We start from the raw sequence: 70427 nt of genomic DNA on the forward strand, positions 1-70427 counted from the left end.
GCGATGGAAAGGAAACTGGGACTCGAATCAATGGAGTGGACCAGAAGGAATAACGAAACATCCAACCAGAAAAGAAGGAAGAAATGAGAATTCAAAAAAATGAGGAGAGGCTTAGGAACCTCCAGGACATCTTTAAACGTTCCAACATCCGGATTATAGGGGTACCAGAAGGGGAAGAGGAACAGCAACAAGTGGAAAACTTATTTGAACAAATAATAAAGGAGAACTTCCCCAGTCTGGCAAAGGAAATAGACTTCCAGGAAATCCAGGAAGCTCAGAGAGTGCCAAAGAAGTTGGACCCAAGAAGGAACACACCAAGGCACATCATGATTACATTAGCCAAGATTAAAATGAAGGAGAGAATCCTAGAAACATCAAGAGATAAGGGGATAGTCACCTACAAAGGAGTACCTATCAGACTGTCAGCTGAGTTCTCAAAAGAGACCTTACAGGCAAGAAGGGGCTGGAAAGAAGTATTCCAAGTCATGAAATCCAAAGACCTACAGCCAAGATTGCTCCATCCAGCAAAGCTTTCATTTAGAATGGAAAGACAGATAAAGTGCTTCTCAGATAAGGTCAAGTTCAAGGAGTTCATCATCACCAAGCCCTTATTATATGAAATGCTAAAGGGACTTATCTAAGAAAAAGAAGATGAAAAAGATGAACAACAAAAGGACAGCAAACTCACAGTTATTAACAGCCACACCTAAAACAAAAGCAAACCAAGAGGACAGCTAGATCAGGAGTGGAACCATAGAAATGAACACATGGAGGGTTAGCAACAGGGGGGTGGGAGGAGGAGAAGGGGGGAGAAGGCACAGAAAATAGCATAGATGGTAGGTAGAAAATAGACAGGGGGGAGGGCGAGAATCGTGGGGGAAATATAGAATCTAAAGAAGTTGAGACACGTGGTTATAAACTAAGGGGGGAGAAGGGTAGGGGAGGGAGTGTGCGCGTGGAGGGGAATGAAGGGGGGAATAGAACAACTGTAATGGTATAATCAATAAACTATATTTAAAAAAATAAATAAAATATATATTTTTTTAAAAAAAGAAATTTCATGAAGGTACAGATGCTATAGATCTTTCTGAAATCCCTGCTACTCTGTGGGTCTCTTCATAGATGTGGAAATATTCGAAAGCACCAAACCCATTAAAATTCAGATCCTTGTAAAACACTTTCTAAGTTCCCTCTGTACCCCTTAAAACTTGAACCATACAGGGGCTCACCCTTGTAATAGAAGATTTAATAAGTCAGAAATTTATTATTTCCTATACTGGTCCTTGCAATACTACTATTTTGCCTATAAAGAAACCACATGGACAGGGTGGAGATTTGTACAGGACGACTATGATACTGAAATTTCCAGTGGTACCAAATCCAAGTACTCTGTTGGCAAACACACGAACTGAATCCAAATGGTTTATGGTTATAGACTTATGCTCTGCTTTACTGAGCATTCCAGTAGACAAAGTCAATATTTATTTGCTTTTACTTGGAAAAATGAACAGTATACTTGGATGGTAATGCATGAGGGGTTTATCAAGGCTCCCTAGTACTTTATACAAGTTTTAAGCTCTGCAATCACTCAGAAATTCTACCTTTGTTTTATATGTAGATAACCTACTTCTTTGTTCCTCATCTAAAGAGAAGCCAGGGATCAATTCAACATGTCTATTATAGCAGCTGGCTTACAAGAGGGCTTCGGCCTCTCAAGATAAACCACAGTTATCACATGATATGGTTAATTATCTGACTCCCTTATGTGCTCAGTGCACACAAAGCCCGCTGGGTGCCAATACCAACCTTCGGTTGTACAACAGAGCTCCATTCTATGCATGCAGGCTCCTACTCGAGGTTATATGAACTCTGCTAAGTTGTTCGGACCTCTGGGGAGCCTGGCTGACTCCTTCGTCCCTACAGGCTTCCTTGCCCGTCCTCTGCACCCAGAACGTGCACCCTCCACAGACCCATAGGCTGACTTCTTCACTCCTGTCAAGGAGTCTCTGCCCAGATGTCACCGCTTAAGAGGTGTCTTCCCTCACATCCTGTCTTTCACAGCAAGTTGTCCTTTTTAACTTTGTTTTAATTCAAAATGTGTGTCATGACCTACCATTAGTCACATGTTTGTTTATTGTCTGTGTCTCTCTCTCCTTTTAGAACACAAGTTTCACCAGGCCAGGCACTTTATCTAGTTTGTTTATTGCTTGTATCTTAGGCTCAGAGTTAACAGTAAATACTGGTTAAATAAGTGCATTAATGAATAAAACACTATCTTTAACAAGTACATTGGATTATTGGGTAAGGTTGTTCACATCCCGGGACTTCTGGACTCCTAGATGTCTTCAAAGGCAGCAATATTCTGAATTTCTAGAGGTCTAGTTGGACTGTGAGTGAAAGAGAGAGTTTATGAGAGAGAGTTTATGAGAGAGAGTTATTCATTTCATTCCAACTCTTGGTTGAAATTATGGTTTGAAATTTGGACTGTTTGAAATCGTAACCAGGCTACGGTTCACTCAGAGACGTATCCGTGGGATCTGAGACAGTTCCTGAAACATACCCAGCGCTCCACAGATAGGTCCATGTTACAATCAATCGGAACGGAACTGCCAGTGTGGAATACGAGCAATTACATCTTCTCAAAGCAAAGTCTTCATGGTGGCACCACATCTGAAAGGCAGAGACACACTGAGAAAGTTTATGTACAGGACAACAATAAAAATGAAAATTATCCTTTAATAATGTCCATTAGTAGCTGCTGATGTGGGTGTGTCCCCCCACCACCGCCCATTTGTATGCAGAACCCCCACCTGCGACTTGGAGATAAAGTCTTTCAGGGAGTCCTTAAGGTTAAATGAGGTCATCAGGGTGGGTCTTAATGCAACAGGACGAGCACCCTCATAAAGAGACAGATGGGTCCGGGGAGAACACAGCGAGAAGGCAGCTGTCTGCGAGCTAGGAGGAGAGCTCTCACCAGAAACCAACCCTGTTGACACCTCCATCTCCGAGTTCCAGCCTCCAGCCCTGTGAAAAAATACATTCTGGTGTTTAAGCCACCCAGTGTGACTTCAGTCATTATGAATAGCTTCATCTTGTCACATGAAGGACAGTGAGGAAGATACACGCACACAGGCGCCTCTGTGTCTTAGGGGTGGCTTTAAATCCATGATGGACTACAAGGGAGAAAAATCTACGAAATAAAATTGCATTTCATTTTTAAATTATCAGTAGATTAATTCACTTTCATTCAAATAATACTTAACATTTAAAAGTCCTGGAAAAATAAATTTACAATCAGTAAATTTATATTTACAACTACATTTATATAAGTTAAACCTTGGTAATTTCGTAGCTTGTTCATTTTTTTTCCTTTCTCCCATGTTTATTTTTGGCACATGTATGCATTTTTCTGAAGTATTATGGAAACAATAAGAACCTTGGTTTGTCAGAATTTTCAGTGAAAATAATACTTTGGCCAAAGCAAGATATGCCACAGTAACAACTTACATAAAGCCGTATCCTGTAACTAAATGTGTTTATTATTTTCCTAAGCAATTAAGCTTACATTTTGATCATATGTCTATTAAGAATTGTGCAAGAGCCCTGGCTGGTGTAGCTTAGTTGGTTGGAGCGTTGTTTCACACACCGAAGGGCTGCAGTTTTAATTCCCAGTCAGGGCACATGCTGGGGATGCGGGTTAGGTCTGATCAGGGTGCATAGGAGAGCCGACTGATTGATGTTTCTCTCCCTCTCTTCCTCCCTTCTTCCCCCGCCTTTAAAATCAATAACCATGTCCTTGGATGAGGATAAAATAAAAAAGAATTTTTCAAGAAAACCTCATGTTCGTTTTCCGTATACTGTTTGGCAACAACAACAAACCATGACAAACTGAGCAATAAAAAAGGAAAATATAATCCCGGGATGCATTTGTAATCGGTGCACAGGGCCGCGCATCAGCTTTCAGAAGAGCTTTTAAACACTGCCACACGCTGTCCATCCGTGTGTCCTGCAGCTGGGTGATCACGTGGTTCCGGCCTCGTCTTCATGAGGAAGGACTCAAGCACTGTTCAAAGCAGTCTGTTAACTCTTTGAAAGCACCAAGTGGTCTTCAAAGAGGGAGGTATGGAAATAGTGAGACTATTTGCATATTCTGATTAAGACTCCATGAAGCACCTGACTGTAGTTGTGACAAAGCCGCCTCTATGAGCACAGTCTCCTGTTAGAGACGTAGAGGCCCTGCCAGAAAGGTTTTATATATATTTAAAATTATAAATATGTTTGAATTTTTTATTTTCCAAATTTCATAAAATTCTCTTTACTGCTGCTGATTTGATGTGATGCTACGTAGGACAAAGCTCTTTAAGAGGCACATGTGTCTCTTCTAAAGACAGTGTAACATCCAGATGCCCAGGATCTATTTCAAGGTAGAAATCATGTTTCATTTGATTGTGATTTTCCCGTAACTGGGGAAAAAGGAAATATTGAGGAAAATGCCTGTTGAGTGGATAATCAAGCATAGTTCCAAGCTGCAGAAAGAACTTATTTGAGAATTAATATGCAATCCTTAAGGAAGTTACCATTTACTTCTAGTTTCCCTCTCTTCTGAAGAGAATCTATAAAGGCACAGATTTAAAGCTAATTGCCTGCTTTACATCCATCTTTATTCAGCAACAACATCCTCAAGGGAAATAAAGGCACTAAAAAATCCTTTTTTTATTCTAATCACCTTGATCAGAAAAACTTAACTAGGGTGTGCTATTCTTTGCTGTTATCTAAAGTCTTTAATTTTTTAAAGAATTTATTTATTTTTTAGAGAGAGGGGAAGTGCCGCGGTCCAGCCGCAGCCCATCTAAGAGTCCTCAGGTGAGAGTAGGCGTCGGTGCTGGGTAACAGGCAACTACACAGCTCAAAGGCAGGTGAAGCACTGTTCCGTTTATTGCAAGTACAAGCTGATTTTTTATATTTTCATTTTTGGCATAGATTAACATTTACAGGTGTACAGCATGATCAGTTAAGCAGAAAAAATCAATACAAAGGTAACCAGGAAAATACGAAAGTTCCCATAGTTTCAGTTATGTTAAACAAAAGTTATTTTGACCAGGAAAACCATTAATCAGACAATTTGAAATAGTTCTATGTATACAGTTTAAATGTTTTATTGTTTATTAAAGTTCTCAGAAATAGTCATTGGCAACAGGTACGCTTAGACCGAGCAGAGGTTAGGAAATTCATTATAAGCCTTTGTAATATCTAACTTAGCTATCTATCTTGCAGTCTAAAATGTTTTTTGTATACTGAGGACTCTGACTCCTTGGTAGTTGTTTCTAAGTGCTTAGTTTGTAATGGCTAACCAGCTTCTTCTGTTTTTATGCCTATCTAATTCTAATTGATATATATTCCTATTCAAGGTAAAGGAGGGGCTGTTACTCTAACAACTCTTTGACAACCAGGGGCTATTTTCTAAAGGGGTTTTTGCTATTCTATGAGGCAGTTCTGTGGGAAAACATATTTTTCCCTGAACTGTTCTTTCTAGGGTGGCTTTCACAGGAACAAATAAGTAAAGTACGATGCCTTAAATCAGCCAGGGTGATATTGCTTAGGACTTGAGCCAACTGTTGTTTTTTCTCTGAGAGTGGTCATTAATTCTAGGAGATTCCAAATTATCAGAAGTGTAAAGGTTAGAATACTAAGAAACAGTAAGAATAAAAGCAACACCATATATCCATTAATGCCACGTCCGTCCTGCTGGAAAACGCTTCTGTGAAGCCGTCATCTCCAAGTCGTGACTGTGTCAACCGACATGGTTAGATAATGCTTCTGTGAAGCCTTTGTCCCCAAGCCGTGACTGTGTCAGCTGACCTGGTTAGCATCGGACGTGGCAGGGAAGGGAAGGAGAAAGAGAGGGAGAGAAACATGAATGTGTGGTTGCCTCTTGTACGCCCCCTACTGGGGACCTGGCCTGCAACCCAGGCATGTGCCCTGGCTGGGAATCAAATGAGTGACCCTCTGCTTCACAGGCCTGCGCTCAATCCTCTGAGCTACACCAGCCAGGGCTAAAGTCTTTAATTTTTAACAAAATCTAGTAGAAAGCATTTCCAATTAAATACATAAGTATCCAATTGAAAAGTCTCTTCTATGCAAGCAATATAAACTTAGCATTAACTCTATTCGAATGCTGATAACCTCCAACATGGTAAGAGGCCAGATGCTGGGGAAGAAATTATGCTACCTAGTCTCATTTTAAACTCACACTCACTCACTTCAGGTGGCTCTGAGTGAGGCCCGACTGTCCTAAAGTTTAGTCAGTTTCATCATGGATGGCTATTGCCCCTTCTCCTTCCTCTTCAGACCTTCAAAACCTCCTGTCCCTCCTAAACCTCAGTTGCTATTTCTCTGGGAAAAAATAGAAATCACAAGAGGACATCCGAAAGTGCCTGCTACATCATTCTGTGTCCACCTGCACTCACGTCTGCCTTCCCACCTGTCTTAGTCCGTTCCAGCTGCTGTGACAAAACACTACAGACCAGGTGGATTATAACAACAGGAATTTATTTTCAGAAGGCCAGAAGGCCAAGATCAGGGTGCCAGCATGGTCAGGTTCCAGGTAAGGTCCTCTTCCAGGTTGCAGATGGTAGCTTTCCTGGGCTCTGTCTTCATGACCTAATCACCCCCCAAGGTCCCACTTCCTAATACCATCGCTTTGCAGATTCGACTTCAACAAATGAATTTGGGGGGGACACGAACATTCAGACTGTAGCACTACCTGCTGTATTGGGTGGACTGTCTGTTCCCATGTTGTGGATCTGTGAGCAGGGATTGTGCACCCCTGTCTAGGTTCCCCGGGAACAAATGCCTCCATAGAGAGACTGTGGGACTAGAGACGTGTGGGACACCTGAAGCCTGCCCGGCAGGCTGAAGCTGCAGAATTGGTAAACAGACCTTTTCTCTCAAGGAGAGTGGGGGTGTGTTTCATTCTGCTGTTTCTGCTGTGCCCTGAAGGTGGTAGCCTACCAAGAACTGTCTTTGGGCTTGTTACAGTCCCCCACGGAGCCCAGGAGTGCCAGCTCCCTGGGTCATCAGGGCCAATTGACCAAGGGTTCCCTGTGTGAATTGCAGGCTCCTGCTGGTTTTAATGGAAAGTGTAGGGTAGGGGGACGCTCTTGGTCTTCAGCAAGGCGGCAAGAAAATGCCTTGGCTGGGCCTCCCCATAGGCTTCTGCCCTGCAGCAGGAATGTCTGTGGGGACCACACTCCCAGGCTTTAGAGAGGGAGCAGGAGCGCGTTGTGATCGCTGGAGCGCAGCAGGCCGCAGCCAGAGAGCGAGGGAGTGTCGCCGCTGCCCTGCTCTCCAGTTTCAGCAAGGTGCCGGGGACAGCTGGCCACTGCCTGTCCTAGCAAGGCCTGGAGAGGGTGCCCAGTTCAAGCTCACCCCCTGGGCTAGTGGGGCAGGCAGAGAATGCAAAACAGGTGTCCACCAGCGCCTCCGTCCGTGTAGTTTCAACTGTCCCCTGCTACTCCGGCAGACGCTGTAAGATCAGCAAATACATCTCTTTCAGGTACAGTTCAGGCACTTTTCAAACTTCTGTTTTTGTGCTCGTCCTGGTGTTGAAGGGAGAGACATGGTTCTTCTTACTGACGCATGTAAAGAATTACAGATCAGGAAATCTACCAGCATGCACTCCGAGTCTATTAGTGATCCGTTTCCACGGAACAGAACGGGCCCAGCTAGGGTGTGGGCAGTGAGAAGCATGGGTTCAGGGCAAAGCAGGCAGCAAAAGTAGGGGCAGCTGAAGGCCCTGGGGGGCCTGAGGCCTGGTGACCAGAGCCCAGGGCCAAGGGAGCAAATCCTTTGTTCTGAGGACTTACATAATTGACTCTGGGATGGGAGTCAAAAAAGTTACATAGTGACTGGAGGGTAAATGTGGTGCCAGCTTGCCCAGGCAGACACGACTACCCAAAGGTAGGTATATGTGGGAGTCTGTCAGCCCGAATCCTTGTCTTGCTCCAGACTCCATTTGTTCATCTTGTTGTAAAACAGATATGTGACAGGAGGCAGTTAATTAAAGTTGAGGCAGTTACCCAAAGTTATTCTTGGGCTGCTTCTTTGGGCACTGTGGACCTTCTCCTGCATTCTAGGCCCTGGGATGAAAGATAGTTTCGAGGCTTTCCTTCTTAGCTAGTGGAAATGCTGTATAGAATTTCAAGGACTTCCCTCCTTCCTTGCTAACACAGTGTTTCTTGTGATGTGGGAACACCTGGCAATATTCTCCGACCAGGCTCAGGACTGCTGAGTTAGTGGGTGGACATGTCTTCCTCCTTCTCCCTGCCTTGGTTTGCTCTTCATTCTACCTAAGTGATAAAAGGTGTTTCCTGGCAACCAGGATGCTAGACACTTGCCAGTAATAGCAGTGCAGTCTCAGTTCTTCCTATGCCATCTCCTGCCACACTGGGTCGAGTGAGATCCCACACAAGCCCTTTAAAAGGGGAATCTCTGTTCCCTGTAGCCCTTTGGGCCCCTCAGTCATCAGCTTCGTTTTCTAGGCCAAGTGTTCAGAGAGTTGATCTCTCCAGTGCAGATTCCAAAGGATGGGGCCTGCTCTGGGGCATGAATCCCTGGCTCTTCTGGGGGAAGGGGAAGGGCCAGACTGGTGAGATCCCTCCCTATCATGTGTCCCTGCATGGGGGGGGGAGGTACTTCGGAGAGACCATGTCTTTGCTTCTCTCACTGTCTCCACATGGTCCTTTACTCTTTTGTCATGGAGGAGCAGTTCATCCGGTTTTCAGATCTTTTTCAGAGGGAAAAGATCTACATGTAGGTATAGATTTGGTATCCATGGGGGCGGGGGGGGGGGATGAGCTCAGGGTCTTCCTAGCCATCATCTTGGACCCCTGCTGTCTCATGTTTTTCTCGGGCCTACTCCAACCTGGCCCTCATTCCCTGCACCCCATGGAAGCCGCTCTTGCTGGTGTCACATACACACTGGATTCCTGTCGCTTTAATCACAATCTTTTCAGAAGAAGACCAAGGAAAAATAAAGGGTAAATTTTTCTTGAGCAAATAAATGTATCCCCATGAGAAGGGATTCTGCAAGTTGTCAAAAGGAAGCCAAAGCTGTTCATTTTGGGCAGTATTTCATCATTGTATTCTGCAGGCATAAAGGATGTTGAAACTGGAAAAGCTGGTGGCGTTCGCACTGCCTGTCCCTACCAGAACCAATAAATGGAGACAAGAATTAAATCTTTCTGGGTACTTTATTCAGACGGCTAGTGATCTGAGGAGACGGGTTCTGTACCCTCAAAAACACCATCTTAGTACCTCATCTCAGGCCGACCTTTGTTATAAAGAGAAGAAACGTGTAGGTAGGAGGCCTGGAATTCAGGGGAAAAAGTAGGTAAGGGGTTTGGAATGCAGGGGAAAAGGTTAGTCAGATAAAAGTCGCAGCCCTGCAATTTTCCTGGCCTCCCAGCAGCTCTTTTTCTCTTCTCCCTGGAGCACAATGGCCCGGATGTCTTCTTGATGGCTGGCAGTCCTCCTGGGGGACAAAGGTCGTATTGCTCACAGGCCTCCTGGAGTCAGGGTGTGTTGGGTCATGCATTCTGGTTCCCTTTCCGTATGCATTAATCACTAAGCCTGTTAACTATAAAAGCTAAGGAAATGTTTAACTCCGAGTTGCCCCATCAGCGGCGTGAGATTATGCATTTTTGTAGTATAGCTGATTGGTTTAGGTGTCCGTTTAAGGAGAGCGTATGTTAAGGTTAAAAATCTTTTGAGCACCAGTTCCCTGAAGGGGAAAAATTTTTACCTTTTGGGATATTGATTTTTAAACTGGTTATTAAGAAGAGATTCAGATGGAAAGACCTACTCCAGGAGGGAGATCTTCTGATATTGGCCTTAACAGCATAATTTGAACTGAGTATGGATGGTGGATGGGAGGGCATCTAGCAGGGGCCTGTTTCTGAGATTGAAACAAGGTACAGAGCGCGGTCCTCCACAGCTCACTGTTGGGGGAAGGGGAGAAGGGGGTGATATGGCTTAAGAGACTTTTCATAACAATGGCAACTTGATAGCTAGTTTGAAGGCTTTGTTAATAGCTGGGCTACCACCTGGGGCAAGGTGGGTGTATCCTGAGGTGGCCTAGGAGGGTCTCCCGGAGTCACTGCGTCGCTCTTAACCTGATTGGGGATGGAAGCTGAACGAGTGTGAACTTTACCGGAGATCTGGCAACTGGAGCTCACTGTGGGAGGAGTCAGAGATGAGGTCACACAGAGGCTCGGGATCGGGATTTAGGTTAAGGGTGGGCAGCCATTTGGGGATTCGGCCGAAAGAGCCGTGAGGAGGAATAGGGTCAGTATCCAGACATCGGTTTAGTCCGTGTCTTCCTAGCTATGCTCCAGCTGGTGCTGTGCCCTGGCCTGTATAGTACTGTGACCCACACAGGCTTGGGAAGGACTAGGTGCCCCTCCCAACCAATCAACTTCCCAATCTTTCCCGGGCCTTGTGTTGGATGCTCCCCCTAACCAATCCATTTCCAGGATCTTCCAGGGTTCTGTGTGTCCCCTATCAAATCAGATCCTTTCCCAGGCTGGACACTACCTCTTATGGTCACCATCTCAGTTCCTACTGCCCATGCCTCAAAATGGAAGTACATCCCCATTTACCCTCTAGATTTCTACTGTATATGGGCCCAGCTAAGGGATTCTCCTGCTGTTTTTATTCCTCCTCGGGTAATGATCCTTCCTACCAATTTGAGGAGGATTGTTGCCCTGGGCAGTGCGTAAAGCTATCACTTCCTAGTGAAGCAAGAAAGCTCATTGTCTGATTCAGCGCCACCCCACCCCCAGTTTATTATGCTTAATAATTTCTGATTCCCTTTGCTTTCTTTTATTACTATCTAGCTAACTAAGCTAACACTTTAACCCAGCAATTCCACTTTTGAGACTTAATCATATAACAATAAAAGTATCAGTCTTGAAAGTGGCATGTGACTTTCACTCCTAGCAAAGTTGCAAGCATAAGATGTAATATCTTAGCCAAGCTGTCCAAGAGGTCAAATCCAAGCCAGCCTAGTGTACCGAGGAGAGCGAATGATGGCCATCCAACGTGTTATAAAGCACTATTCAAATGGGTGGAGTCATCATAAAATGTTTGGTAAGGGAAAGAACTAACACAGTTTTCTTAACTTACTCAACATAATCTAATAAGTACTTTAAATATCTGTGGAGGAAGGAGGGGAGGAACAAATTTAAGTATGTTTGATACAGACAAAGAGATACACATTAAACTATTAAAGGCTCATGAAGCATTGCAGAACCTCTAAATGAACAGTGGGAGGGAGGGAGGAAAAAAGAGATACTTGGTTAGGCTGGCAAAATAAAGTGGAAAAAAACGAAAAAGGCAAAGCGAAATAAAAAACAGATACCAATGGAAGAGATGAGATCAACATTGCAGTTAGCCTACATGGGATGACTTTACCTATCAAATGAAAAAAGAAATCTCTCATTTTGGGTGCAAAAATTAGCTAAGTGTTGTTCATATAAAACATAAAACAAAGTGAACATAGAACAAAAAGGATCCTATTCACAGTTCACAAATACCATTTACAGTATAGGGGAACAGAATGATAGGGGAACTCAAGAATTAAAGGTCATAGGCTTAAATGACTAACGCAAGTGGAAGGCAGTTACTCCAGGAACTGTAATGCAGGACCTTGTGACTCCAGGAGGCAGACCAGAGAGTCAACCATTGCCGCAGGAAGAGAGTATCTGAGGCTTTGTGTTCTAGGAAGGGAGCCCGTGATGCAAATAAAGACTTGTTCATCAACAAATAAAGAAGTTTCAGGAAAATCACGCTGGGCTGCAACTCTTATCCAATTAACCGTCTTTCCAAACCCCTTACCCACCCCTTTTTCTCCTTATAAAAAAGTCAGCTTGAAATGAGATGTTTAAGACAGTGTTTTTGGGGGATGTAACTTGCTGTCTTCCCAGATCACAGACCATCTGCATAAAACGGCCATGAAGATCCAGTCCTTGTCTCCAACAATTGCTTCTGATAGTGACAGGCAGCATGAACAAGAACTTTTCCAGTTTCAAGAACACATCTAGCGAGACAAGTGTAAGATGTATATGAAAACAGATATAACATTTTAGTGAATGTATACATTTCCTGTTGCTTCAGTAAAAAATTACCACCCACTTAGTGGCTTAAATGAACCTAAATTTAGTACCTTTACAGTTCTGTAGCTGAAAAGACCTACTGGACTGAAGTCAAGGTGGACTGCATTCCTCTCGGTGGCCTCTGTCCCATGAGGTTGTAGAATTGGGATGTTTCCTTTGCGATTGTCAGCCAGGAGCTAGCTTTGCCTCCTAGAGGCCTCTCTCAGGCCTTTGTAGACAGTTTCCAACATTTCAGATTCAGCAGCAGGGCACGGAATTCTCTTGCTTTGGGTCTCTCCTGTGATTAGATTGGGCATAGTCAATCAGGATAATCTTAAAAGGTCCTTGATTCTAATCACTCTGGATAATTCCTTTTTAAGATAACACATTCGCAGGTTTTGGGAGTTAGGGTGTAGACATCTTTGGGGGCCATTAATCTGCCTACCACAATGAAGGACATGCAAAAAAATGTATGTGGAGAAAAGCGTTACATTCTTGGATGAGATGTACTATTGTAAAAATGTCATTTTTTTTTGCCACAATTAGCCTACAAATTCTGTGCGAGATGCTTTAATGATAACTGAAATTGGATTTGAATCAGATGTGTGGATAAATGCTCAGAGATTATATTGTTTAGTGAGATAAAGGAACACTGACACACATCCCATGCAGAGTTTAACTCAGGTAGATTGCATGCAGTCTAGAGACAAATACACTAGTATTCTACGCAAGGGCAAAGTAACATTTCCTGTTGTGTGTACAACCTATTTTTTAACAGGCTAGGAGTACTCTTTGAAAATTTTTTATTTTTATTTTTAATTTTTAGAGAAAGGGGAAGGGAGGGAGAAGCATCGATTGGCCACCTCTGCCCAGGCCTGGACTGAGGACCAAACCTTTTGATCTGCAGGATGGCACCCAACCAAGTGCACCACACCAGCGGGGCTATTCAGTATTCTTACTGTTGACATCCAGGATTTTCCTTATTTTAGGCATGCATTTGACTGTTGGGTTGTACAGAGATTCCTACCATTCTTTTCTTATTCATAACCAAGAGTTCGATTGCATTCTTTTTTTAAAAATTTATTTATCTTTAGAGGGGAAGGGAAGGAGAGAGGAAGAGAAACATCAATGTATGGTTGCTTCTCGTGCATCCCCTGCTGGGAACTGGCCCCTGCTGGGAACTGGCCTGCAACCCAGGCATGTGCCCTGACTGGGAATCGAACCGCGATCGTCTGGTTCGCAGGCCCTCGCTCAATCCACTGAGCTACACCAGCCAGGGCCGATTGCATTCTTATACACAGCTTCAGATTATTTTCCCCTGACACACCACTTTCACACTTTACATTTCAATTTTTTTTATTGATTTAAGCAAGAAAGAGAGAAACATCGTTTTGTTGTTCCACATATTACACATTCTTTGGTTGATTCTTGTACGTGTCCTGCACTGGGGCATGTTTTCAGGGACAGTGAGCTACCAGGCCATGGTTAAACTTCACATTTTATTTACTTTATTTACTTACTTTTAGACAGGATAGAAAGGTAGAAAGGGAGAGAAACATCGATGTGTGAGAACCAGATCTGTTGCTTCTCGCAAGCCCCTAAGTGGAGACTTGGCTTGCAGCAGTCCAGGTGTGTGCCCTGACCAGAACCCAACTGGCAACCTTTAGGTTCGCAGGCCGGCGGGCAATGCACTGAGCCACACCAACCAGGGCTAAACCGCACATTTTAAACTCATTTTATTTTTCTGTCCATCCAAACAGCTTCATTAGAACTTTCAGCAAAATTCCCAGTAGATGAGCACTGTCTTCTTAGTTCATTTGTAACAACAGCACTTGTTTCTAAAGAAACAGTCCTTAAGTATTCCCATCAGGATACTTCCTCAGAGATGTGGATGATACTGTGGAGTGGACAATGCCAAGCAAGGGTGATCACACGTGTGTGTGCAGATTTGGGAATGTGGGATGAAGGTGAGCAAGAGAAAAGTGAGTTCGCATTTCCCTCCAAAGAAAGAGGCTTCCGGAAATGCTACCCTGGACTTGCAAAAAGCTCATATAATGCTTTCTTCTCACAAATGTGATTAATTCAATGATAAGTTATCTCAAGGCATTATTACCAACATGTATGTATGGAATACAGCCTATTTATAAATCTTTGGAAATGAAATAGTCCCGGTTGTTTAACCCCAAAACCAAGCACACTGTCCTTGGAATGACATCTCAGACGTCAATCCGACCCTCTTGTTAAAGATCCAATCTGGGTGTCTTGGCATTGTCTTCACCTTTCTAACATTTACAAGACAAAACATGGAAATACAACTTTTCCAACTTAATACTGAATTTTCAGGGATCCTGTGAGTCCTGGAGAGAAGGCCGCGGTCGGGCAGCCTGGCGAGTTGGGACATGGCTGTCCTCTCCCGTCGCAGGCCTGACACAGGTCAGCAGAAAGTGGGCCAGAAGGGTCTAGGAAAGCACCGCCCAGTCTGAGCTGCCCAGAGGTGCAGGCAACGACTCAGAAAGCATGAGCCCGGTAGAGTCCCGGAGGCGGCCATCCCGCCGCGGGAAGGGCCGCCTTATCCTGTTTCACCCAAGAAAACAAAACAAGTACGGAATGTCCTGCACCTGGGCGGAGCACCCCCCGCCCCCCCGCCCCGGGCGCCACCGCGGCTAGGTCGCGCATGCGCGTCCTGGAGCCCTCGGCACGAAGTGGGGGAGGGCTGGGGGTGGGGAGCAAAGGAACAGAGGGCGGCGGTTGGGCGACACAGAAGCAACGCCCACGCACCAACGTCTCTGCGCATGCTCCGTACGTCAGCTTCTAGTACTTTCGACGCGTCAGCGGTCGCGCTGCTCAGTTCGCGCCGGGTCGTGGTGGGTGGATGTGTCTCTTTTTTCTTTGGGAGGAGCTGCAAAAGTTCCTTCTTCGTTCTTAGCTGTGGAAGGAAGGCGTCCGCTGGGCCTTTCTCCTTGTCCTAAGCGAAGTGCGAGTGGCTTGTAAGTTTTCTGGTGGCGGGGTCGGACGCATGGGAACCTCCGCGTGGGTGGCAGGGAAAGTGGGGAGCTGTGCGTGGCGCGGAAAGGGGGGGCTGCTGGCTTGGCTGCGGGGCCGGTGTCTGGCGGCGGCAGGGCCCCGGGTTGGCGAGTCTCGGTTCCTTTCTCGAGGTCCCCCTCCCCCTCCGCCGCGGGCCTTGCTTCCGGGAGTTCACTTCCCTCCGCCTCTCCTGTTTCAGTTTTGGAAAGGCAAGAAAGCGTCCAGCCGGAGGCCCAGATGCCCAACTACGTGAACGATATGTGGCCGGGCTCGCTGCACGAGGAGTCCCCGTCGGCCTCGGGCCGGTCCAGCCGGCTGTCGTCGGCGGCCGGGAGCCGCTCTCCCAGAAGCTCGCGGTCCCGTTCCAGCGTCTCCAGTCGGTGGTCGTCCAGCAGTCGGAGCCGGCGCAGGAGCAGGTCCCGGTCTCGGTCCCGAAGACGCCACCAGAGGAAGTACAGGCGCTATTCGCGGTCCTACTCGCGGAGCCGCTCGCGATCCCGTAGCCGCCGCCGGTACCGGGAGACGCACTACGTCTCCTCCAGGAGGCACTACCGGTCTCCGTCTCCCTCGCCGGACAGGTCCCGCAGCCGGTCCCGCTCTCGGGGGCGGTCGTATTACCGAAGGGCCTACGCGGTCACGCGGGGGCGCCGCTACTATGGCTTTGGTCGCTCCGTCTACCCGGAGGAGCACGGGAGTTGGCGGGCGAGATCCAGGACCAGGTCGCGGAGCCCAACGCCGTTTCGCTTGAGTGAAAAAGGTGAGTCCAGTGGCGCCCACTTCGCTTCTCCCTAGGCACCTTTTTACAGGCGGCGGCAGGAGTAGGCTGGGGCCCCAAGGTTGCTGTGTAATACTAATGTTTTCTCCCTCGGTGTTTGAAAGCTTAATAGTTCTGTTGGGAGGAAGGAGGGGAGGAGGACATTATTGGCAGCCTAACAGTTAAACCACACTACAGTTGACACCCGGTGTTTAAACGGACACTAGTTCTTACCTCTTGGGATTAAATTGTAGGTATTAATTAGCTCAAGATGGAGATGATCGTTTCTCCGGGTGGCTGGCACTTCTTAGTGGAGCCCTGTAAATGTTAGTGACTTAGTTCACCTGCCGCAAGGTTTCTACTACTAAGTTAATTATTGAATAGGAAGAATAGTACAAAAGCATTCCTTTTTTTTTTAAACAAGCCCGAGCTTAGTCACTTCAGCCAGAAAGCCTAACTTAGCCTTACTTATGTCACCTGAAAGGCAGGTTCTTACGTGTGTGTGAGGGTGCTTCACATGCCTGTGGCTCTAGAAGCAAGCAGTCTTCAGGATAATGGAGGATTCTCCTCGCGTCCAGGGCTTAAAAAGCCGGCACCCGGGAAGGAGACTTGACTGTGGGTAGTGAAAATGCATACCACGTACAGATGATTTGTGATAGAATTGTACACCGAAAGTGATGTAATTTTATTAACCAACATCACCCCAGTAAATTAAAAAAATTAAATGACAAAGTGTGAATTCCTTTTTAAAAAGTAAGTAAAAAATCTTGTTTCAGTGTTTTAAAAACAGATGGCTTCTGGGATAGGATTATGGAACAGAAAGCATGATAGGTAAACATCAAAACTTTAAGTCTGAGAATGGATTTAGTAGTTTTATCAGTAGTGGTTCGTTAGTTGTGACAGTTGTACTGTCTGAAAAGTTTTTTAAATCAAAAATGTTCAGAACACATGTGAAGGAGGGCAAAAACTATAAAATTCAGGTTTTTGGTAAGGGAGATTTTAGATTATTTTAGGGATACTTAATTTTCTCAGCAAAAAAGAGGCAGAATTTTTCCCCATGCATAAGGATGTTTTTACACATGAAGATGAAATGTTAAAACATTTTAGTTTTGCTATTCAAAATAAATGCAAACTTATTTTATTTTGTGATTTTGATTCCTCTTGGGGAATTGCTGCAGGATTAAGAAATACCTTGTTTCTTTTGCAGATCGAATGGAGCTGTTAGAAATAGCAAAAGCCAATGCAGCAAAAGCCTTAGGAACAACCAACTTTGAATTGCCCCCTAGTCTCAGAGTTGTTCCTGTACTGAAGGAAACAAACCATGAAACAGCCATACCAAATAAAGGTGCAAAGTTTGAGGTAAGTGTTCTAGGTTTATCCAGACAAAATCTTGAGAAAGCTACTTCCAGAAAAGATCTGATTAGCATTTTTATTTTATTTACTTTAAACTACGTTTGAGAAAGGTTAGCTAAATATTATTAGAGTCAAGATAGTAGGTCTGACAATACTTAGTCTCTCCCATGAAATAGACTAATGACCTTTAATTTTAGTTGACAGAATATTGCTTTCATGATTATAGCTGGTAGTTTGATTCTATGTACTTAACCAAAGAATTTTCCTAATTAGTCTCTAGAGTATTTATCTGTAGTTTTCATTTGCAGCATTATGTTCCCAGAAATTCTGTACTCAACATACAGTATAGTTTATCTGCTTTATTTCTGTCTTATAGAAATCATGAATGTGGTCTCCAGACATTGCTGAAGAAAATCTGTTGGTAATTGATACATGGGCATAAGCATCAGAGGTTTAACTAATTTGAAGTTCATGTTCACACTGAAAGCTTAGTTTTGGTAGATCCATGTGCATGCTAGAATTTGGGATAGGTGCTGTTTGGATAAGGTACAGAAGACCAGTGTTAAACTAAAGTATACTTTGTAATATTGGGGCATCTGTGATTTAGATGTCCCTATTGTAATATATGCAATGTATTCCAGATGTTTTGAGAGAATACAGAAGAGGCCTGCTTCACTTGCAGATAAGTTTATTATTCTCCAGAAATAAATGTGCAGGATGTGCATTGGCAAATTGCCCTGTGCTTTTTATGTTGAAACCCAAAGCATAAAATCCAAGCTTTAAAAATGTAAGGTAATTAGGAATTGATAGGCTCAGTTTAAAAGAAAAGAAAACAGTTCCCTAGATGAATCGACCATTCCGACTCAGATGTGGGTGTGCCTGAGTTAGTGCTAGACAAGCAAGGTCTGAGTTGCTTCTTCTAATGATTAGGTGTCAAACTGGCTATTATATGTTAGTGCCTGAAAACTAGATATTTTCTTATTGACTTGACCTTCAAAGTTATTCAAACATTGGGAACAAAAGACTGCTTTATGGGGACCTGTGTCTTCATCAGGTCCGTTTAAGGCATCAATTGTGTTATTACGGGAGAATCCGTTTAATGCATCGATTTTTGTTGTTACCGGGGAATCCACAGCACACTGTTGTTTAGATTGTGCACTGTATGGTTAGATCCCACTTGTTTTATCTTTACAACTAAATTTAAATATGGTTGGGTTGTTTCATATACAGTACTGTACATCAAAAATTTTTGGGGGTTTTTTTTTGTGTTTTTTTTTTTAATGTATTGCCTTTTCCTGTCTAGCTGTCGGAAAAGCTAACAGAAGATGGAACTACAAATGCCAGTGGAAAGTCCTCTCAAAAAAGCAGTAGCTTTAATGTACGTATGTCTATCTAAATCCTGACTACTCAAAAATTGGACTTAGAACATCTATTATGTGGGTTTTTATTTTTATAGGAAGGCTCATTATTCTGTCTTTGTAGTGATAATTCAGGCCCACTAAACCACATCATAGAAATCGCTCACATATTTTTATGCTACTTATAGAAGTATAATGGGCTTCTTATATCTAATCTCCACATCCTCAGTTTGAATATTGTAATACTCTTTTCCAACAGCACTATTATAATATACCCTGCATATGTTTGAATTTACCTGGCATAATTTCTTGGCCTAGCAGTTTGAGTCAGGTTACAAATGGCATTTGGTTGGTGTCTCTTTAATTTTGAACCTTAAATAGAATTGTATTGTAAAAGGTAGATTTTATTTTATTTGTTTTATTTGGGGTGGGGGGAAGGAGAAAGAGTGGGAGAGAAAAATCGATGTGTGTTTGCCTCTCATGTGTCCCCTACTGAGGACCTGGCCTGCAACCCAGGCATGTGCCCCCACTTGGAATTGAACCAGCAACCTTTTGCTGCACAGGGCCTGTGCTGAATCCACTGAGCAAAAGCAGAGATTTTAAGTATGTACAATGTATATGCCTGGGAAGCTGACTCAAATTTCTTCTCTCACAGAATTTTGTAGCAAAGTCAGTGCTTCAGAAATCAGCTAAAGCCACTGCTGAAGAGACCTCTTCAGGATCTCCAAAACCCCAGAAAAAAAGTCCATATGAATTGTGGAAACCTGTTTAAAAAGAACTGATGGCTAAGGTTGCCTGAAATGCACTTTATTGCAAGTTTGTTTTGTATAGCATTATATCATTCCTGTGAGCAATTTAGTGGTAATTGGTAACATTTTAGATTTCTCTTGCAGATAAGAACACAGATGGACCAGAGGGTGTTACATACAGGTGGGAGTCTTTGTATATACGTGTAAATATTTTGTGTAATACTGATTGGTTACACAGAAATTAAATTTATAAGAAACAGTAAATTGCATTGTATATATTAATAAAGTTTGTGTTTTTACTATTTGTCTCATTTTATTATGCGTATGTTACATGATGAGTCTTTATTTAGTGATGAAGAAAAAGGAGGTATCACTACTCCCAGATCCAAATCTAATTTACAGAGGGCGCACAGGGCTTGGCTGACCATACCTGAGTTTATGAGAGATGCTGAATCTCATGTTCCCTCCGAGATGTGAATTAGAACCTGAATCTTAACTACTTCCAGTTGATGTGATAGTCAAAATTGAGGAGTTCCTGGTATATAGTGTTATCCTGGAAGTTGAACACTGCGAGTTTTAGGGTAGGAAATTGGTTGGAATGGAAACCACCCCTCATTGAGGTAGAAGATCTGAGGTTATATTAAAATGCATCGGGTTGGAACTCTTTAATACTGTAGCTAAGAAGCTAGGCACAGTTTAAAAATGAAAGATTACTACAAAGATCTAGGAAGTTGATACTATAGACATTCATGTAGTAGTTTCCACTCATTAATATGTATTAGCACCAAAAATGATTTAAGCCATTTTTAAACTACAAGTGTTGCCTTACTGAATAAAAACGTTTGAACAAAAGATGCCAGCTACCTTAATTTATTCCTATATGCTGGGGCATACCAAAAAACACCACAGATAATAGATGAATAGATAAGCAGGCTGAAGATCAGTAGAAGCTTTTTAAAAAAAGATAATGAGCCCTGGTTGATGTGGCCCCAGTGGATTGAGCACAAGCCTGTGAACTGAAAGGTGGGTGGTTTGGTTGCTAGTGGGGCACATTCCTGGCTTGTGGCTGGGTTCCTGGTGAGGGTTGGGCATTGGGGGTGAGCAGGAGACAACCCATTGATGTTTCTCTGCATCTCTCCAGTCTCATAATCTTTTTTTAAAAAATGTTTATTTTTAGAGAGGGGACGGGAAGGAGAAAGAGTGGGAGAGAAACATCAATGTGTTGTTGCCTCTCATGTGTACCCTACTGGGGACCTGGCCCGCAACCCAGGCATGTGCCCTGACTGGGAACTGAACCAGTGACCCTTTGCTTCACAGGCCCATGCTCAATCCACTGAGCTACACCAGCCAGGGCTCCAGTCTCATCTTAAAGGCGATGAACCCTTGCTTGTGTGGCTTGGTTGGAGCATTGTTCTATACATGAAAATGTCAGTTCATTTCCTGGGCAGGGCACATACTTGGGTTGCAAGTTTAGTCCCTGGCCAGGTGTGTATGGAAAGCAACAAACTGTTTTTCACACTCTAAAATCAGTAAACATTTAGGGAAAAGGTTCTTTTAGCTGAGATGTCCAACTTGCCACATGCAGCCCAGGATGGCTGTGAATGTGGCCCAACACAAAACTAATAATGGTTTTGTGTGCGTGTGTGTGACTAATGTTGCAATGTATTTAATATGTGGTCCAAGACAACCCTCCCTCCAGTGTGGCTCAGGCACCAAAAGATTTGATGCCCCTACCAGGGGGATTTAGTTAACTAAAGCTGTCTGTGTTACATGCCTTTTTCAAAATAAGACAGCCACCGTCCATGCCCCTACCAGGGGGATTTAGTTAACTAAAGCTGTCTGTGTTACATGCCTTTTTCAAAATAAGACAGCCACCGTCCACACATGACTTGAAATTCCTCAGTTGTACTAGCTACTGGTTCATTAGTGATGGAGGCTAGAGGTGGCTAGAGGTTAGTGCAGATGTTTTTGTAAGAATGCCATGTTGGATAAAGTGGCTCTAAATCTGACCCATTGAAAAATTTTAAAAACATTTGATGTTAGGGGTTGGGTGAGAAAGAGACATTGCTGCTCCCACACCCTGGCCCACAACCCAGGCATGTCATGTGCCTTGATTGGGAGTCAATGAGCAACCTTTTTGATTCGCAGGCCTGGTTCAATCTGCTGAGAGCTACACCAGTCAAGGTGAAACAAAATTTCAATCCACAACGATTTGCATATGTACGGTCCTGGACACACAATTGCTGTCATCATCATTTCTGTAGCCTTGGTAACATTTTCATCCCTTAGGCCGAGCAGCACTGGATTTGAACAAGGAATTTCTCTGTTGGGGGTTGGGGGCATTCAGGAGGCAACCCACTGATGCTCCTCTACGTTTAAAAACAAAACAAAAACCGCCCACAAGGTTTGATGGGTTTTAAGATTTGTAACTGAAAACGTGGTTAATCTGAGCACCCTGTTAGTATTAGTTTCCCCAGAAAGTAAGTTTAGTTTCTGTTGTAAGATAAAAGACATTTCATTTTCACCAGTAACTACTGATTTGTATATTTTGAGTATGTCAGCTCTCCTGTGGTATAACAATTGTTCTCAGTGGCTCCATCTGATCCCTGTCAACTTCCGACTGGCTTACCAGACCCTGGAGCTTTGTCCAAGGCCAGAAATCTCCAGCGTGAAACTCGGTAAACCTCTTTTGACACGATCAATCAGTCACAGCACCTTCTGCACACACTGCACAAATCTGTGTGTTTCAGTTGCGTTTTTACCTTTCTTGAAATAATAAAGCATATGTAGAAAATACTGCTTATTTTTTTCTTTGACATAAAAATTCACCAATTTTGATGTTTGTTTTTTCTTACTGCACACTGATATGGTGGTTGTCACAATACAATCTAGCAAAATTACTTTGAAGGTAAAGGCAACTAAGTGCTACTAGATCCATCTTATGTAAAAAAACAAGTTTTTTGGGAACCCAGTATTTACCCATGCCATCATCTTCAGAGTAGTGTAGTCCTCAAATGATACTGACAGCATGTTTTTGGATTTTTTTTTTTTTGGTTGAAGTTGCAGTGGCTGTTGGGAGTGCAATTCTCTAGAGAAATCCTATTTTTTAAAAACCAGGTCATTATGACCTATGAAACCTACCTGTTACTTTTTTTCTTGTAAGATTTATTTTTAGAGGAGAAGAGAGGGAGAAAGAGGGAGAGAAACCTCAGTGTGTGGTTACCTCTTATGTGTTCCATGCTGGCCATCTGGCCAGAAACCCAGGCATGTGTCCTGACTGGGATTCAAACCAGCAGCCTTTGGGTTCACAGGCTGGTACTTGATCCACTGAGCCACACCAGCCAGGGGACCCTACCCCTATTAATCTTTTCCTCCTTTCTTTTCCCTTAGTACAAAGGCCCCCCCTTTTTTTTTTAAATAAAGGAAAGGAGTCTTTGAAAGCTTTCCACATGCATAAGCCTATCACTTAAGCCTATCAATGAAGGTCAAACTCTTTAACACCTGAGTTCTATCATTCCTCCTTTTTTTTTTTTTTTAAGATTTTATCTTTAGAGGGGAAGGGAAGGAGAGGAGGAGAGAAATATCAACGTATGGTTGCCTCTTGTGTGTCCCCTGCTAGGAACTGGCCTGCAACTCAGGCATGTGCCCTGAGTGGGAATCAAACCGCAATCCTGTGGTTTGCAGGCCTGAGCTCAATCCATTGACCTACACCAGCCAGGGCTCCGATTGCAGGCCTGAGCTCAATCCATTGATCTACACNGTGTGGTTACCTCTTATGTGTTCCATGCTGGCCATCTGGCCAGAAACCCAGGCATGTGTCCTGACTGGGATTCAAACCAGCAGCCTTTGGGTTCACAGGCTGGTACTTGATCCACTGAGCCACACCAGCCAGGGGACCCTACCCCTATTAATCTTTTCCTCCTTTCTTTTCCCTTAGTACAAAGGCCCCCCCTTTTTTTTTTAAATAAAGGAAAGGAATCTTTGAAAGCTTTCCACATGCATAAGCCTATCACTTAAACCTATCAATGAAGGTCAAACTCTTTAACACCTGAGTTCTATCATTCCTCCTTTTTTTTTTTTTTAAGATTTTATCTTTAGAGGGGAAGGGAAGGAGAGGAGGAGAGAAATACCAACGTATGGTTGCCTCTTGTGTGTCCCCTGCTAGGAACTGGCCTGCAACTCAGGCATGTGCCCTGAGTGGGAATCAAACCGCAATCCTCTGGTTTGCAGGCCTGAGCTCAATCCATTGACCTACACCAGCCAGGGCTCCCTGTTAGGTTTTTTTTTTTTTTTAATTTTTAGAGGGGAAGGAGAGAGGGAGAGAAACATCAATGTATGGTTGCCTTTCCTGCGTCCCCTGCTGGGAGTTGGCCTGCAGGGAGCCAGCCTTTAACCCAGGCATGTGCCCTGACTGGGAATCGAACCGTGATCGTGTGGTTTGCAGGCCTGTGCTCAATCCACTGAGCTATACCAGCCAGGGCCCTGTTAGTTTTTAATTGTCTTATTTCTGTAGGGTTTTCAAACTGAAATACCTTAAGATACAAAAAGCTACACAATTTTGGAAGAATGGCAGGCTTGTGCCTCAGTACAAAGGTATTGAGGGCACGTGGGGTTGTGGGCCTGTTCCCCAGTTGGTGCTAAGGAGGAAACCTACTGATGTTTCTCTACTTCTGCCCTCCATTCCCCTGGCTCTAAAAGTAAATAAATGTTGGAAAAGGGAAAAAAAAGTTGAAGGACAAAACTACGGCAGTTCATTTTTCTTTTTTTGGTAAGACTGGGCAGCATAAGTGTGTGTATGTCACAAATTATTATTTTTTAATTCCAAATATCACAGCTATTTCTATTCTTCAGAGGCAATTCTTATAATTAGTATGATGTACATCCTGGATTGTTTTCTGTGTCTACAAACTTAAAAAAAATTATTTTTATTTTTTTTTTCAGAGAGAGGGGATGGGAAGGAGAAAGAATGGAAGAGAAACATCAGTGTGTGGTTGCCACTCATATGTCCCCTGCTGGGAACTGGCCTGCAACCCAGGCATGTGCCCTGACTGGGAATCGAACTAGTGGTCCTTTGCTTCACAGGCCTGTGCTCAATCCACTGAGCTACACCAGCCAGGGCTCAAACTTTTTTATATGGATATATTATGAACATCTTAAAAAAAGATTTTATTTATTTAGAGAGAGGGGAAGGGAGAGAAAGAGGGAGAGAAACAGCAATGTGTGGCTGCCTCTCACCCCCCACCCCCACTGGGGACCTGGTCCAGAAGCCAGGCATGCGCCCTGACTGGGAAGCCTGTACTCAATCCACTGAGCTACACCAGCCAGGGCTATTATAAATATTTTTCATGTCAGTACAGTGACATGTCAGTAAGTCCTCACTTAATATCTTTGATAAGTTTCTGTGACTGAGCAAAACAACATATAATGAAAGCATTTTACTATAGGCTAATGGACACAGTTAAGTTCATATGGCACCTCATCAGTGTTATTAAAAAACGGCATTGTAAGGTCATCTCCAGCTGTATTTGTCTCATTTTTGAATTCTATGGAAACAGGTAGAAATCAGAACTCCTTTCTGTTTTGGTCTTAATAATCAAGAGTGAAAGCAGTTATCTTTAGAAAAGCATCTACGAAAAAATAATGTTCAATGAGCTTTCTTGAAATTAATTTTATAAGTACTATACCTCAAACTGTTTTTCTTCGTGTTAAATTTTATACCTAGATATTTTTTTTATTTGGGGGCTTACTTTTCCATTTTTACATCTAATTAGTGGTTACTAGTGCAGAAAAAAATAATTTTCATATATTCCTTTTGTATCCACCACCTTACTCTATTAACTCAAGCACTGTTACTCATTCTGAAAGTTTCCCTGTTGGAGTCGGAAGCGGAAACAAGATGTACATTTCTGCGTTGCCCCAGTTTACAAAGTTGATGAGGGAAATGGAAAATGAACAAAGAAATATCTTACATTACTGAGGAAATTAAAATGATGCCATATGATATTTAAGGGCCTACGTGAGACACGGTAGTCAAGGAAGAACTGCCTCGGAGAAGGTGACACTCAGGATAAGCACTTTCTGCTCACGGGAGCAGCACACATTTGAAGCGACTTTGTACCAAGCTCAGGATCGGCCATTAGTGCTTCGCCGTCCCCTTCCCAGCACCTCCCAGCGTTCTCGCCACCTCACCGCTCTCCTTATGGTCTTCTGCGGCTGCGCAAGCTCCTGCCCAATCGAAAGCAGCTCACTGCTAGAAGGAGCAGGGATTGGTCCCAAGCTTCTGATGTTACCAGGAACAGGCGGGACTTACTGTAGGTTATTAAATAGCTATCGGAAGGCAAACGGAAGTTCCAGGTTGTTGCCGGAAGTCGGGAGAGGAAGGTTGTGATGGCGGCTGCGGCTCTTACCGAGAAGGTAAGAGCTGCTGGCTCTATCTAAGGTTTTTGTGGGGGAAGTTACCAGGGTCCAGCAGGGGAGGAGGAGATCCTGGGTGCCTGGCCAGGGAGTAGTAGACACTGTGGGGTCGAGGTCGGGAGTGAGGGCCCAGCGCGGCCTCTCGGGACCGGCGGGGAATTGGCCTGGGCAGCTCCGGAAGAAACCGTACCGGCCCTGCCAGCAGTCTGTTCTTGTCGCAGGTGAGGGTGGACAGCGCGGAGGAGGAACAATCCCTCGCGGCGGCGGAGGAGCTGGCCGCCCAGAAGCGCGAGCAGAGACTTCGCAAATTCCGGGAGCTGCATCTGAAGCGGGTGAGTAGCGCCAGCTGAGATCTGTCATTGGTCGGGCTCTTGAGTGTGTGTGGACGAGCAAGTCGCATCAGCGTGCCTAACAGACCCGCAGAGCTGGATGAAAGATACTTCCCCATGTTTGTCCATCCTGGCAGCACATTTGTGATTACTTTTGAGAATACAGTCGATCCTGAAACAACGCCTGGATTAGGGGCGCTGACCCTCGCGCAGGTGAAAATCCACATATATCTTGGACTCAGCTGTCGGCCCTTCGACAATATTTAGGCTGAACCAGCCATGCAGGATGAAAACAGTATTAGTTGCGCGAGAGTTTTCAACTGTGCTGGGGCAGCACCTATAACCCCCGTGTTGCTCAGGGTCCACTGTATTTTTGGTCCGCGGCTGGGAATGTGAAAATAAACCTGTGGATAGGAAGGGCCGAATGTATTTAGGTACTGAAAAATATCTGGTTTAAGTGGACCCTCGCAATTTAAAACTGTGTTGTCCAAGGGTCAACTGCACACACACTCGCTCCAAAGCGTCTCACCGACATCTGATTTAACTAATATGGGCTAAGTTTGGGAGTCTCTAACACTAATGCCCTCCCTGCTGTATTCTAACAAGCTCTTCATTTTACTTAGGGAAGTGTATAGCTTGAGACTGGAAGAAACTTGTCCAATGTTAATAAGAGAGCTGGTTGCCTCTTCATTCAATAATAATTAGCAAATCTCTGAAAGTCTATAGTGTCACTGGTTTAGCTAGTTAGTGGGGAACCAGATGATTAAGACAATGCCTCTTCTGTTAAGAGGAGAGAACTTTATAGCTAGAAATTATGGCGTAGTAAGTGTCATGCTAGAGTTAGGAACAGAGTGCCCTGGGAGTACAGGTGAGAGGTTAATACAGTGTGAGGGGTTTCAGCGAGTGCCTTGTATAAGACACCTAAACTACTGTTTAAAAGATGAGTAAGGTGTTAATAGACAAAGAAGTTGGAGGAATAAATATCCAAGCAGAGGGAACAAATGGAGAGGAAGAGAATTCATGTTAGGGAAAAAGAGTCCAGTAAAAATTGGCAGCAGTTGGAGTTGAGAAGGGGGCGGGTGCGGGCGGGGCTGCGGTGGGGCAGTAGGTGGTTGAAGCAGCTCTTGACCCTTTAAACGTGAAGTGACCTGACAGGCAGCCTGGCCGTGGTTCCACCAAATCCCAATGTTTGTCTGACTGTTGGAGTCAGACAAAAATAAGACTTCAAACCACAGAAACGACCACACCCTGCTCTTCTACTAACATCATAGACTATATTACTAAATAAACCATTAATCCTGCCTCACATGTCGAAACTTAAGATGCTTAATCGTAGAATGTGCTGTCTTTCTGACAGTGCCAGTGCAGAGCACAGCCTTGCTTCCATGAATTTTCACCCCAGTCACCTGCTACAAACCCAGATCCTGCAACCAGCCCCTCCTAAAACCTTCTCACTGAAATGCCTGCAGTCCCCTAGTTTGCTGTCTCCTTCAGTGCAGCAGATACAACTTTGACTTCAGGTGTTCTTGGGGTTTACACCTGGAGGACATTGCCAGAGTTAAGAGTGACTGAGGGATGCTAGTTGAGCGGAGTACTCTGCTCCCAAAAGTTAGTCTCATCCAGAATTAAACACTTAAATATTTACCTGGATGGTCTGTGGAAAGAACACCTGGTGGGGAATTAGGAGACCTGGTGTCCTGCCCTTGCTGCCACCAGCCTGTGACCTAAGAGACACCTAGCTTCATTTGTCTTTGAGACGATGTGCTCATTTTGTTTTAAAACAGACTCTTCACAGAGTAATCCAAATGGAACATTTCATTTACCATAATATAAACTGTTAAAATATTTTAAAAGGACAGGGGATTTGGAAAGAGCAGAGATACCAAGATAGATATTAAAGCCCCAGCTCCAGATTGAAACTTTCCCTTGAATTAGTCGGGATTAAGAGAGAATTGAAAGTAGAACATCTTTCTCATCATGTGATTTAATATTATTTCATGCCGTCCGAAGTGTATTGCCACGGTAGTAGTCCTTCCCTCTGAGATACCTTGTCCCACCTGACAAGGGGCCTGCTCAGAGGGACCACACAGCTGTACAGAGGCGGGGCTGACGCGAACCCCAGGCCCTGGAGCAGCAAACCAGTGCAGTCCAGCAGGTTTCTCTTGACTTCATACAAATGCTGACCTAAGTAGACGGTTCCCTTGCTTGAAATCCTTCGATGACTCTTTCTTGCTTTTAGGATAAAACGAGGTCCCACACTCCTTGTCAGTGTGCCTTACGTGACCCTCAAAGAAAGCAAGATGTGTTTGGATTGATTTTCATGTTTCAGCTACAAACTTTTTGTGTTGTGGTTTTAGAATGAAGCCCGTAAATTAAATCACCAGGAAGTTGTGGAGGAAGATAAAAGACTTAAGTTACCTGCGAATTGGGAAGCCAGAAAAGCTCGTTTGGAGTGGGAACTACAGGAAGAAGAAAAGAAAAAGGTTAGGAACGCCTCTGCTGTCTTCATAAGTGGGTTACTCAGTCTTTCTGTGGCACTGATACGGTAGAGCAAGGCAGTTCTGTACGCTGGCTCTGGGGCCGGACGGTCAGAGTTCAGATCCTGGCTCTGCCTTTTCTGGCTGCAACACTTTGGGTGAGTTATTTAACCTGCCTGTGCCTCTGTTTTCTCATCTATAGCATTTGCACTGTAATAATAATGGTTAATTATGAGTTAAAATGAGTTAATGCATGTAAAACATTTAAAACAGGTTCTGACACCTGATAAACGTTGACTAAATATTATTTTTAAGACTCTTTATTTATTTAGAGAGAAGGGAAGGGAAGGAGAAAGAGGGAGAGAAACATCAGTGTGTGGTTTCCTCTTGCGCACCTCATACTGGGGACCTGACTGGGAATTGAACCCGCCGCCCTTTGGTTCCCAGCCTGGTGCTCAGTCCGCTGAGCCACGCCAGCCAGGGTGTGATTTTTCACTTGGTGTGCTTATTTCTAAGTACCATGGCAGATTCCTGAAATGTCCTTGACTATTAATCATTATTTTGAAAGTATTGCTAGATATCTTTATTCAATCTTTCTTGATTTAAAATAGATCAAATAATTGCTTGGATCACAATTGCAAGTTTCAGCTCCTCTTTCTTTTTAGGAATGTGCAGCAAGAGGGGAGGACTATGAGAAAGTGAAGTTACTGGCGATCAGCGCAGAAGATGCGGAGAGGTGGGAGAGGAAAAAGAGGAGAAAAAACCCTGACCTGGGGTTTTCAGGTACAATTAGCCGTTACTTACTGAACAGGCCTGTTAGGTAAGCCTTGCCTTCAGTGTTTCTGGGTTTCTGACATGCCCCTTCAGGGGTAGTCTCTGAGAGGCAGAAACCCGAGAAAAACACAAGTATGCCTCCTAGGGCAGCGGGAAAGGCTGTACTTTGATCAGCTGGGTTCTTTCATTCTTCGTGGTAAAGTGAAGGTTTGTATTATTGGCATCTTCAGGATGATACTATGCTTAGATTGGTGCCTTGTGCATGTATTACTACTAAGAATTCTGATTTTTCCCTGCATAGTAATGACCAGACAGGGAAGTATATGGTCTCTGGTTCTCATTTTATTTTTAGATTATGCTGCTGCCCAGTTACGCCAGTATCATCGGTTGACCAAACAGATCAAACCCGACATGGAAGCATACGAGAGGCAGAGAGAAAAGCAGTAAGTGGATGGGGTCAGTGCAGGGTGGTGTTTTTTTCTCTTTTTTTCATTCTGAGGTAATATAGATACATTTATGTGTGTGTATAGACACACAAACATAGACACAGAAATAATGCTTAGGTGACGCTCAGGTGTGGGCTGTCGAATAGCAGTCTAAGAATGATTTTTGGTCTTAAACACTGTTGCTCACGCCACAGCAGGCAGGCTTACCACCGGTTGTCTTTCTGGCTGGGCATTTGAAGACTGGGTGTTGAGCGGTTAACACCCAGATTATCGTCGTCACTCAGGTATATTTTAGGAGGCAGAATGCTGTAATACCAGCATGGCTGAACTTTTTAGCAAAGGGCCAGATAGAAAGCATTTTAGGCTTTGTTGACTATATGGCCTCTGTCACAATGACCCCAGTCTGCTGTGATGGGAGAGCAGCGTGGAGGATATGGAAACCGATGTGTGTGGCTGTGTCCCAGCAAAGCTCTCAAAACAGATGGTGTAGCTGGCTGACCCCTGTTTCAGTGAAAAGAGGAATAACCTGAACTCGGAAGCAAGTCCTTTGACCTCTGGCCCTTGGCTCTTCATCTGTAGGATGAAGGTGTCAGAGTAAGTGACTTATTAGGCCCCTTCCAATTCTGTATTACTTTTTTAAGGTAAGGTAGGATCCCACAGTAGATATATGTATACATTTTATCTCTCATTGTGAATGGCTGTTTAGTTTGAAGTTTGAAGACAATGGAGCACTCGTGGTGTTATTGTAAGTCCGTTTTACTGTCTTTTCAGTGGAGAAGAGTTTTTCCCCACATCCAATAGTCTTCTCCATGGAACACACGTGCCTTCCACGCAGGAAATCGACAGGATGGTCACAGATCTGGAAAAGCAGTGAGTATTCACTCAGTACAGCCGTGTGAAACTGTAAATGTAAAATGGCAAAATGGAGAAAAGGAGCTTAGAATGAATTAAATAGGCATTATACTGCTAATTTCTGCCTTAGCCTCTTTTATTCATTTAGCTGAATTTTTATGAATTTATTTGAGCCAAACTGATAACTTGCCTCGAAGCCAGATCTCAAATGCTCTGGGAAAATTCTTCTTCTTTAAGAAATTCTGTGTAACAGTCACTGCTATTGGACTTGAAGAAGTAAGAATGTTTTAGTAAATATATCTCCATTACATTTTTTTTTCTTTTTTAAAATTTTTATTTATTGATTTTAGGGAGAAGGAAGTGGGGAGAGAGAGAAAGAAACATTGATTTAGTGTTCCACTTATTTATGCATCATTGGTTGTTTCTTGTATGCGCCCTGACTGAGATCCAACCTGCAACCTCGGCGTGTACCTGGACGATGCTGTAACCTGCTGAGCTACCCAGCAGGGCCACCTTGTGTCTCTTATTACTGATAGGGGTGAATATTAGGCAGAGCAGAATGAATTTGTATTTTAGGAGCTGATGCCCATGGAGTATTGGGAATAGTGTCCATCACATACTGTGTATTCCCTATTAGCTGCGGTGGTTATTAGCATAGTTACTGTAATCATTTTATTTTAAGTAAAACGTCACGTTTCCAGTTTCTAACAGTGCCGTCATGCTCTTTTAGAAGCGTTCAGAAGATGAGTTAGTCCTGGGTTTCATGGTACTTCGGGTTGTGCTGTTACTTGGCAGTTTCACCTTGATCTTGACGAAAACTGCTCCCCCCTCCTCTAAAGTATACTATTCTTTTATTTTTAAAATATATTTTATTAATTATGCTCTTACAGTTGCCCCACTTTTTCTCCCTTTACCCTCTGCCCAGTACCCCCATTCCCTCCAGCAGTCTTCCCCCCGCCTCCCCTTAGTTCATGTCTATGGGTAGTGCATATAAATTCTTTGGCTATTCCATTTCCTATATTATTTTTAACATAATATTTGTAACATATTTCCTCCTGTCTGTTTTGTACCCACCAATTTGTACTTAATCCCTGCACCTTTTCCCCCATTCTCCCCCTTCCCTCCCAGCTGATAACCCTCCAAATGATCTCCATACCTATGATTCTGTTCTTATTCTGCTTCTTTGTTTTTTAGATTCAATTCTTGACAGTTGTACATCTGTTGCCATTTTAATGTTTATAGTTTTGATCTTTTTCTTATATAGGTCCCTTTGACATTTTATATAATAATGGCTTGGTGATGATGAACTCCTGTAGTTTTACCTTGTCTGGGAAGCATTTTATCTGCCCTTCCATTGAAAATGATAGTTTGCTGGGTAGAGTAATCTAGGTTGTAGGTCCCTGCTTTTCATCACTTTAAATACTTCTTGCCAGTCCCTTCTTGCCTGCAAAGTATCTGTTGAGAAATCAGCTGACAGTCTTATGGGAAATCCTTTGTAGGTAGCTCTCTGCTTTTCTCTTGTAAGATTCTCTCTTTATCTTTAACCTTTGGCATTTTAATTATGACGTGTTTTGGTGTGGTCCTCTTTGGGTCCAAGTTGTTTGGGATTTTCTGAGCTTCCTGGACTTGTGTGTCTATTTTCTTTGCCAAATTAAGGAAGTTTTCTTTCATTATTTTTTCAGATAAGTTTTCAGTTTCTCTCTCTCCCTCTTCTCCTTCGGGCACCCCTGTGATTCGAATGTTGATTCATTTGAAGATGACCCAGAGGTTCCTTATTCTATTCTCATTTTTTTGAATTTTTGTTTTTTCTTGCTGCTCTTATTGAATGTTTTTTCTTCCTTATGTTCCAAATCGTTAATTTGAATCTCAGCTTCATCCCCTCCACTGTTGGTTCCCTGTAGATTTTTCTTTATTTCACTTAGTGCAACCTTTGTTTCTGCCTGGGTCTTTTTTATGGCGTTGAAGTACCCGGTGAGGTCCTGGAGCATCCTGATAACCAGTGTTTTGAACTGTGCATCTGATAGGTTGCTTATCCTCTTTTCATTTAGTTTTTTTTCTGGACTTTTGTTCTGTCTTTTGTTTGTCTGCCAAACGAAAGACAGTTTGTCCCCTCGTGTTGGCAGCCCTTCTGTGTATCAGGTGGGGCTGCTTTGGGGCCATGTCTTAGTAGCGGGGTCTGTTGTGGAAAGGCACCTGTAGATCGTGTGGGGTGGATTCTTAGATTTCGCTGCTGCGGCTCTGTGCTGGGGAGGGCTCGCAGAGGGCCAGTGCCGCAGCCTGGCCTCTGGGGACTGCCCCGGAGGAGCCGTCTCCCAGGCACGCGCCCCCTTGCCCGTCTCTTCACTTTTTCTCCTCCTCCCTGTCTGCTACTTGGGCCCTTCCAGCCGTTGCCCTGGTGCCGAATCCCAGAGTGGTTGGGTCTGCGTGAGTCCTAAGTTTACTGAGGGCCTTTTAAGAGGAGTCTCTTGAGAATCCCACAGTTTCTTCTGCCCCAACCCCCAGTGGGTTTTTGTAGCCAGAAGTTACGGGATTTATCCTTCCGGCACTGGAACCCTGGGCTGGGTGGTCTGGTTTGGGGCTGGGACTGCTCGCTCCCAAAGGTATCTTGCCCGACTTTACCCACCACACGAGAGTGTGGGACTGCCCATTCCCCCGCCTCTCCACACTTCCCTGTGCCTCCACCCCTCCTACCTCCTGGGCGAATGTGGCTTTAAATGCTCAGTTGTCATCTTTCCATATAGCTCAGTGTTCTGACAGATCTGGGTGATATTTGTTTTGTAGTCTAGTTGTAATTTTTTTGTGGGTGTGTGTGGAGGCGAAGTGTGTTTACCCATGTCTGCATCTTGGCTGGAAGTCTGTCCTACCCTTAAGTGTATAGGTTTTGTTCTTAACTATTTATCCATGTTCTGTTAAGACCCCCAAAGAAGGCAAATTTTAGATTTCATGAGTTACTTTATTTTTCCCTCAGAATTGAAAAACGAGACAAATACAGCCGGAGACGACCTTACAATGATGATGCGGATATTGACTACATTAATGAAAGGAATGCCAAATTCAACAAGAAGGCAGAGAGGTTCTATGGGAAATACACAGCTGAAATTAAACAGAATTTGGAAAGAGGAACAGCTGTCTGATCTCCAGGAACTGTTTTTAGAAGCTTGAGGATCGAGTGAAAATTTCTGCCACAAATTGCAATTCTAGTCAAAGTTATACCAGTAAACCACAACTTGTTTTATGTCTTCTCACTCAGAATTTTAAATAAATGTTTTTTCTTAAACACGTATTTCCATGTATATTTCCAAATTTTGTGCTTGGATATAAGATGTATTTCTTGTAGTGTGCTTGTTTTGTAATCATGTACTTGGTATAAATTCGAATTATATTATTTTTCTATGTATTTTAAATGTGTGATTATTTAATCTTTGAAACATTTTGGGCTTAAGATTGTTGGTAGAAAATGTAAACTCAGCCTTGTTGCTTTGAATAATGTTAGGAATTTGACAGTCTCGAGCTGGTCTCAGGAGTTATGTGGGGCTGTGGACCTGAAGCCGAGGACGGAGGAGGGAGGTGGCTGTGGCTGCGGAGGCCCAGCGCAGCCACGCCGGGCGGCTCCTGGCCGAGTTCGGGAGGTAACAGAACTATCCTGCCCTGAGTGTTGGCCGTGTGCTGTCCCCTTTTACAGAGCAAACAATCCTGTGGAATAAAATTCCTACTAAGCCTTCTGCTTATTTTTTTAATTGTATATATGTATATATACACAAATATATATGCTTCTATTTCATAAACTTTTTTTTACTATGGAAAATTTCAAACACTCAAAACAGGATAATACAGTGAGCCCCATACACCTAGTTTTAATAATCCAGTTTCAAATGTGTGATTATCAATATCACAATATCATTTCATCTTTACTTTCCCCTTCACATCTCCCATGTTATTTTGAAGCAGTTACTAGATGTGTAGTTTTATCTATAAATTTCAGTATTTATCTGAAAGATACATGCTTTAAAAAAATCCACAATACTACTGTCACATCAAGGTCATTTTAATGAAAGTCCAGAGAGATGGGTATAATTTACCCTACTTGTTGACTAAAGTGCTAAATACGTAAGGATATTCCAAATTAAGAGAAATCTGAAACTCAGAAACTTTCACAAGTATTTCAGCTTTAGTGTGGAGAGGCAAGTTAACAGCAGTACTGGGGGTGTTTCCTTTTAGGTCTGTACAGTACTTCCTAGTCTGTTTCCCAGCGTTTCTGTGTGCAGTTAGGTCTGATCGTAGAGCCCTAATACTACCTCTGAAAATACACTGACTATGTTTCCATTTCTATTTCTCATACTTTAAAGGCTCTGATCCTGAATACTGCACTAGCCCTAAAAATTAACTTCAAAAGATTATCAAATAGAATCTGGCAGTGCATATAAAAGAATAATTTACTATGAGCAAGCAGGATTTCTTCTTTTTTTTAAAAAATGGGTTTTTGAGAGAGGAATGTCTATTTATCGTTCTACTTATGCATTCATTGATTGATTCTATGTGTGCCCTGACTGGGGATCAAACCCGCAACCCTGGTGTATCAGGATGATGCTCTTACCAACTGAGCTACCTGGCCAGGGCTCAGCAGGGTTTATTCTAAGAATACAAGAGCAGCTACCTGCAGACCTGTTACTTCCCTGTCCAATGTCAGTTCTTTCTTCACTACCAATCAGACCCCGAGTCTTTTTTGTGAATTTGTGGTAAACTTTCTGGCTAAAGACTTGCTCCCCAAAACCTACGTGCTATTACAGGTGGTCAAATGTGATAGTTTGGCTAATAAGACACAATCTAATTATCCTGAGAAACCTTTTGCTTCCCTGATATGCTAGTTGCCAGTCCCTGCTTCTCCCCCTTCCTTCTTTCTGTTTAGATCACACATGTGAAGCCTGGTGTTGTAGCAGCCGTTTTGTGCTATCAAGTAACAAGCTCATGAGGCGGAGAGTCACTGCTGAGAGTGGCTGACGGGGACCCTGTTGGCTTTGCTGAGGGACCGCACCGGCCCAAGATGCCTGCCTCTCATCTCCCTGTGTTAGGATACTGAATAAATGTATGACCAATGTATGATTCAATTTCAGGGCATCTGTTAACAAATTAAATGTTACATATATACAAATCAATAGCTTTTCTCCAGTCTAAACTCCTAGAAATACAGGAAACAGTCCAGTTTCAATAGTAAAAATTATGACATTTAAACACAAATTTGATGAAAAGTCACCGAACCTATGTGAAAAACAATTATAAAATTCAACTGAGCCCTGACTGGTACGGCTCATGGGTTGGGCGTTGTCCTGCAAACCTAAAGCTCCCTGTTTGATTCCTGGTCAGGTCACGTGCCTGGGTTGTGGGCCAGGTGTCCGGTTGGGAGAGTGTGAGAGGCAACTGATCAATATTTCTCTCTCACATTGCTGTTTCTCTCCCTCTTTCTCTAAAAAAATAAATTAAAACCTTTAAAAAATCTAATTGAAGTAGTAAACAACCAATCTACTTCCAACCAAGATGGAGTGACAAGGAATGGACTTACCTTGCCAACTGAAACCCGTAACAAAGGACAGTGTATATGAAATGACAGTTTCCAAGGTACTGGAAATCAGACCAGGGAGGCTGGTGATCCAGAGAGGACACAGGCCTAGCCCCTGCTCGCCCCAGCTGACTGCCTTTGGAGAACTCCCAGGCCACGTGCGTGGAGGGAGAATCCAGGTGGTTCCCTTGGTGGAGCAGATAGAACCGCAAGTCTGGGGAGACCACAGTGGCAAGAGCTCGGGGTCAGAGAGCTGGAGAGGAGAGAGCTGCACACAGAACTGCAGCAGTCAGCAGAGGGTCTCTTCCAGTACCAGGCCGAGTCCATGACCAGCACGTGTGCAAGGGGATGACTTGAGGTCACTGTCAGAACCACCCAAAAGGATTAAGGGGAATAGTGCCTGGCCAGGGCTAGTGTTCTTCCACCAACCTTGGTGGAGAATGACTATCTTTAGACTAAGCACTTTGGGTCTTGCCTAAAAAATCTCAGAAGACTTGAAAGAATCAAACTGTTTCTAAGTAACTTAACTACATCCTAGAACAAAGATCAAGAATCATTATTTAAAAACCCTACAACTGTGCAGTACCCAGCAACATCAAATTCACAACGTCAGCGTCTAATTAGAGAAGCACAGACAGGCGCCCAGTCTTGTGTGCCTCGTGGACTGAGTGGCAGCCTGTGCACCCCAAGGTCACAGTTCAATTCCCAGTCACAGGGCGCGTGCCTGGGCTGCCAGCCAGGTCCCCAGTTGTGGGTGCACCAGAGGCACTGATCGGTGTCTCTCTGGCACATTGATGTTCCTCTCCCTCTCTTTCTCCCTCCCTTCCCCTCTCTCTAAAAATAAATAAAATCTTTTAAAAATAGGGCTTGGCATGAGAAGAAAACTTAATCTAAACTTACCAAGGACTGACATAATTGTTCAAAATAAGAGACAAAGAAATCAAAACAGTGTAACTGTACTCCACATGATCAAGAAGTTAAGAGGCGACATGAAGATGTGAAAAAGACGCACATTGAGCTGGTGGACATGAAAACACCCCGGTGGGCCTCACCCTGGCGGGGTGGCGGCTCTGCCTGTCCCCCCAACGCAGCTCCTGCCACCGTGCTCCTCTCACTCCCGCCCCTGCCCATCAGGGCAGGGCTGCCTCTCCACCGGCCCTTTTTCTCCAAAGCTGCGACATCTTAGCGGGGACGACCACCTCATTGGCTCATTTATTGCAAAGACCATCGCAGAGAAATGGGGCTCAATTATTATTTGACTCAACAGTGTTCTCTCGCTTGGGAGGCCCAGCTGAGTGGGTTTTGGCCAGGTGGTGGAACCGACTGTAGCACTATGATCTCCAATAGTTATAATTCATCGCAGTGTGGCAGTGTTCCAAGCTGGTTCTGGAGTGAGTTTGTCCCCACTGGAGTCCTCTTAAGGCCTTAGTAAAATGGGGGCAATAACAGCACTAACGTCACGGGACGGTTGTTGGTATTAAATGGATAATCCACGGGAAGCACTTAGCGCGTGGGCTGTGTGCAGTAAATGCCTGTGATTGCTGGCAGTTCCTGTATCATCATCACATTCTCCGATAAGACTCTTGCTCTCTCCTTTCTCAGGCAAGGAGCACTGTGCAAAAGCCAGTGAAAGCGTGGGCTAAGGTGCCCAACGGCGTGGATGTTCTTCCGTTCGCCAGGCAGGAGATCTGGGGCAGGTCTCCTGTATGAGTCTGCCGGGGCTGCCATAACGAAATACCACAGACAGGGTGGTTTAAACAACAGACATTTACTCTTTCACAGTCCTGAAGGCTGGAAGTCCAAGATCAAGGGGCCAGCAGGACTGGTTTGCAGTGAGAGCTTTCTGCTTGGCTTGCAGATGGCCACCTTCTCACTGTGTCCTCACTGTGTCCTCACTGTGACAGGCCTTTTCTCCCCGTTCACCCAATTGTGGGGTCGCTTCCTTTTTTTAAAAAAAAAATAAGGACATCAGTCCTATTGAATCAGGGCCCACCCTTACAACCTCACCTAACCTTAATGACTTCTTTAAAGGCCCTGTTTCCAAAATGCAGCCACTTGAGGGTTAGGGACTTCATGTATGAATTTGGGGAGGACCCCATCTGCCCCAGAGCATCACCCACCCACTTTGTGTTTCCGTCTCACCAGTTCTAGAGTGTGAATAATACCTTCCTTGCAGGGCTGTTGTGACTGATGTGCTCAGGCCAGTCTGTGAGGTCTGTGAGGTCGAACAGCAATAGGAACATAAATGTTATCCTCACGGGCGTTTCCGCTACTTGAGCTGCTCTCCTTCCTCACCTGCAAATCAAGACAGTGCTGCGTTACTGAATGTCCAGAAAGCTCCAAAGTCTCTGAGGGAGGTCGGATTTGCACGTGATTTACTCCCTGCACCCGCCCCCCCACCAAAGTCTTGGCTTTTTTATTTTTTATTATTTGTTTAGAGAGTAAAGTTTCTATTTATTCTCCAAGAGAGGAGAGAGGCGTGGTGTGGAGAGATACAGCAGCTGGCTATTTTTTTAAAATAAGACCAGCAAAGACTCCTTTTCCTGCCAATCTGGAGCTTGGGAGAGATGGGAAACCAGGAGGTTTGCAGCGCCCGCTTCCCCTCTCCAGACCTCCGTTCACCTCCAGCACAAGGCGCGGGGCGTGGCCCGTAGCAGCCGCTGATCGCTGTTCTGAGCATGGGCCTTGCTCCTCCCGGCTCCCTTCAGAACCTTTTACAGGATTCAGTTCATGCTCTGCACAGGCCGCTTCTCCAGTCAGAGTCCAAATCCAGTTTCTGACAAACAGCAACTACTTGCAGAACCCATGGATCTGAGGCCAGAGGTTCCACCTGGTTTTCTGCTATAATAGAACCAGCACTTGCGGTTAAATCATAAAAAAACAAAACAAAACCCTCTTATCTATAAAAATGTTCGCATTTTGGGTAAACAGTTTAGCTTTGCATTCATTCTGGTCCCTCTGGATGGAGCTGTCATATTTTTATCTGGAAACTTGTAGGGCGTTTGGGGCTCTGCAGGCTGCGGGGACCACAAGAAACTGGGAGATACTGGCAGCCTCCCACCTGTCTAAAATGTGGGGTGTGTCTGTGTCTGTGTGTCTGTACTGGGGACAGATGTGTTTCTTCAGCCGGAAATGGTCCTTCAGAGAGAGATGCAAAAAAATACCCAACAATCTCAGAAACATGCTCTAGAGTGTAGGGGAGACATTTATCACATATTTGTAAAATAAATGTAAAACATTTAAAATATATCATCGTTTTTACAAACTCCTGTATTAACCCTTCTCATTCTTATTAATAAAACAGAAAGTCTCAAATAAGAACCGGTCTAGTCTTCTATTGCTTAGAGGCCGGGGTGCGTAGGGAGGGAGCCCACAAGCGAACGGGGCGGGCGGCAGGGGGTGGGGGGGTGGGGTGGGGGGTGGGGGGTGGTGGTGCGGGAGGATGGTGAAAGAGAAAGTGATCACGACAACTGTTTACGCCCCCTCGTGGCAATTCTGGAGCATAGCTCCAAAGTTGGTCTTTTTAAAAAACCATTTTAAAAGCCATTTAGAATTTTTAAAAGTTTTCACTAATTTTTTTTAAAAACTTTTGCTCGGCTATACTAATTTTTTTCCTGCCAGACATACTAAATGGTTGAACTTTAGTGGCTGGGAAAACAGAATCATCTTTTCCTTTGTTGCTGATATAAGCATTCTAAATTAGTTGCATATGAATCAATCAGGTTTTAATAATATTTTTTTCATTACTACGGAAAAGTAATTTTGATTTTATAATGCAGCCTCACAAAAGTTTTCAGCAAAATTAGCCTGTAAATATGATTAAATTTATGTGTGCACATTTTTATTTTACTTTTTAAAAGATTTTATTTATTTTTTAGAGAGAAGGGAGGGGAGGGAGAATGAGAGGGAGAGAAACATCGATGTACGAGAGAAGCATTGAGCCCTGGCTGGTGCAACTCAGTGGATTGAGCGCAGGCCTGTGATCCAGAGATTCCCAGTCGGGGCACATGCCTGGGTTGCAGGCCAGTCCCCAGCGGGGCACGCACGAGAGGCGACTATACATTGATATTTATTTCCCTCTCTCCTTCCTTTCCCCTCTAAAGATAAATAAATAAAATCTTTAAAAAAAGAGAGAAGCATTGATTGGTTGCTTCTCACACTCCCCCAACTGGGGACCTGGACTGCAACCCAGGCACGTGCCCTGACTGGGAATCGAACTAGTGACCTTTTGGGTCACAGGCTGGTGCTCAACCCACTGAGCCACACCAGCCAGGTTCGCACATTTTTAAAAAGAAAAGATATAAATGGCCAATAAATACACAAAAAGTGCTTAATACCATTAGCCCCCAGGGAACTACAAAGTAAAACTACAATGAGGTAGCACTTCATATCCACCAAAGAGACAGATAATCAAAGAGACATAATCACACGCGTTGGTGAGGTCGTGGGAAAACCGGAACCTTCTACACGCTGCTGGGGGGCGTGTAAAAGTGGGCAGCTGCTTTGGGAAACGGCTGCTTCAACAGTCCCTGCAAAGGAAAGACAGAATTTACCGCATGACATAACAATTCCACTCCTACATTTGAACCCAAGAGAACGAAAGACATAGTGCCAACAACTAAAGCAAAACTTGGAAGCAAAAGTTCATGGCAGCATTAGTTATAACAGCCAAAGAGTAGAAGGAGCTTAAATGTCCACCAATCGGTGAATGGGTAAGTGTGGCACATCCACAGAAGAGATGGTGCTCAGCAATGGAAAGGAAGGAAGCCGGATGCATGCCACAACACGGAGGGATCTCGAAAACATTTGCTGAACGACAGAAGTCCGACGCGGAAGACGACATATTGTGTGAGTTCATTTATATAAAATGTCCTGAACGGGCAAACCCGAGACAGAAAGGAGGTTAGTGGTTGCCAGGGGCTACGTGGGGTGAGGAAGGGCGTGATGGGGAAGGACTGTTAATGGGAACGGATTTTCCTTTTGGGATGACGAAAATGTTCTTAAATTATAGTTGTGGTGATGGTTACACAACCTTGTGAATATGCTCAAAGCCACAGGACTGTGCACTCACTCGAAAAGGTGAATTTTTATAGCATGAAAATTACATGTCAAGAGAGCCGTTATGGTTTCTGTTTGTAACCTACCACGAGAAAGCTTCCACTGAGTTTGGAAGGTCTGCTTGACACGCAGGCTTCACAAAATTCACTTGCGAGTGACTTCCAGCAGGTCCCTGGAGAAGATTCCCAAGAGACGCACTTGTGATTGCCCATCCAGAGAAATAGCAACAGTGAAAGGATTCATTTAACAAGCTGTATTGAGCACCTCTGATGTGCTGGAAGCTTGGCTATATCAGCGAACAAAATTCAAGGGTTGATTTTAGTTAAGCTGCTTGTCACGTGGGCGACTCTGCACTTGCTGCTCCGGGGCGAGTGCGCAGGCATCACTGATTGATGTTAACAAGGGTTTGCGGCTTCCCTCCTGCTGTTCTGGGGAGACAAGCCAATTTGAAGAAGAGGGGCAGATGTGAAGATGTGGCGTATCAAAGTGTTCCCATACTTAAGAAAGTCAATAGCAGTTAGGAATGACTTTAGCTGTGGATAATATAAATCTCAGCAAGCAGGCTTGGACAAAGAAAAGACTGTTTTGGGTCTTTTGTTTTGCACAAAAATGTAGAGGTGGGAGGTCACTCAGTGGCTTGATGAGATCATCGGGGACCTAGGGTCGGTCCCCTGTCTCCTCTGGCACCCGCAGCATTGGCTCCTTTTCGCTGGGCTTGTTGCTCGTGGTCACCAGATGTTGCTCAGCACCAGACGTCATGTCCTCACGCCAGAGTCCAAGGAGGAAGAGAGGAGCAAGGTCGAAAGCGGAAAGAGTCCTAAATGTTCCTTTTCTGGAGGCTCCACTGATTCTGGAAAGCTCTCCTGGTGTGGCACGGATGGGAAGGGGATCGCGAGCTGAATGATTGCGTGATGGTTGTAGTAACCAACTGCGGGGAGGCTGGGGGGTGCTGGTTAAGGCTGGGTGCACTTGGGCCTGGCTCTGGGCCTCAGGTGAGCTTGGATTGCTCCCATGCATCTCATTCTGCGGCCTGTTAGAGAAGGGGTATGCCAACGGCTCAGGCGCATGTCACACCCCTGCTTGAATCCTGTGGTGAAACATCCTGTTGGCCAAAGCCAGTTGCGTGGCTGAGCCCAAAGTCAGGGGGCTGGAGATCCACCATGTAGTCTGCAAGGACCTCATGGTGAGGGCTGAAGTGTAACTCTACCTCAGGGGTGTGAAGGCCACACGTGACTTTCCCCAGACCCATCGGCAGGGTCTGGCTCACCATCATCGATGGCTTAGAGACCAAACCCAACTCATGACGTCTTACGGCGCAGTGGTTCGGAGCATGACCTACTGGAGAAGGACTTTCAGGATCAAACCCCAGCTTCTCCACTGCTACTCTTCCACTGCTACTCCCGGAGTAGTCGATGGCATGCCTCAGATTCCTCTTCTGCAAAATGAGGGAAATAATAGCACCTGCCTCAGAGAGTTGTTGTGAATAGTGCAGTGTTTCTGCAAATGCCTAGCGCACAGTAGGGCTCCATGAGCATTAGCTGTGATCCTGTGGGGCCAGAGCAGAGGAGGGTTTTGATGCCCCCGCTCTCCCCGGAAGCTGTAAGGTGTGGGTGTGGCCACAGAGGAGGGGGAGGAGCTCTGGTACCTCGCATGTCGTGGGGGCTCCCATCTCGGCTGCGTGTCCTTCCGGTTCCTCCCAGACAGCTCACCAGCTAATGTACCACAATTGCTTTTTCATTAGTAGCCGCAGGATTCACATCCAGTAGCTCTCGACCACTGAGGTTTGCAGTTAATGGTGGCCTCGTACACGGATCCATGAAGCTGAACAATTTGCTCCGGCTTTGCTAGGCTGGAATCAGCCACTCGAAGAAAGAAAGCCAGTGCGTTACCTGCTCTCGGGCCAAGCAGGAGGGGGAAAAGACCATCTCGCCAGATGTTCCACGTGCCGGGGCTCCAGAGTTCTCAGGGGTTCCAAATGTGTTCATTCCAGAGAATTCTCAATCAAAGCACAACCCCAGGCAGACATATTTTCACACTCGCATGCCCACAGCATGTGTGGAAAAAAGCAGGGGAATCTGTGTAGATCTAAGTTGAACTAATTAGCTGTCAGCTGCATCGCATCTGGAGATCAAATATAAACTGTTGGCATCAAAAACTGTTCCGGTCCCTGTCATTTCCGTTCTCCTGGTACCACGCCATCCTTTGTAGCCAGGCCCTAATGTGTTTCTCCACACTGACGAAAACCCAGCAGCCTGCCAAGCACGGAACCCCGAGTCTCTGTGATTGGCGGCTGTGGTGCCCTTTTATTTTGTGCCAGGTGGAATTACAGACCCTGGCCTCTTGCTGGATTGGGTAGCTGGAAGTGAGCACTTACGTGCACGTGGGTATGTTGGAATGCAAACGTTTGCACCATTGCCCATTAGCAGCGTCCTTTACCACTGCTTCTGCGCTGTGCGTGCAAAGATTGCAACGTGCGGGGTCTGAAACGGGCTCGATCTTGGCCCGTTTCCTCATGCCATGGGTTGCACCAGGAAAACGTGGTTCATCAATTGTGGGTCAGAGGGCTGGGGCGTGAATTTTTCTTTAAATTTATTTTATTTTATTTATCTTTTTTGGGGGGGGTGTGGATTTTGCCTTTCAGGAGAGGCATGCGCATCTGGCAATGGGAGAGTGGCCAGACAACAGATCCAGCGCTGGTTTTATTTTATTTAGGTATTTAAAGTGTTTTTTCTTTCCCCTGGTAGAAAAGAGTCTGTTTCTGGTTTAAGCTGATACAAAAATTTTGCCATGCTATTGTAAATATTGTGTCTCCCCCTCACTTCTTTAGAGAAACTTGGAATATGGTTATGGAATTCCGAGTGTACAAACGACGAATTGGCTTTATGAATTTGATTCTTCTTCATGGCAGAAGATGTGTAATTTTTAGTGCACTTCAAAAATCAAAGTTGACGTAGGGTACTACTAAGAACTTTCCACTAGGTGGCAGTGTACTTCTAGCTTTTCACTGTGTAGCTAGCAAAATGGGCTCCCAAAGGTTGTCCCCAAACCAACATCATCATCATTGCCCCGGAATTTGTTGGAAACTCGACTCCTCTGGCTCCAGCCCAGACCTACTGAGTCAGAGCCTCTGGGAGCGGGGCCCAGTAACCTGTGTTTTAACGAGTCTTCTGGGTGATTCTGTTGTACTCTCAAGCTGGAGAGCCACTGATGTAGTCAAGCTGGAAGACTCTGCAACGTGAAAATGCCAGCATCACGGGCAATGAGGTGAGGTGGGATCTAGGCACCAGTGTTGTGACTGACAGGCACACAAAAACACCCATGTCCCAAGTGTGTGTCATACTGGACCTTTCCAAGTGTCTACAATGTCCCCCACTGGAGGTGACTCAGGGCTAAACCATGGAAAGCCCGAGCTGGGAAGAGAGGATGTGAGTCTCTAGAGCCACTATACTAACGGTTATAGTTCACTAACACCTAAGCACTGTTTGACTGATTGATTGATTGATTGATTTTAGAGAGAGAGAGAAACATCCATTTGTTGTTCCACTCATCCTTGAATTCATTGGTTGATTCTTGTATGTGCCTTGACCAGGACTCGAACCTTCAACCTTGACATAGTAGGACAATGTTCTAACCAATTGAGCTACTCAGCCAGGGCTTTTTATTTTTATTTTAAAAAGATTTTATTTACTTATTTTTAGAAAGAGGGGAAAAGAGGGAGAGAAACATAAACTGGTTGCCTCTTGTGTGTGCCCCAAATGGGGACAGAACATGAAACCCAGGCATGTGCCCTGATGGGGAACTGAACCAGCAACCTTTCACTTTGTGTAAGGACACCTGAGCGACTGAGCCACACTGGTCAGGGCAATACCTAAGAATTATTTAGATTCTTGGGCTAAATCTGGCCCTTCACCTGGTTTTGTAAATAAAGTTTTATTGGAACATGGCCACACTCATTGGCATAATATCTATGGCTGCTTTCAGGCTACAAAGACAGAATTGAAAGATTGGGTGGTCTGCAAAGCTTAACATATTTACTATTTGGTCCTTTATAGAAAAAGGTTCAGGTTTAGATGAAGCATTACCTAGCAAGGCCTTGAGGAACTGGGTCACCAGCCCCAGGACAATTGAGTGTCCAAGGTAGAAGATCTTATGTAGTGACTTTGCCAAGAGGGTAGGGGTGGGAGGAGGGGAGAAGAGAAGTGTGGGGGAGGCAAGAGGTCTGTGTGAGGCACCAAGGGGCACCGAGATGCTCTGGACCATTAACCAATGTGCTAATGCTAATGCTAACCAAATAGGCAAATGCCAACCAGTAAATCTACTAACCAGAATCATCTTTACACATAGATTATTTACTTATCTGTAAACAAAAACGATTTATCCATCTGCAATCAACAAAGATGACTTTTTTTTGAGAAACATCGATCTGTTGCCTTTTGTAGGCACCCCAACCGGGAACCGAACCTGCAACCGAGGCATGTGCCCTGACCAGGAATTGAACTGGTGACCTTTTGCTTTGCGGGGCGATACCCGACCCACTGAGCCACATTGATGATTTTTGTTGGGACTTTCAAAGGTCCTGAGGTGAAGGTTCGGATTTCGAGTGCACTGAAAAAATAAGACATTTGCTGATAAAACAGAATGGACCACAATGGACAGACCTCTTTCTAGTTATTTCTATCCTTAGTACCAGCTACAGTACTGGAAGTTCCTGAGCAACAATTTCCCAAGTATATTATGAGCCTATTTTGTCCTGGGCAATTTTCATACATCGCATCTCCTGAATTTCCAAACAGCCCTGACAAATACACCTCTATCCTTCCATCTGTCCCAGGGAGGAAAAGCTCAGAGAAGGCAGGCAGCTCTCTTCGGTCAAACAGTCAAACCCTGGATTTGAACCCCCTGACCTAAACCTGGCATGGTCAGAGGTGGGCCGGCGACTCCACACTCCCTCTGTCTTTAATGTCTTTGTATTTGTGCTATTCTTGGTATTCTTTCTATAAACTGGCAGCTAGGCCTTGCAGTCTTGCTTAAGATGTTATATTATTATCCTTCCTAGTAGGACTAATTAATTAATCATACGGAAATGGTTCCCTGTTTAGTCCATTAAGTTAACTTGAGGTCTTTAGCGAGAGGAGCCAGAGCCGTGTCTGAGGGGTGGCCGTCCCCAGCTGCGGGGCAGACATGGGGCAGACACGGGGCAGAGGCTCAAAGGGAAGGGGATGATCTGCAGAACAGACGTACCTGCAACTTGCCATCATCGGGCACGGGGAAGGAAATCAGAAGGAAAGGAGCTCTGTGGGCCAGGACAGTTGGTTAGTGCCTGTTCTCGGTCTTGACTTCCAGTGCTGGCCTGGGGAAAAACAAGTCACCCCAGCCCAGGAGTGGGCTCATGGGGACATCCCGAGACCGACTTTGGCAGTGGGAACAGTCCCGTTGGTGAGCAGAGAACTGTACAAGGGCGCCTGGAAATAAATGTGTCAGGGAGCACATTGCTCTTTGTTCCTTGGTGTTTTGTTTCTCGTCTTGGGAAGTGTTGACGGGCGTGCAAATCAGGAATAATAAGAAGAGTGTGTGGGAACTCCTGGGGAAACGCTTCCCCCAAGGGTCTCAACGTCCCCCACCCTCCCTTTTGCACGAGGTACTGGGGGCAGAGTAGGGTCATTGCTTTTGTGGCGTAGGTATTGATAAGTGGCCTTTCCGGGGCCTCATGTCCTCCCACTTCCTCCCCGGCCTGGCCGTGTTGTTGGAGAACAGCTGCGGGCGACCTGGCCTCCAGAATCGCATTCCCCGGAGGAGAGGCAGTTTCTGAGGTTAAGTCCCCTGTTCCTGAGGGTTTGTTTACTTGTTGACTTGCCCTCTTGTGAGGCTCTGGAGAACGTGTCTCCAACAGGTGACCTGCAGCCTGCAGGGTAGAGGGTGAGCAGGACAGCTGGTGGCGGCCGCAAGTGGCTGGGGAGCTGCAGTGGGTGGTTGTTGGGTGGCAGATCCCTGGGGAGGGGCGAGATGCAGACCAGAGAGCAGCGACACAGTTTTACCAGAGGACAGAGTGGGTAGGAAGTTCACGAAACCTAAACACGAGGAACCCTGGCCAGGCGGTTGAGTTGGTTGGAGCGTCATCCCATACACCGAAAGGTTGTGGGTTCGATCCCCAGTCGGGGGGGGGGGGCGGGTTCTTTCACACTGATGTTTCTCTCTCTCTCTCTCCCTTAAATCAATAAATATATCGTTGGGTGAGGACTACAAAGAGAAAAAAATCCCCGGAGAGGATATAAAAAAGTGTGTAGAAGTCCATTGCACATACGTAGAGGGAACTTGGCACACAGGAGCTCATTAACGGGCACAAGAGCCCAGTGTGGCTGGTGCAGGTGCCCTCACCCTGTGGACTAAGGAGCAAAGACTCAGAGGCTCACAGTCTGGCCGCTGTGAGCCCCGGGCTGCGATCTGAACCCGGATTTGCTGGCTGCAAAAAGCCCAAGCGCCCAACCACCACACCTCTCTTGTCTTCTCAGCGTTGCCTGTGCATTGAGGCTCCCCTCCGAGGCCCAGGCTCCATCTTCCTGTTCTCCCACCATCTGCCTATCACAGCCTGGGCACCACACGGTCTTGGCCTTCCAGCGGGCAGGACTTGGCCAGCCTGGCTGGGCCCTGTGGGAGACCGCTGACGTGCTGCGTCTTGTGTGCCCGGTGTCCCTGCGGCCCTGTTCTGGCTGCCTCTGGAACATGCGGAGAGTGGCCAGGGTCCTCGGGGCCTCGGACCAAAGCCGTGGCCCTCACATTCCTGCTGCCAGCCAGAGCTGTCTCCCAACGCCTGTCAGATTGTGAAGGACTTAAACGCGACAGCTGCAGAGATCAAGCTGGGTCAGAAGAGCTTAGAAGATAATTGCTTTGGAAAGGAACAAGCTGCAAATAACCCATAATGACCAGAGCTGGGCCCTGCCCGCTTTGCTCTGGGTTTGGGGAAATGTCTCAGGACATTTTTCCAAAGCTCTGGGTTTGGCTAAAACCGAATGGTCCTTTGCCAAATGCTGCGCTTGCCTTAATTTTTAAAGTCGAGAGTATGTCGAAGGCAGCCTGCTTTGCTGTTTCAGGTTCGTTGACTCTTGACACATCCCGAGGTGGTTTGGTGAGCTGTTTATAAGAGCAGATTTTGGGAATCAGAGGCCAGAGCAGGACAGATTTTGTCCATCCCATAGCATACCCCCTACACAGAGAGGAATGTTGATTCTTCCATAATACACAGACCTCCAGAAATGCGTATTCCTCCACATTCCTCCACACCGAGAGAACATTCTGGAAACAGTGCGGAGGTCTGGGATCCCTAACGGAGGTGGGAGGTCCCTCCTAGGTCCCTCCTGAGGCACCTTAATGACGCAAAGGACGCTTGCTGGTGGCCGCATGCTTCCTCCCTTTGCTCTTTTCTTGGATCCTAGAAATGACCCAGCACCCAAACCTCAGGTTCCCAGAGGCCCATCCGGCCCAGAGCACCGGGCTTCCATTTCACGTTAATCAGGGTCTCCCTCCCGCCCAGCTCTTTGCACCTTCTTTGGCCCTTGGAGGGCCCTTCCATGGGGCTGGTCCTGTAGCCCCAAGTTTGGCAATCAGGCCCAGAGCTCCAGGTCTGCTGAGGACACAGAACAGAATCCTGAAGCCTTGGCTCCCTGTCTCCAGCCTCCCCCCACCCCCTGCCCCCGCCACCGGGGACTGCCCAACTCTTGGCTGGGCTCTGGATCCGTGGTGGAGGGTAGTCAGTGTGTGGCTGGGCCGCTCCGCTCACTGCAAGGGCTCGGAGTCGAACCTGGGATCAGTGCTTCTGGCTGTGCTCCTTAACAGCAACACGGGTGGCAGAAGGGATGTGTGCTCAGGAAGGAACACACACGGCCTCCGTCTTTTGGCTTCATTTTGGAAAAATCTGCAACAATGCCTTCTGAGGCGATTCCCCTGGGGCCCTGGTGACAAACCGCTCTGGCCGCGTTGGTGGTTTGCAATGTCACCAGAGCCCTTGGATGGAATTACAGCTGGTACTCTGCCGTCACTGTCTCGTCACCTCTCTCTCAACGCGGAGAGGGAGTGGAACAGCCTGGAACGTGCGTTCCGAGGCCCGCGTCCTGAGTGCCCGAGTGCTGGCAGGTCCCAGCGAGGGTGGCACAGAAGGGTCCTGGCAGAACCACCCGGATGAATGGGCTATTAAACCGAGTGTTCTTTGCTGATGCTCATCTCCCTGCTTCCAAACTTACTACTTAATTAAAGGGTGTTCACAGGCTGCCACGAGACGCCAGGTCTCTCTTTCCTGGGCCAAGGGGCGGTTCCCATGATACTCCCTTCAGCCCTTCACACTCCGTCACCCACACACACAGAGTTGCAGACCCAGTAAGAGACCCAGCAGTCCTTGGTAATGTTAGAGTCTTCCCTGGTTAAGACCATGGCACTTCAACATTTTTTAAACATTTGCTAAGTTTTAGAGAGGGAGAGTGTGGGAGAGAAACATTGCTTTGTTGCTCCACTGATACTTGCACGTGTCGGCTGCTTCTTGCACGTGTCCTGACAGGAGGTCGAACCCCCAGCCTTGGCATTATGGGATGGCGTTCTAACTGACCGAGCCACCCGGCCAGGGCTGACACCCTGACACTTTTTGCAGCAGTGGGAAGATGGGCCCTGGCTCCTTCCAATGGACGTTTAGTGGGCTTGAGGTCAGAGTCCAGGCAGAGGGGAGTCAGGGGTGGGGTGGTGGGGACATGAGGAGGGATGCTGATGCCCCTCCCTCCCAGGGTGTCCCCAGGTCAGCACTGCCCTGGGCCGCTCTCTGTGGCCACCTCAGATGGCTCCCCAGCCCACTCCTTCCTTAGGCTTTGCCCCCCTGAGATGGGCCTGTGTCTTCAGGACGCAGCAAACTATTGTTCCAAAGACAATAAGCAAGATTGGGAAAGACAGTGGCCGTCACTCCCCTGAGTCTCCAAGTCAGAATTCGACGTGTGTGTTCGAGCCTCAAACGAGAAGGAACAAGAGAGAGAAAGAAAAGGGCTGGGGCCAGGCACCCGGAAAAGGTGAAACGAGGCGCCCCTCCCTGGACCTCCGTGACAGATTTAAAGCGCTGGTAGTGGCCCCGTGTGGGATTCTCAAACAGCGACTCCCTCATCATCGTGGCCATTAAGCAGAGTGCAAATGACCGGCAAGGGCCCTGGAACGGTCACACAGCTGTCACCGGCAAGGTTTATGGCTTCTGAGCACGTCCCCGATGGGCAACACGGCCCCTCCCCTCCCTCACTAGTGAGTGTGGATTTGGGAGCTCGTAAATCCAGCAGCGTCTCCCAGGGGCTGGCTGCCGTTGTGGAGAAGCTGAGGATTTACCAGCGAGTCCCCGGGAGCCGCAGGTGACTGGTGGAGCACTGGAAGACACCGACTCACCCAAAGCAGCAAAAGGGGCCCCCACCAGTGGTGGCTCAGAAAGACTTCAGTGGCTTTGTGCCATTAGGGTGTGTGATCAGTGAGGAGCCTGGAGGCAGCAGCTGTTTACGGAGGCGCTGGGCTGTCCATGACCCACTGTTTTTCTGCCCTCAGCACTTCTGGCCAGGAGCTGAGCCAGGACTCTGGGTCAGCCTCACTCCCTGGGCTGCCTCCACAGGGACGTGGGTCCTTAGGGTTCCTGAAGGGTGGGTCAAGGGCAGGGGGCGGGGCACTGCCTCTTCTCCGTCCGGCTTCCACCTGCTTCATACCAGGGTCTCCATGACCTCTGACTGGCCTCTGGCTTAGTCCTCCAAATCCCCATCCTTGCTGGTATTCATCTTAGGGAGCCAGGCTGCTGGGTTCAAATCCCTGCTGGGTCACTTATGAGCTGTGTGATCTTGGACATATTATCTAACCGCTCTGGGCCTCAGTTTCTCATCTGTAAAATGGGGGTTTTTATAGAGTGTCTACATTATTGGGTTGTTGGGGGGATCACCTGAGATAATCTGTGTATGTGTCTGGCCCGTTGTAAACAATGGATAAATGTTAGCTTTTTCCTTGATATTATTATTATTTATTATCACTACGCCCACTCATTGACTGCATACTTGCCAGGCCCTTGGGGGAGACAACCTGCCTGGTGCCACACGTCATGTGTGTGTCTCATTCCTGGAAGCCCCTCAGTACCCCCTAGGCAGGTGTTGTGTGCAGAAGGAACCTCAGGTGCTTCACACAGACTGTGGGCCCAGGCAACCCTGAGTCTTGTGTCCTGGGCGGTTTAGGCTGGTTTCCAGAAGCGTCGATCTGAGCTTCTCAGAGGATTTGAGGCCACCTAGGAAATGTTTTTCCTGGTACTCTTTCAGGGTCCTTTACAGTTTGGGGAGTGTGAGGCTCTCTCCAGCCTGTCCAGGGCATTCCGGGGTCCCCCCCGTGCTCGTCCTCCAGGGGGGTCATGCTGCCTGCTTCCACCTTAGCGAGTTCGCCGTCTGGATGCTGCAAGTGCCCGCTCCTTCCCGTCCCCCACTCATCCCCGGCAGGAGGTGCCCCTGGGCCAGAGGTGTGCCAAGCTCTCCTGCTGGGCAGGGTGGGTCTCCCTTGCTTCCTGCCAGCCTCTCGCACACATTGTTCATACAGACAAAGGAAAATGGATTTTTGGTTTCAGGTGTGATCCACCTCAGCACATCCATCAGGCTCTGCTGACGCCCTCTTTCTTTCTCTCCCTTTCTCATTTCCGCTTTGGGCTGTGGAGGGGAAATGGCGATTGTGAAAGGGCCACTTGTCAAGATAAACATCACCCTGCTTGACAACACCAGCGCCCCCTGGACTGATGGCCCAGGGAGGTGCCAGGGCCCAGCGTTGAGGCTGCTGCTGAGGGCGGAGGGCGGGGCTGCCCTGCCCGGCTCTGAATCGCAGCCCTTCCTCCTGCTGGCTGCGCCGCCTAATCGCTCTGTGCCTCAGTTTCCTCATCTGTCTAACGGAACAATTTCTATCCCACAGGGCTGAAAGGGAGGATTCAGTGAGTCCATCCGTGTAAGGTGTCGGGTGCTGCCTGCCCCAAGTCAGCTTTCCACACGTGGCGGCTATTTATCTGAAACCAGGAGGGGCAGAGCTTCTGCGGGTAAATTCAGCATCGGCTGGGAGTTGGCGTGAGAGCCTTTGCCATTTGGGACGGGCATCTCCAGACCCAGCTGCTCATCAGAATCACCCAGAGAACGTGAAAAAGATCCACCGCACCAATACTGAGTGTCTAATATTTCATTCGCAGGCACGATGTTCAGAAGCTCGGGCTTGGGCACCGGCTTGCCTGGTTTCCACTCTGGGCTCCACCCCATAGAGGCCGATCGCTGGACAAGTAGCCTGACCTCACTGAGGCTCAGTTTCCTCATCTTCAAAATGGGTGCTCATGGGGCTGCCGCCTGGATCGAATGGCATGAGGGACGTAAGTTCCGTGGTGACTTAGTTCCTCACTCGGGTCTTCGGTGAGGTGCTGGGGTGTAGGGCTGAGGAGACAAGTGCTGTCCCCAGATGAGCTGTTCCTTCCCCAGCACCGGAACTGTGATGGCATCGTGAGTCTAGAGGCTTCCGGAGTCCCGAGCCGAAACCATCTGTGGATGCTGGCATTGGCTTTGAGTTGCTGTTGCTTTCAGACCTAAAGAAATGGAGACTTTGGTGTCTCCACACCCATGGCCACACAGAGCATCTTGCCATGTGGAAGCAGAGCCGGGCCCCGTACCAGACAGTTTTAGACATCATCTTGCAGAGGGGCCCTCGGTCCCCTCGGGATGGGTGCAGGTTCTCCCGTCTGCAGCGGGCGGTCCCTTCGGGGGCCTAGCAGACGCAAGCGGGGGGGCCAGGGAACGCCTCCTCCTGCCCTCGACGCCTGATAACAGATGTGTGCTCAAGAAGAGCTGCAGATGCAAAAGGGAAATTATCTGCAAGATGAGTCAGTTTGTCCAGCCTCCCCGCCTCTGCAACTGTAGCTTTTTGTTTATGGGCTGGTGAAGGGTGGAGGCGGGAGGTGAGGAAGAGCACTGGGCGGGAGGAATAATGGGACAAAAAGAAAAGGATTCGTGTCAGCAAATGAAAGAGCCAAGTTTTTCATGTGTTTCTGGAGAAATAAAATACCACCACCCCACCCCTGACTCCCCTCTGCCTGGACTCTGACCTCAAGCCCACTAAACGTCCATTGGAAGGAGCCAGGTACAGGCCGGAGCAGGGGCCAGGAAGCAGGGCTGTGGGGCTGGGGGGCTGGGGGAGCCTTGCCCACACGAAGACTACTGGTGCAGTGCTCTGGCTTGGAAGCTGCAGCTAATAGCACTGCATTTGTATCACGATAGACGGAACCGAGTGTCAGGAGAACGGGTACGTTTGTGACTGGAGGGAGGTGGAGGAGTGGGAGGGGGTGTCAGAAGGTGAGGGCCTGGAACCGGTGGGAAGGCCCCGCGCAGGGGAGTGACTCTGAGGGGCCCACCAGGCTTTGAGGCTGTGGGACCAAGCCAAAGCCACCTCACTTCCCTGGGCCTCAGTTTCCTCTGCTGTAAAATGGGCGGGGCGGGCAGGGAACTACCTGATGCTGTGTTAGGAGGGTTCAATGAAATAGTGAAGGCAAGACTGAGCCTGCATCCTGGAATGATGATGCATATGCTACAAACAAACCCTTGTGGACCCTGCCCCACGTACCAAGCACCCCCACTGAGAACCCCAAACCTGGGTGATTGCACTAAATCCTTACAACACCCCAGGAAGCTGGGGAAAGGTGATTCTGTGTTTTACACAAGAGGAAGCAGAGGCCCAGGTGACTGGCCCAGGGGCACGTGAGGCCAGAACGCATGCTCCTGACCCCTGTGCTCATTCCCCAGGCTCCTCTGCCTCCCTCCTGAGTGGTGAGGGGTGAAAACAATGATTGCTTTGCTTTGGGGAAGGTGAGAGATGCAGAATCAGCTGGAATTTGTCCTTTGGCTTAAGAATGTATTCATAGATCTTCCTCATGTCACGGCCTCATTACATGGCGTCTTCTACCACCTTCCGGAAATGCGGTGGGGGCCTGAGGTCCCGCTTCCTTCTGCCAGTGAGCCCGGCCTGCAGAGGGAAGGGTGGGCAGCCGATCATGTTTTATGCCAAGAGATTACGGGTTGATCTCACTTGTGCTTAAAAATTTATGATGTTCCCATCCAGACCTTTCCATGCATGGCACATTCCTTCAATAGTCCTGGACTGTGGTTAGTAAAAATGACTCACCCTTATGCTGCGCTTTCATGCCACAGACTTGGGGGTGGGGAGGAATCTTCCCTAGAACCAGTCAAGAAGCTGCCCCCTGCGGTGCCGGGATGGGTCCAGTCGGGACAACTGAGAGCTCAGGTCTCTGCCGGTGACTCGGCACCTGGGAACCAAGCTCCGGCTTTGTACGAGTCTGTGTCATGCCTGTGGGAGCTTCTGGCATCTGTGGACGTTAGCGATGTCTCTGTCACCCACCTCTTTCCTACACAATTGCTAAGGAATGGCAGTGACATAAAGAAGTCTTTGTTTTCTCCCATGACGTTTGGGGGGCCCAAATTATTTGGTATTATATTCTAAATAGAATTTAGAAAATTGGAGTTTCTAAATACTTCTAAAATTTATTTCCATTGTGTCTAAATATTTCTAAAAGGCGTAAATTCCCTTCCCAGGCCCAGTAAGGTTATCCCAGAACCAGCAGGACCGAGTCTACTGCTGATGCTTCAGTGCCGCTGCGAAGGCTGATTTGGATCGAGCGCTCGAAGAGGACTGCACGCCCCGGGCGAATCTCTCAGGACCATAGTGTTCCAATGACTGCCTCTGGGAGTCGCTTTTATAAAGCAAGTGACCCGTCACCTTGTCCTTCTTATGGAACCAGGAGGAAGGGTTACCTTCAGGCACAGAGCACTGCTGCCTTTTGGCAGACCACACCATTAAACCGCATGAAAGCCATGCTTTCCCGGCTCTTCGGCCACCAGCGGGAGCTTTTGTTGCTTCCTTTCGCAGAATTTTTTGCGGGAGTCACCATTATCTTGACAGCACTAACCACCCCCCTGCAGCCCCATCATCTTCCTTGTCAAGCACAGGCATGGTTTTTTTTTTTTTAGAGTGGGGGTACAGAGGGACACGGCAGCACGTCACGCTCCCCAGGCTCTCAGCTGCTACGTTCCCTCGACTGCAGCCTTTCTGCAGACCCGAAGCCAGACCGCAGTTTCCCCCGTGCTCGACACAAATTTTAGCTCCCCTCTGAGTTTAGAGATTAAAAACACCGTCTTGCAGTTCTCTTGTGAAGACTGGAGACGGGTGCACAGAGCACGCCAGGCACCTAATCCTGGTGCTGTCGTCACTATTGGCTCCAGGCACACTAGACGTTCAGGCTGGCACGGCTTCCCTTCGGTTTCCCTGCACTGGAATCTGCACACAGCACCGTGTGAGTTTAAGGTGCCAGGGTGATGACCTGACTTATGTGCATTGCAAAACGATTATCACGATAAGTTTAGTTAGTGCCCATCGACTCATAGAGATACTAGCAATAGCATTTATGTGCGGATATTAGTGGAATTAAGAGTCCTAAATAATTCCTGCATGACAGATCAGCTTCTCTGGAAAGATCCGAGAGCTTTGTCTTTCAAGTTTTTATTTTGACGTGATGTGGACTCACGTGCATTTGCAGGAAGTGGTACAGAAAGATTCCACACAGCTGTCGCCCAGTTCCTGCCCAGGGTCCCATCTGGCTCAACCATAGCACGACATCACAGCCAGGAAGCTGACATGGAAAACGAACATTAACACGATTCACTGACCTTCTTTGCATGTCACTAGTTTTAACTTGCATTCATTTGTGTGTGTGTATTTGATTCAACTAGCATTTTATATTATAGATAATGCCAAGATCTAATGTTTTGGTCTGAGGAGCACTTTTCTGTTTTCTAAAGAATAACTGGGTTCTGGAGGTTTGTTTGTCCGTCTCCCCACTGGCCAGCAGGCTCCTCTGGGGAAAGCCTGGGTCTTCTGCCGGCCGTGCGCCCGCAGCTCGGCCAGTGTCTGCCTCAAGTTGATAGCAATGCAGCAAATGCTTATTGAGCCTCTGCTGCGCCCATGGTCCTGTTGCAAGTGCCGTATCCTGCCAGGCCCACCCTATCGTTGTTGTTCCCACTTTACAGATGAGGAAACAGAGGGTTAGGTACTGCACAGATGCTTCCTGAGTGAATGACCTGTGTGGGATCTGCCAGCCTTTTCACACCAGTGTGGGCGATTTGGGTTTTTCTCATGACGGGTTCCCAAGCTCCGTAGCATCACAAAAGAAATGCTGCTCGTTAATTTCCTAAACGTTGCCCTGTCTTCCGGAAGAATTGCGTATAAATTAAGGGCTCAGGTTCCAGAATCAAACTATGTGAGCCCTCCTCTCTTTCTCCCTCCCTTCCCGTCTCTCTAAAAATAAGTAAATAAAATCTTTAAAAAACTATGTGAACCTAAACCTGGCTCTGCTAGGTCGCTGTGTGGCCTTGGGCAAGTAATCGAAACCCTCCGGGCCTCAGTCCTCTCATTGGTAAAAGGGGAGCAGTGCCAGACCTGCCTCAGAGGGCTGTGGGGATTGAGCGGTGTGAGTAAGGGGCTGGCAGAGCTCAGAGGAACGCGTGTCGGCTCTCACAGTCTCTGTGCGCTCGGGACCACCAGTGCTTTGAAGTCCAGAAAGCCTACGTGAAGAGCAATACGGTGCCTGTTTGTGGGTCATTCCCCCTGTTCTAATTAAATCTTCTATCCACCCTTATGCTTCCCGTCACTGGACTGGAAGACTCTGGCGTTAGGGTTGGAAGTTTGTTTGGTAATAATATTTATCCTGGGAGGGCTATTCTGGCCAATGCTAGTGACTGCTTCCTCTTTCCCGCCCTGCCTCTCTTCATCGTGCTCCTTTTCTTCCTTCCATAAATGTTTACTGAGAGCACGTTAGGCCCGGTGTCAGGTGGATGGGGACAGAAACAGTGGGAAGCAGAAACTGGCCTGGTCCCTGCCCGGATGAGGCTGGCAGTGCCGTGGGAGAGGGAGCCCTGACTTCAGTGATCACACCGGGGCAGTGATCTCACAAATGCAGTAAGGGCTGTGGCAAAGGACAGGTGTGGGGGCGTGTGGGGGAGTCCCCACCTTGTTCTCTGCTCACAGAAGGGGCAGGTGCATAGCCTGGAATTCAGCAGTGGCAGCAGGCTGGCAGCCACTGGGTCCCCAGGCCACTCTTGGAGAGAAGCTGGGAGGAAGGTCCTGCTTTACAAAGGAAGGATCGTAGCCGACGATCGCTATGTGCCCAACCCTGTTCTTTTTTTTTTTTAATATATTTTATTGATTATACCATTACAGTTGTTCTATTCCCCCCCTTCTTTCCCCTCCACCCGCACACTCCCTCCCCCACCCTTCTCCCCCCCNGCACAGTGTTTCCACCTATGCCTCCATCTTGGCGGAAGTCCCAACCCTGTTCTAAGCACTGTCTATATATTAACCCAGGTGATCCTCACATTAAGCTTATCAAGTTGCTGATACTATCATCCCATTTTACAGGTGAAGAAACTGAGGCCTGGATTTAGTCACTTGTGCACACAGAAGAGGCTCAATAAGCAGAGCATGCAGAGCTGAATTTCCATTGGGTTTCCATGGACAATGGTTTTTGTGGGCATTTCACGTGTCGAACATCCAGAGGGCAGGTAGTGACTGTAAAAGGTCAGTTGTACCCCCGACCCCCTTAAATCTTCCCTTTTCTAGGAGAGCCTTGCTATTAAAGAGAGCTAACGTGTCCCAGAGGATGCCCGCTGGCACTCCCAACACCATGCTGTCCCTGCTCTAGGGCATTTAGACCAGTATCTAATATGTTGGCACACGTTTCCGTCCTGGCAAAAGCTTGTTCCCCTGCGTTGGCAAAACAAACAAACCAATGCAAATCCAACTACAGCTGCAGCCTCCTGTGTAAGCGGCAGTTCCCAGCCTCTCTGTCTTGTTTGCCCTTTTTAAACAACTTCATTGAGGCATGATTTATGTTCTATAAAATGTACCCACCTTACGTGGGCCGTTCAGCACTTTTTAGCAAAGTTACTAAGCTGTGCTGCTGTCACCACCATCCAGCCTCAGGACACTCTTGTCACCTCAGGAAGACCCCCCAGGCCCATTCATAGCTGACTCTTTTTCCCGTTCTGAGGCGAAAGCAACCGCCACTCTGCTCTCTGTCACTGTGCGTTGGCCTTTCTGGGCATGGCGTGCGTGCGGGGTCACGCCCTCTGTGATCTCGGGTGTCTAGCTCCTTCCACTTACCGTGATTGCTTTGGGGTTAGTCATGTCTTAGTGAGTGGCTGGTTCTTCATTCCTATTTACTGCTAAATAAGAAGGATGCAAGGGGAACCCCTGAATCCTGGAATTTATTTATTAAAAATTGTGTATTTATTCTTACACGTTTAAACTTCAGTCACCTTCAAATTACTCTCCAGCTGATGCAATGCACCTATTGAGACTTTTTTTGCATGGCTCAAAACAGTTTTCGAACTCGTTGGTTTTGATGCCTTTTGGTGCTTCTGCCATTTCTGTTTCACTTCTTCCACATCAGCAAAACGTTTCCCTTTGAGGACTTCTTTTGTCCAGGGAAACAAAAAAAAGTTGTTTGGAGTGAGATCAAGTGAATAGGGAGGGTGGGGGGCAGGAATCATGCTGTGTTTGGTTGAAAACTGCTGAACACTCAGCGCAGTGTGGGCAGGTGCGCTTGTAAATCACTCATCATGAAATGGGCAAACGTGTCAAGTCTCCAAAAAAATTTGCCGAAGCTGAACGCAGCCTCTCACAACAATACCAGCTGGTACACTGATACAGATGGGTTCCTGAAACACTCACTCCATGGGGGAAGCCTGTACTACAAGGGGCCCGCCCTACAGAAGATAATTCCAGGGTCTTTTTCTGGATCCCTCCTTGCATAGTAAACTGTTTATCCAGTTATTTGTCGATGGACTTTTGGATTGTTTCCAGTTCTGTGATATCATGAACAAAGCTACTGTGAACATTTGTGTACATGTCTCTGTGTGGACATGACATTCCTCTTGGGCAACTACTGACCAGGGAGAACTGCTGGGTCATGTGATAAATGCACGTTTAACTAACTCTTTTAAGAAACTGGTTTCCAAAGTGGCTGTAGCACCCTACATGCCCACCAGCAATGGACGAGGGTTCTAACTTCTCCCCCGTCCTCACCAGGACCAATCACTGCCTGTGCTTTCCAGCTTCTCTTCTTAAGAAAAACGACTACAGTTGACACCCGTAGAAGGCTCGCCACATGCCAGGCACTGGGTGGGCCGCTCCCCAGGCTTTGTCTTTAGACCTGTGTGAACAGGAGCCCTTGTCACACTCAGCCAGCCGATGAGGGGACCGGGCTGTGTGCAGGTGAGGTAGTTGCTCAGGCCACAGGTGAGGCAGCTGCAGGGTGTGTGGGAGTCAGGCCCGAAGAGAGCAGACCGGGGAGCAGGCTGGGGGAACGAGGTGGGGCCTCAGGTGGGAGCATTGGGCCTGTGCCCTCGAGTTGCGAGGTCCAGAGGACACCGGAGAGTCAGGCCAGAATGTTCCCTGCACAGCAGTTAGGAAGGCCTGGGTGGGAAGGACCAGCAGCACCCAAGCCGGTTCCCCGGAGCCCCGCCCTCCTCAGTCTGTTCCTGGGAACAAAGAGGCCCTCCTTCCCCGACTCCCAGGCTTGGACAGGACAGCAGAATGGGGGGGTCTAAAGGCAGCAGCGTCATGGTGTCCCCTGAGTGGCCTCTCACCTGGGGCCTTGTTCTGGACTCTGGGACTGTCAGTCAGGACAAGAGCCCTGGGGGGAGGGTTCCAGCCCCGGCAGCCAGGGCAGGTAGGAGGCGGCCTGCTCCACGGCCTGGTCCCTCAGTAAATCACCCTGTTCCTTTGGCGTCTCGCTGGATTGCAATTACAATCCTTCAGGCCTGACACAAAATCGCTGGGCGGGTAAGAGGAGAGTACCTGGGTAATGTGCTTAACAGCAGTTAACCTGGTTAAGCCCTGACTCTATTGAAAATGAGAAAGTGTGGATGGGCCTAATCGATTGGTCCAGGCCCCAGTTTACCCCAGAGCCGGCTTTGGATTTCAGTTAAGTGGGCCGACCCGAAATGAGCGATACTCGCTTTATTCAATTACTCCTTGATTGCAGAGTTCAGATTATGGTGGAGCTGGTTGTGTGTCAGCCATGGGGGCTGGTGGACGGCGCGGACGGGGTTGCGGTGCCCATGTGTGCTTCATGCACTTGCACCCGTGCACACCCCCCTGGCTCACACAAGTGTGCACACAAACCTTTCCAGAGTGAGCAGGGTTAGAAGACATTTATCCCCCACTTGGGGAGCTGAAAGTATGGATTTTATCAAATACTCATTTACTCTCCACCCACCCTCACTCCCCACCACCTTGGCCTCTTGACAGATAAATGATGTTGTTTGAAGGTATTCTTGAAATTTCTGACAGACTGTTTCTTAAGTGCTTTTAGAGCAGGCCTATACTTTGTAATACTTGTCATATTCTGGCTAGTAAACTCCTGGCTTTAAAAGCCGGAACCTCACTCCGTTTCCTGAATACGAGGGAATAGGTCGTTAACTGTGAATTTCAAATGAAGCAGATTTACAGTACATATCACAGAAATATGTTTATGAGAGACAGCGAATACCAAAGAATCCATGGAGCAGAAAACACCGGGAACCCAGAGAAAGGTCTTGTGATCTGGGGGCTGGGTTTTACCCCTCTTTTCCAGGTTTTTGTGGCCGATTAGCCGAGTCAGGCGTCTCTTCTTCCAGGTTCTGGATAGAAACACCTTTCTAGTTCCATCCTGCCGCCACCCCAGTGTGGAACCCTGCAAAGTGAGGCCCCTGGAGATCTTGACTGTGGAAATGCCACTGTTTAGAGGTTAATTCTGGGGCCGTGTAAGCTCAGCTAAGGACGGGGAGCTGGGGTGGGGTGGACTGGGTGCAGGGCGGGAGCTGAGGGAAGCACAGGTAAGGCTGACGGTCAGTGCTGGGTGTCGGCGTGGCTGGGCTCTGGTTTTTACCCAGGTATTTAATCAAGGGCTAGTCCAGCTGTGACGGGGTTTGCAAACGTGGCTGGCGGATGTGGTCCATCGGCTGCCTGTAAGAGAAGGAGGTTACCCTCGGTAGTGTGGGTGGGCCTCGTTCACTCAACTGAAAGCCGTAACAGCCAAAGAAGTGAGGAGAAATTCCTCCCCAAGGCTGTAGCATCAACTCCTGCCTGCGTTTCCAGTCTGTTAGAAGATTCTAGACTGTTGCCCTATAGATTTTGGACTTGTCTGTCCCCCCTAATTGTGGGAGCCAATTCTTTAAGATGAATACGTCCACCCATCCATCTACCCTATAGCCCCGAACATAACCGGTTTCTGGCAATCATTCCTGGGCCTTCCTCCCTCACCATTTCTGGGCATCTCCCTCGCTCACTGTGTTGAAGAGGCAGCAGAGGCCCCTCTCAGCCCATTGCACGCACGCACAGGTAGGAGTGCACAGGGCGCAGCCTTCGATGACCCCGGCCTGGATCGACTTTCACTTCTTCCTGGGGCTGACCTGGCCCGCGTGGCTGATGCTATTGGCTGCCCACCTGACAGCCCTTACCGGTCTTTTTTTGTAATGGGCCCCTGGCTGGGTTCTGGCCACAGAGTGCCCAGCTTCAGGGACGGGATTGTGACTGGTCTTGCCCAGTCACGGCACTTCCACCGCCCTTGGCTGGTGGTGGGTATTGGGGTGTCCATGTGACCCAGCTCTGGCCCAAGAGACCAGAACTGGAGAAACCTGCTGGAGTCTTTGGAAAAATTATCCCGATGAGATGGGCCTCTGCGCTGGGTGGTGATGCCCCATGGCCCCCTTTGCTTTCACTGCTTTGATTTTTAAAAACTTGATATGTAAACACACATCTCAATGAAGTTTTGCGTGCAGATCCACATAACTGCTACTCGGATCAAACTCTGAGACGTTCCCAGCTCCCTAGAAGGCTCCCGCTGCCCCTCCCGGGGAGTGGCTCCTGTCGGAGGCTGCCGCTGTTTCGACGTGTCGCCACAGAGGGGCTCTGTCCGCTCCTGTGAGTGGGGTCACCCAGGGCCTCTTCATTCGTGTTGGGCTTTCTTTTTTTTTTTTTAAGAGCAGTTTCAGGTCCACAGCAGCATTGAGAGGAAGGTGCAGAGCCTTCTCCCATGCCTCCTGCCCAACTCAGAGATGGCCCCCCCCGTTCAAGTGCCCCCCCTCCATGTTGGGCTTCTTGTGGTGAACAGCATTATCCAGGCTGTTACTTAGGGTGACCCTTCATTCTTTTATTTTGTAAATTACTGTGGGATTTCCATGTCATGCAGGCATCATAGTTTCTTACCCACGATGGACTCGGCCTCCATCCCTGCCCTGGACAGCGTTGTGGGGGCAGGTGACGTCCGAGGCGGTGGCAGCCGCGTCACCACTGCGAAGCACTAAGAATTCAGTTAAAGGCTGACAGCTGATCGGCTGAGGGTGACAGGAAGGAAGGGGGAAGGAGCAAAGGTCCTGGTGGAGCCATTAAACCAGCCCCGGGACTGCCTGTCTTTGAACTCAACTTAAGCCGACACCCATGTCCCTGTGGCATCAGCCATTTCTACTCAGGTTTTCTATCGTGCGCAGCCAAACACATCCTCACGGACAGAATTTGGACTCCACGTCTGAATGCAGACGGGCCGTGCGGCGCCTCCTTCCAGCGCTGCAGCCCAGTGGGGCCTCTCCTGCGCATCGGCCTCTTACAGTCCTGGACGCCCGTCATTAGTCACGTGTCCTCTCGCAGCACCCGGTCCCACGTTCTGTCTCCATTTTCTAGTGTCCCCCTACTAGAGAATGCTGGAACTGCTCACAGGGCCCGAACAACAGAGCTGGGGCTTTGCAGATTTCACATTTGGGTTTGGGATGTTTGCGGGCTTACGAGGTCTACCACATGTGGCTGAAGGAAAACCTGGAACCCATTCTGCAGGGCTGCCCTGCATGAGTTTATCAGTCAGCCAGGAGAGCATCCTGGGGGCCCCTGCCTTTGCCACCCACCTTGGCTTGACCCCTACTGGGGGGGGGGTGCAGGCATTTTGTGTAGCTGTGCTTAAGTCTCTCAGCAAAGCCAGCTGGTGCAGCTCAGACCAAAACTTCCCCAGGAAGCCTTTCCAGACTTCCCCTCCAGTCAGGTGATGTTCCCATCCCCCACCACGACTAATGCCACCTCTGAGCCCCCATAGGACTGCAGTTGTACCTGGAGGAACTTCGTTTAGTCCTGTGTTCATTCTTTTATTCAGCACGTATTTATTTAGCACCTCCTGCAAGGGGCTATTCTGAGCCCAGGGGATACGGCAGCAGACAAACCAGCCCAGGTCCTGCCTTCGTGGAGGGTTCTGTCTAGTGGGGAGAGAGGCAGGCCACAGGGGATGAGCGTGCTGTGATGAGATGATATGACAGAAAGGGGTAGGAAGGGCGGGGGTGCTGGGGCCAGCTGACATTTTAAGTAGGGTTCTTAGGGAAGACCTCATCGATAAGTGATGGCCTGAGCTGGGTGGGAACTGAAGAAGGCTGTTCCAGGCAGAGGGAATAAACAGGCAAGTGCAAAGGCCTCTGGGTATGCTGAGCAGGGAGGGCGGAGTGGCTGAGGTGGAGGAGAGACTCAGGGAGTGGAGGGTGGATTTTGTAGAGCCTGCAGGTCATGCTTTGAGGTCAAGTTTCAGCTTTGTCTCTGAGTGGCATGGGGACTCCTACAGGCTTTGAACAAAGGTGTGGTGGGACCTGACCTCCCTTTTTTTTTAAGATTTTATTTTTTTATCTTTATCAGGAGGGGAAGGGAAGGAGAAAGAGAGGGAGAGAAATACCAATGTATTCTCACATGTCCCCTACTGGGGATGCGGTTACACCGCAACCCAGGCATGTGCCCTGACCGGGAACCGAACTCACAACCCTTTCGTTCATAGCCTGTGCTCAATCCACTGAGCTACGCCCCTTTTAAAAGGGCTCTCTGCTGCTCTGTTGAGAAAAATTAGAAGGGGTGCTGGTGAGGGATGAGGGGGCAGCAGGGTGTCCAGTTAGGGGACTGGTGTGAGACAGTGGTGCCTGGGGCTGAAGCTGTGGTGACGAGGTGACTGGAAGGCCCTGTGCTGTAGTCTTGAAGCCCACGCTCAGCCCTCAGTGCCATCATGTCAGGGTCACTTAACCTCTCCGTGCCTTAGTTTCCTCATCTGTAGGATGGGGATGAGAGTACCTAATTCACAGAGTCCTTGAGAGGATTAAACGCCCTAATATGGGAAGTGTTTAGAACAGAGGCTGGCACACAGCATGTCTGAATAGTGCTACCTGTCCTGCAAAGGTACACCAGGCAGACTTGCCATATTGGTCAGGATACTCCAAGGAAGCAGAAGCAACAGGACACACACACACACACACACACACACACAGGGAGATTTATTTATTACGAGGAATAGGCTGAGAATTCCCACAGTCTGCCACCTGCGAGCTGGAGGCACAGGGAAGTTGTCGGCGATGTGTCAGGACTCCCGGAGTCCAAGTCTGGACGCCCGGATCTGGGGGGCCGGGGGTGAGAATCGCAGTTTGTGGGCAGCAAGAGAGGAGATGAGCTGCCCCCGGACTCCACCAGTGAGGCAGGAGAAAAGGGGCAAAGCAAACACCCAGAAATGACGATTGACCAGAGCGCCCTGCGGCCGGTCGAGATGGCACACGAGACTGACCACCACACTCTCTGATCAGGGGGATTTAGCAAAGGCCACGGAGGATTCCGAAGCGTTAGCCCTGCCGTCCGGGAGAGGAGAGCGGCCCCCTATGGAGGTGGGAAGGCTGTGGGAGGGAGAGTTCAGACAAGTCTCAGGCGCCTGCTTTTGCTCAGGTCCCATCCATCCACCTCTCTCTGCCTATCCATCTATTTTAGGAGGGATTTAGGAAGAATAAAATGCATTCATAGGACCTGAGTTTTGAAGGGACCTTTAATTTCATGAAGTCCAAACTCTTAATTTTGCTGATTTAAAAAAAAAAAACACCAGCCAGCACCACCAACTAAACACCCCACGAGCTTCAGAAAGGAAGTGACCCACCCAGAGTAACGTGGGACATCATGATCGGGGTGGGGACTGGACCCGGCCCTCCTGGCTCCCACCACCTCCTCTGTGGCTCTGATTGCATGTAATCACAGCCAAACGAGTGAGCCTGGGGCTGGGGCTGGCGGTCTCTCCCAGAGGGTTCTCTGGGAGGCCCAGGGCAGCCCACCACAGGGGCGCCTGCCCGGGGGTTGCTCTGCCCCTTTGCTGTCCTCACCGGTCTCCTGTGTCATTCTGAGCAATGCTCTCGGGTGGAGGTGCTGCTTGTTAAGTAACTACTCTCTGGTGGGTTTTTTCCTAGGGTGTCACAGTAAAAAGAGCTGCCGTCTGTTGAATGTGCCCAACACGATACTTTGTACCCTTGGGAGGTCAGGGTCAGGAGGCCATTGTCTGCCCAAAGAGCCTAGCTACTAAGTGGCGTGGTCGGGAGGCCTGGCCCTGGTGTCTGCATTAGTGAGACTGCCACTTGTGCTTCTGGGAGGGGCCTTGGACAGGGAGTCTGAGGGTCCGAGCAGGCCTGCCGTGTGACCTGCCGTGTGACCGACCCTGCCTTCCTCCAGGTGTGCTGTGCGCACTGGAGATGCTGGTGCCCTGCGCCTTGGTGCTTCTCCTCCTGATGACCATCCCGCCAGCGCCTGCCAGCGACTGCCAGTGTCCTGCCCCAGCCACAATCCTCATCTCCAAGGGATGAAATGTGCCTCAATACCAGAGCTGGGCTATGTGCTGTGGGTGGCTGCTGGGAGCTTTGAACTCTCCTCTTTGATGTGGAGACTGGAGGATCAGGCAAGGATCCTGCCCTGCCGGGCCAGGAGGCGCCCCAGACAGTGCATCTCTGTGTACCCTCCCCTGGGGCATCTGCCCACAGAAACCTGTTGGCTCAGAACTGCCTCTGGGTGGGAAAGCAGCCTTCAGGGGAAGGGAACAATGAGCTTGTCATGCTCAGGGTAGAGCAGGGCCTGGGTGGAAGCAGCACTGTTGGATTGGGAGGCCAACTCCGGAGCCTTGTGGGTGCTGGAGGAAGGAATGCGTGTAGGCTGGCAGGGCGGAAGCCTGTGGAATGTGTGGGAAAGGTGTTGTCTTCTGTGGCCCTGCGATCGAGTCCCCACCTAGTTCTCTCATCCTGTGCCACGTTGTCCTCCGCTCTCTGCTCTCCAACCCACACTGGCTGTGCCTTATCCTGCCCCAGGGCCTTTGCACATGCAAAATGCTTTACCTGAGATTTTAATTTTTCAAATATGCAGAAACTTGCAGAACATAATAATTCAGAGAAGGTCTCTGAACAGATACTAACATTTTTCTTACTTTTGTTTCAGAACTCTCTCTTTTCTATTGTAGTAAAAAAAACCTTACCATTCAATTTGTCAACCATTTTAGGTAAATAGCTGTGTTAAGTTATTTACCTCCTTGTGTATTAGAGCCCTACAATATTTTTGTCTTGTAAAACTGAAACTCTACACACATTAAACACTACAAATGTGCAACGCTGCACAGGTTCCCAGGCCGTCCTGTCCAGGGGCCGAGTTGGTCCGCCGTTCCGGTCGTGGTGCGTGTGCCGTGAAGCCGGCACCAAACACTCAATTGTTCACCATTCGTACTGAGAATTAACAAGGTGGAATGGGGTAGGCAGTGCCCTCCCCTCCCTGTCCTTGGAGCACCTTGCTCCTCTCAGGAGGACCACCTGGTACTCCTCAAGACTGTCAAGGTCATCCGACACGGGGAATGGCTACGAAACTGCCACCGACTGGAGGAGGCGAGGGTGACGTGACAGCTCTCTAGAATGTGGTGCCCTGGATGGCGTGCCACAACAGAAGATGGACATCAGGGAAAACTAGTGCGGAGTCTAGTGGACAGTCACGTGAACGACTCGTGAAGACGTTAACGGTCGGGGAGACCAGGTGAACCAGGGACTCGGTGAACTATCCTTGCGACTCTACTGTAAATGTGAAACTGTTCCAAAATACAAGTTTTATGTAAAGGCAAGGGGCAGAAGAGTACATATTAATGCTATCATATGCATATATAAATATGTATGTAATACACTTACAGCTGCATAGGCAGAGAATAGTCCAGAAAGCGGGTTCTAGAAACCCAGTACCTCAGAGGCCTCTGAGAGGAGTAAGATGCTCAGAGTGCAGGGAGGGCTCGTGGCTGGAGAGCTCAAGGCTTTTCCGGGCAGAGCAAGGTCCCGCTGTCTGCAGGTGCCGCAGTCCGGGCACCCGCTGACCCGCGGAGGTTCCGTTACCTGTCTACCGTGGCCGCGTCCACGTTTTCGCCGTTATGCATAAAGCTGTTGCTCCAGAAACTTTTAAAAATTCATTTAGACAGTCATGCCATCTGTGAAGAAAGACAGTTTTATTTCTCCCCGGGTGCCTCTCATCTCCTCTGCTTGTCTTACTGCACTAACTGTCACTCCGGTGTGACTTTGAAAACTGTCGTGGGGGACACCCTCACCTTGTACCTGGTCTCAGCGGTCAGGTTTCTTACCATGAAGTGTGCCATTGGCTGTGTGGGGTTTTTTGGGTAGATGTTCTTTATTAAGTTGAGGAAGTTCCCCTCTACTCCTAGTTTGTTGAGAGTTTTAACCATGACTGGATGTTGGACTTTGTCAAATGCTTCCTCTGCATCTATTGATAAGATGATGTGATTTTTCTTCTTTAGTCTGTTGATGTGCTATTAATGTTACTGTTTATTTTGATAATCAACCAGTCTCTAATTTAGCCAGTGGGAGCCCTTCTGGGCTGTTTTCTGTCCTCACGACACGTCCTCATCGGTGTTTGCCTGTTTCCTCACGTGCTGGCACCGCACGGGGGTCCAGGCCACCTCGTGTCTTTCCTGCCCCAGCCCTGGGACAGGCCACTTCCCCAGGGAGCTCTGGGCCCCTTCAAGGGGGAGCAGTTGTGGGAACCAGGATTTGGGCCCGTGGAGTGGGGGTGTCAGCAGGTGCTGCCAGGCCTCTCATTATGTCTCTGCCCATCTCACCCCAGCTGGGCCTGCTGTGCTGTGCTGGGGTCCCCCTCACCGTGCCACTCTGGCCACGCCTGCCCCCGGGGGACCGAGTCCCTAACTTTGCTGGGGCTTCAACAGCTGTTCAGGTCACCTCCTCACGTAGATGTCCTCCTCGCCCCTCTCAGGTTCTGACACCCACCCCAGGCCACTCTTCACCTGCTGCCTCTGTCCTCCCCGCCCTTGCTTGGTGTCAGCTCACCCAGAGGCTTTCGACTGAACTGTTCGGAAAGGGAAGGCAAGGGAAGAGAAGAGGAAGAGGAAGGAACGATCGCTTCTGGAGCACCAAGGATGGGCTTTCTAGCGCCTGAGCAAGGGCAAACCACCCATTGTTACATGGGTGGAGTGTAAAAAAAAGAAGAGGAGGAAGTTAAAGTGCATTTTTTACTTTACTAAAGCATAAAATCCATACAAAATAGCACACGCACGATAGGCCTGAAGTTCAGTGCGTCTTTGCGGAGTGGACACAGCCTGGTGACCACCACCCAGTGCACCGGGCTCTGAGAGATCAACCAGCTGCAGGGCCGAGAGCACATGGAAAGGGACACAGAGTGGACGTGGGAAGAGCTGTCATGGGCGGACGTCCGGGTGAGAGGCCGCCGAGTCTCGGAACAGGGAGGATGTGGTGAGGGGCGAGAAGGGGCGGGATTCAAGATTAACGTGGAGGGAGAGCTTGCAGAATTCGCCTCTGCATTGAATGTGGAGTCTGAAGGAAGAGAGGAATCAAGGATGACCCACGGGTTTTGCCCTGAGACCTGGGTAAAGGGATGCTGCCCTTGTCGTTGAAATGGGGACGACGCAGAGAAGCTGTCCCTTATCCTGAGAAAAATCATGCGTTCTCATTCAGACACATTCAATTTTGAGATGCCGACGAGACATCCAAGGGTAGAAGCTGAGCAGCTGCTGAGGCTACCAGTCGGCGGCGTCCAGGAGGGGTCTGGCTGGAGCTCTCAGTGTGGAGGTCAGAGCTCTGGACTGGGTGAGATGGTCCTGAAGTGAGCACGGGTGGAGAAGAGACCTGAGGGATCTCATAGCCTCGGGGCATTTGAGACTCGGAGGCGGGGTCAACTAAGCAGCCTAGATGTGAGTCGCCTCATCTGTAGACTGGGTATAAAACCCCTCTGGTGGGATCCTTAAGGACTGGTTAAAGACCCTAATGGGTGATTAATGTCAGCCTTTCTATTCCCCACTCCCTGCCGTTTTGGCGTTTGCACTTCCCACGGTCCGGCCTCTCCTGGCTGTCTTACTCCCTTTGTATTTCTCTCCCAGTCTTCGACCTCTGCCCCTCACAGCGCTCTCAGGGCCCGTCCCGTTACTTTCAACGAGGGCTTACGTGCAGAATTCCCATCAATGAGTTCACGTCACCTCCCTGTCACCTAGATTAAGAACAATAAATTTACCACTAATTTTGAAGTCCTTTGGGGCCGCTCTCTCCATCGTATGTGCTAACCTCACTCCTCAGAGGTAGTTCAACCAGATGTTTCTAAAAATAAATATTGCCTGCGTGTTCACGTTTTTGAACTTTATGAAAATGGAACCTCGTATTCTTCTGTGACTTGCTCTTAGTAGTCAGCATTTTGTTCCTGAGATGCAGCTGTGTCACTGCACGCCGTTGTAATTCATTCGCTTTCCCTGCCATGTGGGTACGCTACAGTTTATTTATGCATTCTCCAGTGATGGACTTCCTGGTTGTTTCCAGACTGTGCTATTACAAACTGAGCTGCTATGAACCAGCCGCTCGTCTGTCTCCTGGGGGTGCAGGCTCAAGAGTTTCTCGGGGTAGGTACCCAGGATGGATGGGGCGTCCGCGTCATAGAGAAGGCACGGTGTCAACCGTTCTCCGGGAGGCAACGCTGCTTTTGGAGTGCTTGTACCAGTCTGGACTCCTGCCGACAGCAAACGTGTTCTCTGCAAGATCAGGAATCGAGCAGAGGTCTCCCGTGACCACCGCTGTTCAGTGTGGCGCTGTCCCACAATCTCCGATTACACTCGCTGTGATGGGACTTTTTGATAATTTGCAATGGCAACACATTACAGTTTTAATTTGTGTTTCTTGAATACCAGTGAGGTTGGATGTCTTTATA

The 70427-nt window shown here is 47.6% G+C and overlaps 2 protein-coding genes across 5 annotated transcripts; both read left to right on the plus strand.

Annotated features, from left to right (window-relative positions):
• The first annotated feature begins 14990 nt into the window (after window positions 1-14990).
• Window positions 14991-19692, plus strand: RSRP1 (arginine and serine rich protein 1). 4 transcript variants are annotated; one of them, XM_037032822.1, is made up of 5 exons: window positions 14992-15139; window positions 15376-15933; window positions 17138-17289; window positions 18587-18661; window positions 19297-19692. In XM_037032822.1, exons 2-5 carry the CDS (start codon window positions 15414-15416, stop codon window positions 19411-19413), a joined length of 864 nt encoding a protein of 287 aa, XP_036888717.1. In that variant the 5' UTR covers window positions 14992-15139; window positions 15376-15413; the 3' UTR covers window positions 19414-19692. The 4 variants fall into 4 exon arrangements, 2 of the variants coding, with proteins under 2 accessions (XP_036888717.1, XP_036888718.1); XM_037032823.1 differs by having other exon boundaries at window positions 18587-18669; window positions 19297-19376; XR_005064599.1 differs by having other exon boundaries at window positions 14991-15139; window positions 17138-18669; window positions 19297-19690.
• Window positions 19693-25699: 6007 nt separating this feature from the next.
• SYF2 (SYF2 pre-mRNA splicing factor) lies at window positions 25700-34079 on the plus strand. The gene is made up of 7 exons (XM_037032910.1): window positions 25700-25804; window positions 26026-26136; window positions 28491-28616; window positions 29276-29393; window positions 29737-29827; window positions 30602-30700; window positions 33651-34079. Exons 1-7 carry the CDS (start codon window positions 25778-25780, stop codon window positions 33814-33816), a joined length of 738 nt encoding a protein of 245 aa, XP_036888805.1. The 5' UTR covers window positions 25700-25777; the 3' UTR covers window positions 33817-34079.
• Window positions 34080-70427: the final 36348 nt, after the last annotated feature.

Source organism: Sturnira hondurensis, unplaced genomic scaffold (assembly GCF_014824575.4).
Source record: "Sturnira hondurensis isolate 20B ecotype Veracruz unplaced genomic scaffold, ASM1482457v3 Scaffold0021555, whole genome shotgun sequence".
NCBI classification, from domain to species: Eukaryota; Metazoa; Chordata; class Mammalia; order Chiroptera; family Phyllostomidae; genus Sturnira; species Sturnira hondurensis.

Coding starts and splice junctions, on each gene's coding strand:
- RSRP1 (XM_037032822.1), top strand. CDS start 15,414: ATGCCCAACTACGTGAACGATATGTGGCCGGGCTCGCTGCACGAGGAG. Junction 15,934..17,137: donor GTTTCGCTTGAGTGAAAAAG/GTGAGTCCAGTG, acceptor TTTCTTTTGCAG/ATCGAATGGAGCTGTTAGAA. Junction 17,290..18,586: donor ATAAAGGTGCAAAGTTTGAG/GTAAGTGTTCTA, acceptor TTTCCTGTCTAG/CTGTCGGAAAAGCTAACAGA.
- SYF2 (XM_037032910.1), top strand. CDS start 25,778: ATGGCGGCTGCGGCTCTTACCGAGAAG. Junction 25,805..26,025: donor CTGCGGCTCTTACCGAGAAG/GTAAGAGCTGCT, acceptor TTCTTGTCGCAG/GTGAGGGTGGACAGCGCGGA. Junction 29,828..30,601: donor GAGAGGCAGAGAGAAAAGCA/GTAAGTGGATGG, acceptor CTGTCTTTTCAG/TGGAGAAGAGTTTTTCCCCA.